At 34.8% G+C, this 72,089-nt stretch overlaps 2 protein-coding genes across 4 annotated transcripts; both read right to left on the bottom strand.

The window, feature by feature from the left end:
• Positions 1–18,633: 18,633 nt before the first annotated feature.
• On the bottom strand, positions 18,634–19,496 carry LOC108488902 (phylloplanin-like). Its single transcript, XM_017793177.2, has 2 exons — positions 19,252–19,496; positions 18,634–19,161 (listed from the first exon to the last, which is right to left on the bottom strand). The coding sequence occupies exons 1-2, from the start codon at positions 19,439–19,441 to the stop codon at positions 18,881–18,883; spliced, it is 471 nt and encodes a 156-aa protein (XP_017648666.1). The 5' UTR covers positions 19,442–19,496; the 3' UTR covers positions 18,634–18,880.
• A 22,689-nt stretch (positions 19,497–42,185) lies between these two features.
• LOC108489746 (endo-1,3;1,4-beta-D-glucanase-like) lies at positions 42,186–51,462 on the bottom strand. Of its 3 annotated transcripts, none has more exons than XM_017794472.2 (7): positions 51,147–51,453; positions 50,588–50,609; positions 49,490–49,616; positions 49,080–49,170; positions 48,821–48,910; positions 43,095–43,183; positions 42,186–42,595 (listed from the first exon to the last, which is right to left on the bottom strand). In XM_017794472.2, the coding sequence occupies exons 1-7, from the start codon at positions 51,292–51,294 to the stop codon at positions 42,455–42,457; spliced, it is 708 nt and encodes a 235-aa protein (XP_017649961.1). In that variant the 5' UTR covers positions 51,295–51,453; the 3' UTR covers positions 42,186–42,454. The 3 variants fall into 3 exon arrangements, with proteins under 3 accessions (XP_017649961.1, XP_017649960.1, XP_017649962.1); XM_017794471.2 differs by having other exon boundaries at positions 43,086–43,183; positions 51,147–51,449; XM_017794473.2 differs by having other exon boundaries at positions 42,549–42,595; positions 43,023–43,183; positions 51,147–51,462.
• Between the last annotated feature and the right edge of the window lie 20,627 nt (positions 51,463–72,089).

Here is a 72,089-nt window from a genome sequence, read left to right as displayed (position 1 = left end):
ATGAACCACATCACTAGAAGGCATTAATACATATATATACATCACATAATTGCCAAAGTAAGCCAACTTACATGGCTAACACAAAACCAAACACTTATTATTTACAAGCCAACACAAATGGTCAAAATCATGCTACATATACCAAAATGACTCAAAGTCCCTATAAATGCCATATACATAAAATGCCAAAGTTCATAGGTACCGAGTGATAGTTGGATAGTGTGAAGTGATCTCCGACGAGCCCCGAATCTGAGCTAGCTTGATAACACTATAAAACACGGGAAAGATAAACAAGTAAGCTATAAAGCTTAGTAAGCTTGTATGACAAAAATTCGATATAATCATAAACACATAATTCAACAATTGATCATAAGTATAAGAATTCACATCAATTAACAAACCTCTGAATTACTCATTCACAAATATATACTTTTTTCACCATTTCTTTGATTCAAAGCTAATATGGTTTATGCACCTACCCGTACCATCTCGTACTAATCTCATACATATTCTCGTCTTTCATTTACCTGTTGAACTATTCGGAATAGAAGTTAGATACTCAAGGTTTTCACAGAATATACCTATACCATGGCCAATAGCTAAATCAAGGTAACTTATCTCCGAAGTACAGATATCATGGCTCGAAGCCAAATCAGCCGATATGCATGGCCCGAAGCCAAATTGGTATCTCTCATACCCAAAGTGCTATTATCATGGCTCGAAGCCAACTCATGTATTCCCTAATGACATGTCACTAGTATCCTAAACTATTCCTAAGGTTCAACTGGGATTTTGAATGCCGACTTACCATTGAGTCATTTTTGAACTTATCCAAAGTCTCGTATTCTCAATTCATACAATTTCAAAGTGTTTAAAATACATGCAAAATGAAATTTATCACATACGAACTTACCTTGAATGTGGAAACAACAAAATAAGTCGTTTAGTCAATAACTTTAGTTTTTCCTCGATCTAGATCCGAATTCTGCTTTCCTTGATCTAAATATATTCAAAATTAACTTATTTAATCATCTATTTATTCAATTCAATCCAAAACACACATTTAAGCACATTTACACATTTTCCCCTAATGTTTCAAAATTTTTACAATTTAGTTCGTATTTCATAAAAACACAAATTAACATAATTTAATCACAACCCATGCTAGCCGAACCCTAGCAGCCCATATTTTCTATTTATTTCATATTTTAACCACAAAGTTTCAACATTTCTAAATTTAATCCCTATTTTGTATTTTTACTCAAAATCACTTTACCAAAATTGCATAACTATCTTCAAATATTCACAATTCACCATAAATCATCAAAGAACACATAAATTCATCAATGACATCATTCAAAATCTTTAACAGTTTTGCAAAATAATCCTTGGGCTAGCTAGTACTAGTTGCAACAATCACAAAAACATAGAAATCATTAAAAATCGAGGAAAAACCCTTACCCATTTAACTATGCAATTATTGAAACCCTAGCAAGCTCTCATAAACACATTTTTCTTCCATTTTCAATGGAGAAAGGAATTAAAAAATGTTGACTTATTTTGATTTTGTTTAATATAACATTATTTCATAAATTACTAAATTAACCTTAGTTTAAAACATCAAACTTCACTTAATAAATGTCCATAATTGTCCACCCACCATTATAAAGGTCTAATTACAACATAAGGACGTTCACATTTAATATTCATATTCATTTAGTGCATTTAACAAATAGAATTCAACTTTTACACTTTACGTTATTTAGCCCTTGTTATTGAATTAAGCATTCAAATGATAAAATTAATTCATGAAACTTTCACACATACATGCTATCATGCTATAAATAATTAATATAATATAAAATAAATATTTTGATTTTAGATTTGTGTTCTTGAAACCATTGTTCCGATTTGACTAAAACTGGGTTGTTACAACTCTCCCCCCTTAGGGATTTTCGTCCCCGAAAATCTTACCATTAAATAGGTTAGGCTACTGCTTTCTCATAGCTTCCTCGGGCTCTCACGTGGCTTCTTTGACACCATGTCGTTGCCACAAAACCTTCACCAAAGCTATTCGTTTATTTCTCAGCTCTTGAATCTCTCGAGCCAAAATTATGATCGGTTCTTCGTTGTATATCATATCGGGTTAAATTTCAATCTCTGACGAAGAAATCACATGAGATGGGTCAGATCTATATCAGCGCAACATCGATACATGAAATACATTATGGATTTTCTCTAACTCAATCGGTAATGCTAACCTATATGCCGCTGGCCCTATTCATTCTATAATCTTCTAAGGTCCGATGAAACGCGGGCTCAATTTGCCTTTGCAACCAAAATGAAGTATTTTCTTCCACAAAGATACTTTCAGAAACACTTTGTCACCAAATTGAAATTCGATGTATTTTTGTTTCAAATTCGCATATGGTTTCTGACGATCTGAAGCTACTTTCAAACAGTCGCGAATTACTTTCACTTTCTTTTTGATTTATCTAACGAAATCAACCCCGTAAATCTATTTCTCACTAAGTTCAGTCCAATACAATGGAGTTCGACATTTGCGACTATACAGAGCTTTATACGGCGCCAACTTTATGCTCGATTGAAAAATGTTATTATATGCAAATTCAACCAGCGACAAATATTTCTCCCAATTGCCTTCAAATTCTAAAACACAACATCAGAGCATATCTTCGAGAACTTGAATTACTCACTCAGACTGTTCATCAGTTTGTGGATGAAAAGTTGTACTAGAATTCAACTTTGTACCCAAAACTTCTTGCAATTTCTTCCAAAATCGCGATGTAAACCTCGAATCTCTATCCGAAATAATCAAAACTCGTACCCTATACAATCTAACAATCTCAGCAATGTACAAATCAGCTAGTCGTTCAAGTGAATAGTCAGTACGTACAGAAATGAAATGTGTATATTTTGTCAGTTGATCAATGACAACCCAAATTGCATCTTTCTTCTTCGGAGACAAGGGTAATCCCTATACGAAATCTATAGTCACTCTATCCCATTTTCACCCCGGTATCATCACAGGCTGAAGTAAACCCGAAGGCACTTAATGCTAGGCTTTCACTTGCTGACAAATCAAACACTTCAATACAAACTCAGAAATGTTTCGTTTCATACCCGACCACCAATAAGACTTCTTCAAATCATTGTACCATTTGGTACTCCCCGGGTGAACAGATAAACTACTACTATGTGCTTCATGCAAAATTTTCTAAATTAACTCTAGATTTTTCAGTACGCAAATTTGATCTCGAAACATCAAACAATCATCAGATCCGATTTGGTATTCTGAATCACTATTCGACTCGCATTGCACTCTTTTAGCTTCTAACTCAGTATCACACTTTTGAGCTTCACATATTTTTTGAAGAAACATTGGTTTAGTTTTTAACTCAGCTAAAATTGAACCATCATCAGATAACGTCAACTGCGTATTCATTGCTCTCAAAGCAAACAACAATTTTCTACTCAAAGTGTCTACGACTACATTCGCTTTCCCCAGATGATAATCGATTACTAACTCATAGTCTTTAAGTAGCTCGAGCCATCTTCATTGTCGTAAATTTAAATCTTTCTGAGTCATTAAGTACTTCAAGCTCTTATGATCAGTAAAGATGTGGTATTTTTCAACGTACAAATGATGTCGCCAAATTTTTAATACGAAAACAATAGCAACCAATTCTAAATCGTTCGTCGGATAGTTCTTTTCATGCCGCTTCAATTGTCTAAAAGCATAAGCTATCACTTTTCCTTCTTGCATCAACACGCAACCCAAACCGTTCAATGACGTGTCGCTGAAAATCACAAATTCTTTACAGGACCCAGGTTGAACCAACATTGGTGCCTCGGTTAATAATGCTTTCAATATATCGAAACTTTGTTGACATTTCTCGGACCATTCAAACTTCACATCTTTCTATAGCAGTCTGGTCATCGGTGTAGCAATCATCGAGAACCCTTTTACAAAGCATCGATAGTAACTAGCTAATCCCAAAAAGCTTTTGACCTCGGATACATTTCTAGGTGGTTTCTAGTAAACAACTGCAGAAATTTTGCTTAGATCAAATCAAATGCCACCCGCTGAGACAATATGTCCCAAAAATCCAACTTTCCGGAGCCAAAAATCACATTTACTTATTTCTCAAGGATTGCAACACAATTCTCAATTGCTCGGCATGCTCAGACTCATCTCGAGATTAGATTAGAATGTCGTCAATGAACACAACAACAAATCTGTCTAAATACGGTCTAAAGATCTGATTCATCAAATCCATAAAAATAGCAGGAGCATTAGTTAGTCCAAAAGGCATAACAAGGAATTCATAATGTCCATACCTTGTTCTAAATGCAGTTTTCAGCACATATGAGTCTTTAACTCTCAATTGATAATAGCCCAATCTAAAATCAATCTTCGAAAATACTGTTGCACATTTCAACTAATCAAACAAATCGTCTATTCTAGGCAACGGATATTTGTTCTTTATCGTAACCTTGTTAAGATGACGATAGTCAATACACATTCTTATTGACCCGTCTTTCTTCTTAACAAACAACATTGGCGTACCCTAGGGAGAAAAACTCGATCGTGCAAAACCTCTATCTATTAACTCTTGCAACTGAGCTTTCAACTCTTTCAACTCTGTCAGAGCCATTCTGTAAAGAGCTATAGATATCGGTGAAGTTTTCGGTACTAACTCAATAGCAAACTCAACCTCTCTGACTGGTGGAAACCCAGACAATTCTTCTGGAAATACATCCGGATATTCACAAACTACAAGCACTAATTCAATCTTCATTTCAGATACTTTGGTATCTAAAACATATGCTAGGTGCACGTCACAACCTTTTCTCACATATATCTAAGCCGACATCGATGAAATCATTATAGGCAATACACCCGACTCATCAGATTCAATTCGAAGAATTTCATTATTCTGACATTTCAATTCTATAATCTTTTGTCTACAGTTCACAACGGCATTATTCAGAGTCAACCAATCCATTCCCAGAATCACATTGAACTCATCAAAAGGTAAAAACATCAAGTCAGCCGGAAAACAGTAACCTCGAGTCATTAAAGGGCAGTTCTTGTATACTTTGTCAACTAGAACATACTTGTCAAAGGGGTTCGATACTTTAATTAAAAATTATGTAGACTCAACAGGTAATTTCTTACTAAACACTAAATTCTCACAAACATACGAATGTGTCGATCCAGGATCAATTAAAACAATCACATTAGTGTCATAAAGAGAAAATGTACCGGTAATAACATCAGGAGATGATGCCTCTTTACGAGCGCGAATAGTGTAAGCTTTAGCAGGTGCTCTGGCCTCGGATCTCACAACTGAATCCCTAGTCACACCTCTGCCACTAGAAATATTCCCCGTATTTCACGGTGGTCTCCCTCTCGTAGTCGTATTGCTCGATCTTTCATTTTGAAATTTATCTTTCTCAGATAACTCTAGGCAATCTCGAATAAAGTGATCTGCTGATCCACATTTGAAACAAGCTTTACTACTCTTATTCCAGCAGTCTCCAAAATGTTTCCTCCCACACTTTTGGCACTCAGGCTTGTTATTTCTCACACTGTCAACACTCGAGACAGAAGTTGTTTGAGCTTCAGGATTCACATATTGATTTCTACGATCTTTATTCTGGTATCTCACTGATGCATTCGATCAACTAAATGAATCTTAGGATTTCTTTGATGAAGAATGATTTGGTTTATTCATTGGTGTTTTCCTCGAATCTCTAGCTTCTGAATCAGCTTTCCTCTTTTTCAGCTAAATTCTTTGGCTTTGCAATCCCGACCAACTAACACAACAAATTCTTTCAAATCTAAAATCCTGACCAGAAGTTTAATATATTCATTCAACCCATCAACAAACAGCTTGCACATAATCTCTTCGGTAGAAACATACTCCCTAGCATATTTACTCAACTGCACAAATTCTCTCTCGTACTCGATTTCAGTCATACGACCTTATTTCAATTCTAAAAACTCTTTGTGTTTTTTATACAGAAACTGTTAACTTATGTATTTTCAAAACTCGGTCTGAAAGAACTCCCAGGTGACCTTTTTCTCAGTACCACTGATACTAATGTGTTCCACCACTGGTATGCGGTGTCCCTCAGAAGTGATATAGCACATTTTAAACACTCAGCCGGTGTGCAAGAGAGCTCATCAAACACTCGAATCATATTTTCAAGTCAAAACTTAGCTCTCTCAGGATCATCATCAACATTAACTCTGAACTCTTCAGGCCTATGTTTACGGAACTTATCAACTTGAGGCTTATTTAATCTTAAAAGCTCGACTCCTTAAGGAGCTACGGGAATCAGTTGGGGATTAGGAGGGGTGGAGTTTATTGAGCAGCCGGGTTCGTTCGGATATATTGTGTGAACCACTCGTTCATCATTTGGAAAAAGGCTTCTCTAGCCTCTCCTCCTTGGCTACCCGATACAGGTCTAGAACTGAAAGGCGCTGCCCCTTGAGTGAGAGCTGACGCATTACTTCTAATCTCATCATCTATAGCTCGATTGGGATCCATATACTATATGACAACACATTTTAAAATGTCAGGAATCATCACACTATCACAGTTTATATATGGCATGTATAGTTAGACTCTCGCTCACGCTACGTTAGTCCTAGAATTGACTAAATCGTAGCTCTAATACCAAAAAACATAACACCTCTTGTAACACCCCTTATCCGTATCTGATGCCGGGACAGGGTACGAGGCATTACCGGACTTGAACAGAACTAAATATACAAAATCAGGCCATAAAATTTTGCCCATTCTAAAACAGATCAAATAAAGTCAGTTTGTCGATATTATGGGCTTACGAAGCCCAAAAAATACATTACTAGTGGGCCAAGACTAAACCGAGAACTTACGGAAGTTCTAAGAAAATTTCTAGGTTTAAGCCTCACACGTCCATCTGGAGGCATTGCACATGCCCGTGTAGAATTATTGGATTTATTTTCCAATTCAAACCTACAGGGGTTTTCACACGACTGAGCACACGCCCGTGTCCTTGGCCCGTGTTCCTCATACGGCCTGAGACATGACCATGTGGTAGCCTGTGTGATTTTAGCGAGCATTCTGTTTATGACGTCATCATAGAAATTTGAGGCACACACCTAAGCACACGCTAGTGGCTAGTGGCCGTGTTCTCCACACGGTTGAGACACACAGCCATGTCTCTGCCTGTGTGTTTACTACCATGCATGTTAACCTAAAATTCAAGGTGAAGGGGACACACAGCCGAACGACATGCCCATGGGGCTGACCGTGTCTCACACACGGCCTAGACACATGCCCGTGTGTCTATCCGTATGGACCATTTGGAGGCTACTCTCCAAGCCATTGGTCACCCTTAAACAATTAGACGCTTCCATATGTTCAATGGCATATCCCATGATATATTTGGACACTTAAACATGCAACATTATAGCATCATTATGACCCCTTTTCATACTAGTCCCTTAGTATTCACACAACCTTATCTTTTAGTCATTCCACACCAGTTTCATGGTTTACCATATTCCTTATTATCAATCCATTATGAGTGCTAAATCATACAACCACATACTAGCAAATAAATAGTCATCCATCAAACCAACACATACACATCTTAGTATGCATGTAAAGATAAACTTAGGGATACATTTCAATCATTAATATGGACCAAATCACATGGCTACATACAAAATAATCAATGCCCAAATGAGCCATTACACTTGGCTACTTCAACATGACACATATACACAAAATAGACATGTTTCTTATACATGCCATGACCAAAATAATTAAACCCTTTTTATACCCAAAATCCTTGAAGATAGTGTGATCCGAGCTCCGACGTCTTCCGATCCTTTGAGCTAGCTTGACGTATATAAAGAAAAGGGAAAGAGAGGAGGGTAAGCTATAAAGCTTAGTAAGTACACATACAAATAATCTACATTTTGCAACTATTGATAATCTAAGCATAATTACTTATCCATTATGATACTTTTCATCATGTCATATGTATACTTACCTTCCATATTCATATGCACATGCTAATCCAAATACTTATCTTTCATAATATCATCATATACTAAGTCCTCATAGGGTTTTAGTACATACCTATGCCATCTTGCACACATATGGCTTACTTAAATTTAGTTTCAGAATTCATATTACGTTACTCGTTGAACACCTGGATATGATTCAGACACACGGAAGAAATGTACAGAAGTGCCTAAACGTAACCTTGGCTACCTGACAGAAAGTGCACCGAAGTGCCTCATACCACAGAATCACATGCCACTCTCAATGAGGCTACTCAAAGAGCTAAGAGAGTATCCGAACACAACTCAGGATACCCAACACCCAGACCCTAGCATGTATCACATATTAAATGAGCTCATAACACACATGACTATCCTAGTGACATGTCACTCGTATCCTCAACTATTCCTAAGGTTCGAACGGGATTTTGGACTTCCAAACCTTTACCGAACGTACTCGCATAGTAGGTTTCATTCACATGGCCAACGTCTCATATTCATATAGCATAACAACATTTTTATCATTATGGCAAAACTTCAAAACATGTTATTTTATCAAAATAGTCAAATAAGCATATTTAGCATGCAAATATCAATAAAATATTTAATAGCAACAATTAATGTATTTATTTGCATATGTACTTACCTCGGTATAAAATATTAGAAATCGAGCCTAAACCTCATAAACCTTATTCTTTCCCCGATTAAGGCCCGTATCTCGATTCTCTTGATCTATAATACCAAATTTAGCTCGTTGAATACATATATTACTCAAAACGATCCTAAATTCATATTTGGGTAAAATTACTACTTTACCCTTATACTTTCATATATTTGCAATTTAGTCCCTAGGCTCGGATAATACAATGTATGGGATTTTTTAGTTACCCAAGCCTAGCTGAACATTTTTGATGTTCATAACAGCCCACAATTTCCTTCCTTTCACATTTTTCTACCCTTTTCTACGACTTTTACAAAATAGTCCTTAAAGCCCTTTTCATGAAAATTTACTTAGTAAAAGTTGTTTACCATCCTTTAAACTCTCATATCCTTCTATAAATCATCAAAACATAAGCTTCTCATGCATGGGTAAATTTCTAAACATGAACCCTAGAATGAAATATGGGTAGAAATAGAAAGAGCAAGTTACCGGGATTTCAAAAATACGAATAACATTAAAAATGGGGCTTGGGAGCACTTACTATAGAGCTTGGAAAGCTTGAAAACCCTATCTATGGAGAACCATAAAATTTTGGTAGCAACATGGAGAGAATGAGCTGATTTTTGACTTATTTTCCCTTTTTATTTCATTAATATACCAAATGACCGAAATGCCCCTAATGCATTTCCTTCAATTTTTTCCATACAAGCCCATTTTTGTCCAAAAACGTAGAAATTAGGCAAATTACTCTTTAAGACCTCCTAATTAATAATCCAAAGCAATTTCATACAAATTGCTTCTAAAACACAAATTTTGTAACTTATTCAATTTGGTCCCTAATTTCCAATTGGACACCTTATACTTAAAGTTTCTTCATGAAACTTTAACAAATGCATATATTCATATTCTAAACCTCATAAAAATCATAAAAACAATATTTTAACTTTGAATTTGTTGTCCTGAAACCATTATTTCGACTAAGCTCTATTTGGGGATGTTACACCTCTCACCCATATTCAACGTCGGAATAGGGTTATGGAGCATTACCAGATATACAACACATTTAAACATTCAATTACATATAATTTCACATTTTATGCAAACATTAATCAAATTCAAGCATAATGTCCCTATAATGAGCCTACAAGGTCCTAAACATACTTTGGGAGTGGTTCGGGACTAAAATGATAGCTCGAGAAATTTTTACGAAACTTAGAAAATTTTCCTCAAAATAGGGGACACACGCCCCTATGGCTCAGCCGTGGTCTCACACAGCCACCAGACACGCCCATGTCACAAGCCGTGTGGGCATTCGAAATGGAAGCACATGGCAGTGTCCTAGCCCGTGTAACTCTTTGACTTGGGCCACACAGCCTCATACACGGGCATGTGACTAGTCCGTGTGCCCTAAAAATGGTCATACATGCTCGTGTGCTAGGTCATGCCAAACCTGTAGGGTATACTGACTTATGTCACACGCCTGCATGTGAGGCCTTGTGGAGCATACTGACTTGATTTCAAATTCAACACCAGGGGACAAACGGCCGTGTAACATGACCATGTGTCACACATAGCTGAGACACACGCCTGTCTCTCTGCCCGTGTGGACAAAAATAGGCTATTTACCAAGCCGTTTTGCCACCCCAAACTTGCATTTACCTACACAACCCAAATGGTACAATTTCATAGCATATATAGGCATCCAAAACAACCACAACCAAGACTAAAATGTTCCATTTCAATATCAACAACTAACATACTTAATATACCATAATTTTTCTACTCAAATCATGCTAATTCATATTTCCAAAGCATTAATATGTACCACTTCAACTAAGTATTTCTTAGTCTAAAACCACAAGCACAACCAAGCACAATCGTTCTCAATTCATCAACCATTAGCTACTTTAAATGTTGCATTCAACAAGCCATTCTCAAGCAAACATGAACCACATCACTAGAAAGTATTAATACATATATATACATCACATAATTGCCAAAGTAAGCCAACTTACATGGCTAACACAAAACCAAACACTTATTATTTACAAGCCAACACAAATGGTCAAAATCATGCTACATATACCAAAATAACTCAAAGTCCCTATACATGTCATATACTTAAAACACCAAAGTTCATAGGTATCGAGTGATAGGTTGATAGTGTGAAGCGATCTCCGACGATCCCTGAATTCGAGCTAGCTTGATAACACTATAAAACACTAGAAAGATAAACAAAGTAAGGTATAAAGCTTATTAAGCTCATATGACAAAAATTCGATATAATCATAAACACATAATTCAACAATTAATCATAAGTATAAGAATTCACATCAACTAACAAACCTCTAAATTACTCATTCACAAATCTATATACTTTTTTCACCATTTCTTCGATTCAAAGCTAATATGGTTTATGGACATACCTATACCATCTCATACTAATCTCATACACATTCTCGTCTTTTATTTTCCCATTGAACCATTCGGAATAGAAGTCGGATACTCAAGGTTTTCACACGATAAGTACCTATACCATGGCTCGAAGCCAAATCAAGGTAACTTATCTTCGAAGTACTAATATCATAGCCCAAAGCCAAATCAGCCGATATACATGGCCCGAAGCCAAATCGATATCTCTCACACTCGAAGTGCTATTATCATAGCCCGAAGCCAACACTTGTATCCCCTAATGACATGTCACTAGTATCCTAAACTATTCCTAAGGTTCAACCGGGATTTTGAATGCCGAATTACCATTGAATCATTTTCGAACTCATTCGAAGTCTCGTATTCTCAATTCATACAATTTCAAAGTGTTTAAAATACATGTAAAATGAAATTTATCACATACGAACTTGCCTCGAATGTGGAAACAACGAAATAAATCGTTTAGTCGATAACTTTAATTTTTCCCCGATCTAGATCCGAATTCCACTTTTCTTGATCTAAATATGTTCAAAATTAACTTATTTATTCATCTATTTATTCAATTCAATCCAAAACACACATTTAAGCACATTTACACATTTGCCCCTAATGTTTCACCACTTTTAGTCCTTATTTCATAAAAACACAAATTAACACAATTTAATCAAAACCCATGCTAGCCGAATTACTATTATGCCCCTAGCAGCCCATATTTTTTATTTATTTCACATTTTAACCACAAAGTTTTAACATTTCTAAATTTAATCTCTATTTTGCTTTTTTACTCAAAATCACTTTACCAAAATTGCATAACTATCATCAAATATTCACAATTCACCATAAACCATCAAAGAAAACATATATTCATTAATGACATCATTCAAAATCTTTAACAGTTTTGCAAAATAATCCCTGGGCTAGCTAGTACTAGTTGCAACGATCACAAAAACGTAGAAATCATTAAAAACTGAGTAAAAAAACTCTTACCAATTTAACTATGCAATTGTTGAAACCCTAGCAAGCTCTCATGAACACATTTTTCTTCTATTTTTAGTGGGTATGACTTATTTTGATTTTGTTTAATATAACATTATTTCATAAATTACAAAATTAACCTTAGCTTAAAACATCAAAATTCACTTAATAAATGCCCATAATTGTCCACCCACCATTATAAAGGTCTAATTAAAACATAAGCACCTTCACATTTAATATTCATAGTCATTTAGTGCATTTAACAAATAGAATTCAACTTTTACGCTTTACGGGATTTAGTCCTTGTTATTGAATTAAGCATTCAAATGATAAAATTAATTCACAAAACTTTCACACGTACATGCTATCATGCTGTAAATACTTAAAATAATATAAAATAAATATTTTGACTTCAAATTTGTGGTCTCAAAACCTCTGTTCCAATTTGACTAAAAACGAGCTGTTACAATGGGGCATTGCCCGCATGGTCTTACACATATTGATTCGCGTACAAGGTCAGGTCGTGATCTATCAGTCTGATTTGCAATAAAACTGCCCTGTCAGAGGTGTCACAAATAAAGGTTCTTTCTATCTTTTCATATGACGCAGATTTGTCAGTACTAGAATCGTATAATAGAAAGGTATTAGACAATGACCATTCTCGTGCCTACAGTACAACTTATCACACCTACCCAAATTTTATGAGCCAACTCATCACGGTAGAGACACTTATGTATGTCTCATTCATCACAATATTAGCCCTCTTATTAAAGGTGTAACACCTCGTCCCCTTAATTAAAACTTGATGCAAACATACGAGAGGAGAACAGATGAAAGGGGAGTAATTGTACTATCATCTTCGCTTTATTTTTAAAGATTTCTACTTATACATTGGTTGATTTATGGTTGACTTAAATTATCCTTGATTTATGACATCAAGGCTATATTTTTGGAAGGATAAATCTTTGATAAAAAGAGATATTTATTATTTTGAATAGAGTAACATTATTTAATTAGATCACTATCATTTATTTAGCTGGATTTATTTTAAGACAACGATGAGACTAATGAAAAAGTTGAATGTTCGAAGGACCAAACTGAAGCAAATAGGGATGTTCGAAACCTTGTTATAATAGACACTGGAACAAAATAAAAGTGACAAAGAGAGAAGATGGTAGCAACAAATGTTTATGCTAAATTGGTTGTTTGTTTCTACTTTTTATTAGAAAAAATCTGGTTTGAAAATGATTTTCTTGCACAACATAAAATAAAAATTTTGAAAATCGACCAATTTTTTTATATTTATAGTAATAAAAACTAAACCGAAATCGTACCTGTGTTTTTGAATAGACGGATTATTGTCATTCTCGAATTTCAACCAAAAAATCTTCTCGACTATTCTCATACCACAAACTACTTCAAGTGTGGGCTCGAACCAGTTGAATCAAAACACATAACTAGAAATTCTTTTCTTTTATGTGGAAAGAAAATCTCTTCTCTAATAAAAACTGATAAAATTGTTATTTCAAAAAAATATATTTAATATTTGAGAGTAAAAGTCTCTATTTTTGGCAGAGTAGCAATATCTTCAAGTTGTGTAAATAGCTCTATCGGTGTCATCTAGTTATAGGGAGAAAATGTAAAACCTTTGTTGAATTGTAGAGATTTATTTCAACTAGAAAAACCAACTTCCTACTTAGAGTGGGAGTAGGGTGGATGACGTCCCTTAGTATTCCTATTAGGGTTGCTGTCTACTTCATATTCCATGACGAGTTTTTGGGCCTCTCTCACATCAGGTCCAATTATCAGTACTTCCTGAACCTTTTGACCTAAGACTTTGTAATCTGATCCTACCTGATTCTGTTTTTATATTTCTCAAAATAATTTTTAATATATTTATGTTAAATAATGTTCTCATCTCAATTTTACAACCAGTAAAATTATGACAATTTTGCCTTAGTAAAATTTCTAAAAAATTATATTTAATACTTCACAATTCAACTTGTTCACTATGATTGGATGGTTTATTTTTATTTTCATTCTTTAAAATAACTCAAAAACATAAACTCATTCTCACGATCATTTGTAAGTAATCCATCTACATTTGCAAATCAATCATTGCATTTCTCATTTTTCATTTCCATTTTCATTTCCATTCCCATTTCCATTTTGAGAAAATCATATTCATTTCCAAATGATTTTGTTTCTCCATTTCGGAGAAAACCATAATCATTTCTGAATATTTTTCATTTCTCTATTTCTATTCATTTTGTTCATTTTGATTCAAACACTCAATTCATTTCTGATTTCAACAAGTTAACGGAGGGACCAATTAGACATATGCAATTGAGGCTCAAATGATTTATAATTAAGTTTCAACTTTTCGCCTATTAATTATAAACTCATTTAGTCATAAAGTCGTTCCACTATAGTATCGTGACTGAACTCTCCCCAACAACGTACCATTACGAAAGCAACTACTCAGTGCTCTTCCAATGACCTTGTCATAAGTGTGTTACCCTCATAGGATATCCTTAATCTCTTTGGGATAATATTCGTTCTCCCAATTTGATTCTATTTTATCTCATGGTAACCATTACATCTTCTCTCATGAAAAATCAGTTACTATCAAATAGTAATCAAGTCATTCATCACAAAGATGAATGACTCGTGGCCATGTTTACTTTTCATCAACCATGAAATGCCAATGCGAGGATATAATTTTTCCCATGTCTCGGTTATGAATTCCATTGTTGTGAATGACTTTATATACTATAGAAATCATACACCAAATGCACTAGCTTTCGATTTATTTTCTATTCAAACTTAAGCTTTTACTTACATCAAAATGTATGAGTCATGCATACATAGTCCGTCATCCACTCAGGATTTAGCGATGTCACACTATGAACGTCACAAGTGAATAAATCCATAAACGATTTCAGGATCTATTCATCTTGGGTCCTGTCCAATTTACTGTCAGTCCAGTTAGTCACATCTATGTCTTTATCTTTTAAGAATCAGCTGCTCAGATGCCCGAGATAAAGCTTCTCTCCAATTGGACTTGATAGACGACATATTAGTTTTTCAATCGATTTGCTCAGTTTCAATTAAATTAAGAACATGTTTAGGTTCGTCTACTAATACAAGTTTTCTTTCTATATTAGGATCCGACCACATAATATCTCTTAGTATCGGTTTAAACATTAGACAACCATGAGTAATATTTTTTTCCATTTTTCTTTTCGTGCAAAAACCATATGTTGAAAATTATATAAAGTATATTAATGTAATAAATGAATTTGTTTTATTAACCAATCTGTTCGAAAAAGTACAAGTTTACAAACAAATATACTACACCTAGAACACCAAATCCAACACGTTTGCTGGTTGACTATTTTGGTGCATTTAATTTGCTTATAGTTTAATTTTTAAACTTGAAGTTGGTTATGGTTATGCTTGATTTTATTCTTAAACCTTGTTACTTTATTGGATATTTATGCACTTTGATGAGATAATCTAGAGAAGACCATATGGTAAGGAAAAGTCTATTTGGCATTTTTTCCAAAAAGAGGGAGATCAAGATTGATAGCAAATATACTTTGTTCCAGTTGTTTTACGTTGTTGCTTACTAGATTTATGCATGATGATGATTTGATGATTCAAGGTGAAAAGGGGAGTTTTAAAGCATGAAAATTGATGAAGAACTTTCTTAAGGAGAGTTATAATCTAGTTCTCTTGTTTATGTGTGTTAATCATTTGTTGCATGGTTTTGTAGCAATGCTAAAAGGGGAGATTGTTAGAAACTTTGATTTCCTATTTCTATTGTTCCATGTCTTGTTCAAACAAAAGTAGAACAACATGTTTAAGGTAATCAAAGTATCTCTTGTATTGTTGGCAATTTTGACTCTTATACAAGTAATATTGGTTATTTATATTAAGCAGCAAGCGTAGGATTGGCTAGAAATGTTTTTATGAACAAGGAAACTAGATTTAAAAGAGTTAAAAGAAATTTTATACAACGACATAACTAAAGGAATTAAAAGAGTTAGACTTTGAATATGATTCTATCTTGCTTTCTTAAGGGATAAGGAGCTAATCAGATTGGGATTGACTTTAAATAGGAGACTATTTTGCTAAAGGGCTGATCAGATTTCCTTCAAGTAGGATTGATTTGTTGAAGACTACTGAGTTGAATAGAATTATACAAAAACCTATTTATAGGATGTTATATCGCATAGTGGTGTGCTTTTTGTAGGTGTTTTTTTAAAGAAATTTTAAAGCTGATTATCATGCGTTCAAACACCTTTTTGCTCACGCAATTATTGGATACTTATTCTTGATTGTATTATGAGATTTTGAAGAGAGTGATTGTGACAACTTGGATTCAACTTTGAGGCTGTAATTATTCTTCATTATAGGGCTAGATTAGGCTTAAGCAAGGGTGTAGCAAGGGGGCTGGTAGGCCCCCTTGAAATCTATAATTTTCCATTTAGGCCCTTTAAATTTTTTGAAATTTTAAATTAATAAAAGTAAAATTGCACTTTGCCCTCCCTAAAAATGATAAAAATTTAATCATTTAAAAAAATATAAAGATATAAGCTATTAAAATGGTGAATTTACAATTTTACTATCGTAAAAATTATAATTTAATTTTGGTCCCCCCAAAAATATCTGACTTCGCCCCTGGGCATAAGGCAATAATTCTACTAGATAAATTGTTGAACAAAATCGTTCTCTGAGTGAGACTTCGTGTATGTAGGATTGGTAAATTCGAATTACCTTAACTAAGATCACTAGCATGTTTTTTATTTATTTTAGTTTTCGCTTTCTCATAAGATTTTTATCCTATTCTCTATTTCAATAGAAGATAGAACAAAATTATTTTGAACTATTGCAAATCAAAGTATTTTCACCCTATTGATTTTTGATACTATCTAAAATACTCCTATTAACTCCTAAAGTTAAATACAAATAATTAAAGGTAAAAGTCAAAATAAAATTAAATTATCGAGTATTTAATAAAATATTTTCTTAAATTAAATTTTTACCAAAATATCTAATCATACGTGGAATATTCAATACGTAGAATATTTACTTACCATAAAAAAAGTAATAGTGTATAACTTTATTTTTAAAAACAGCGGTAAATGTATTGGCGGCGAATGCAATCAAATGAGATTTACCCCTTATAAAACCGACAATAGTATTAGCTTTTTTTCTTTTGTATTTTTATAACTCAAACTAAATGTGAGAAGTAGAAGTGGTACAGCAAAATTTAATTTTGTTATTTGAATAAAAACTTTGCTTTAGTATATATAGAATGTTTCCACATTTATGAAAAGTTGCAATTACTAACATTACAAATTATGGAACGTGGATTTGAGAGTTTAGAAATGATGAATCTCAAGTGGCAAGAGTCGTCAAAAATGCTATCTTGTCGATGGAACCATAATCACCCCCTCCCTTTGGAAGTGATAGATCAGCAGAAGAACCATCGGATAGGAAAAGCCCAACCAAAAAAGGGCAGATGGTTGCTAGAGCAAGCCCATCGAGAGAAGATAAAGGTCAAATCAAGGCCACAAATTATTATTCCAAATCAAACCTCTTCATGTTGAAAAAACTATCGATGATCGTCAAAGGAGGTGGAAGTAAGGACGATGAGAACCACAGGGGTGGCATTTGCTCGCCATACTGCCAACCAACCGACTGCCTTGGACGAATGGAGGTTGCTAAAAACGGAAGCCAATTTGAAGGTGGGTTGGGGAGATTGGGCTTAACAAGTTAATCGGTGATAAATTGAATTAAATGTTTCAAAATTAAATACAAAATTTTATAACCATTATAATTTATTTGGTATATTAATATAAATTAAATATAGAATATAATTATATTGTTTGTAATTATAAATATATATTGATTTCGTAAATTATTTTTATTTTTATAATAATAAAATATTTTATTTTAATTTTATTAAGGTTATATTTGATAAACTAAAATTAAGTATTGAAAAAATAAGTATAAAAATTGAAGTGTTGAATTTAAGTTATAAAATTTATTTGGTATATTATTTAAAATTAAATATTGAGTATAATTATATTATTTTATAAAGGATAATATAATCTTAAATAAAAATCATTGAATTTATTCTAGTAGGTTATAAGTAATAAGTTGGTTTTACCTTTTTTTTGCAAAAAAAAAAATTCTTTAGTAATTTTCATTCCCTTTAAAAATTAATTTTCAATTGATTGAATATTTTCAATATTTTATCAAACATTGCCTAATATAATATTTTATATTATTTATGATAATTGTTGATAAAAATAAAAATATAATAACTTTTTATTTATTTAAAAATAAAGAGATAATTTATATTAAAATTTAAAATAAAATCAATTTAACATTTTAATATTAAATGTTAATTTTTTAAAAAAGTATATTTAATTATCTTGAAAGTTGTCGTTTTCAATATAATAAGTATTATCAAACACAACTTTATTTATTTCTCGAAACATAGCAAGATTACATTGGGACTTTACTTACATGACAAAATGTAAGTTTTATTAAGAATTACAGACATTGTTATAACCCCACATTTGTATCTATTATAAGCCAACAATAATTATACAACAAAGAGCGACGCTATAGCCACATTCGACATTCAAAACGACCACCATATTTATCACTAGTTCAATGGATGTTCTTGTTCTAGTTTTCGAGTTTCATCATGCTCGTAAAAACCCGAACCCGGTAGGGATGATGTTAGTGATGTTCAAGAGTCCAGCAACGGTGCTTCCCATGACTTGTAAGGTTGAAGACAATCCCCCGATGGATGCAAGGGAGGTGTTGCAATTGGAGAGCGGAGTTTTTACGGCTAAGTTGCAGTTGTTGATCAATGAAGGGACAAGGAATTGCAATGGATCTAATAATATGGAGAACATGCCAGATCCATTAGTGGTTGAACTCGAAACCACGTTTCCACCACACTGAAGTTGCACCAATGCATCTAAAACACATTTATACCAAATACATATATAACTCAGCATTTGTGATCATTTTTTCGGGAAAATATGATGATAGAAAAGTAGAAGCTTACTAGGGAAAGCTGGGGTTGCAGTGCCGTTTACACCTATGTTGCCATCGACAGTACAAAATACAGTCCCTTGGATCCTAATCAAGCCAAGGAGGCCGCTAATGAGTCCACCTAGTTGAGCTTCAGCAATTAGAGGTATCAATGCCATTGCAGCAAGCAAGAGACAAACCAACATAAGTGTTTTCAAGGCCATGAAGTTTTTGGTTAATTAACCGAGTTAATATCAATGAAAATGATCCACTCTTGCAGCTGTGATGTTCGACAACCCTAGTTATTTATAGGCAACTTAGAGGGCAAGTTGGTGCTAAAATCTTCCACACAAGTTGGGGACCTTCACCATCAGCACCATGCACGCCACCATTGTAGGCTTCACCTACGTGGGGGCTAAACCTTGCCCCCTAGACTTTGGCATAGCTTAACATTGTTGTTGGAAAAAAAAAAAAAACTCACTTAGAAAAGAAAAAGCAATTGAGAAGTGATTTGAGATTTTCTAATATTTGGCATTACTATGAAAAAAATACGGTGAGAAGATAAAATGGTAATAAAGTACATCATTTTTAAAAATATATTGTTAGATTATAAATAATCTAAATGTACTATTTTTAATTTTAAATGAGTTGAATTCACGAATCAATCCAACATTAATTTAATTAGGAAAAATTTTATAGTATATCTTAAAAAAATGAATATTATTATAAGAAATTTTTTTCTAATTCTAATCCTATATGGAATTTATAAAATATAATTTAAAAACAGAATAAATTTAAAAAAAACTATATATATATTAAGATTTAAACATAGTGTAGCAGCCAATTTTGACTCAGACCAGCAAACCAAAAATAAAACCTAAAATATAATAAATAAAATAAAAGTCCAATAGTCCATTTACAATGTTAAACAGCCTAAACCCAATAAGCCCAACAAGCCCAAAAGTCTAAAAACCCTAACTCAACTACCCAAAACATCTCAGCAACCCTAGCCCCCATCTTTTCAGCCGCCGCTCCTCATCAATGGCCACCACGCACACCACCACCGGTACACGCCTCCTCACACGCGTCTGGTCGCCCACTTCACCTACAAAACGAGACTAGCACGCAAACAAAAAGAAACAACAAACAAGAGGACAAAAATGATAGCAAACAAAAGAAACAACGAAGAAACAAACAAAATAGAAATAAGAACAAGCATGTATTCGGCTATAAAAGCCATTTTCATTCCCTTTGTTTTTTTTACGCATATTAAGCAATCAAACAAAAAACGAACACTAGCAATCAAAGCAAAAAACATACAAAAAGGTTGATCTCTGATTTTATTTTCTTTATTTTCACTTCATTTTATTTCTTTAATATTTCTTTTCAATTTTAATACAAATCTGTTAAACAAAGTGGGCATAAAATGAATAAAGGGAAAGAGGAGAAGGGTGACTTACTGGATCCACCTCGTGGCCGCATCGTCGGAGCTCTCCTCTTCGTTCGGCGTGGTCGAGTTCAAAAAAGGGGGTTGAGCCCTTGTCTTTCGTTTTTTTGGAGCAAATCTCCAATGCGTATAAAAAAGGAGGGCTAAAAGAGCCCATTTTGGTGTATCACCGGCCACCAAATGCGGTGGTGGCGCGGTGGACAGTCGACGGCACAAAGAGGGGGTTTAAAAACCTAACAGAAAAAAAGAAAAGTTTTTTAAAATTTTCTTCAAAAATGGGCTGCAAATGAATTTAAAAAAATTTTGGGCCTTAAATATGTTGCATGAAACGACACCGTTTCATTTCCTTCCCCATACGCCAAAACGGCGTCGTTTTGGGGAAGGGGCAGGTCGACCCGACCCGCATAGGCCAGGACCGCGTGTTTTGTATCCTTGGGGCTATTTACGCGGTGAGTCCTTCCACATTTTCGTGGTGTTCAATCCAATCTCATTCCTTTTTAAAATTTTGCCCGCATAATTTCTCTGTTGCTACACTTAAATCCTACATTGAAACGCTGCGCATAGGGGATTAGGGTAATTGCCCAGTTGACCCCTGTTCTTTCGCGCGTATTTCAATCAAGTCCCTGGCAGTTTTCTATTTTATGATTTATACCTTTTTTATTTTGATTTTAATTTAGCCCTCACCCTTTTTTTATTTCAAATTGTTTTATCATGTTATATTATATGTTTTATTTATTGCCCATTCGGATGTTATATTTTATTTAGTTTAAAACTTCATATGTTACTTATAAGATTTGTCATATTGTTCATTTATTTATTTATCTCAAATTTATTTTATTTGTTTGTTTATTCCAAGTGTTATATGTCAATAATGTTAAATATATATATGTTATTTATTTTATGTTCTCTTTTGTAAACTGTTAGCTTGTTTATATTTCTTTAATTTGCATGTTTATTTTAAGTCTTTCACATGATGTGTTAAATTGTGTTTTGTTTTATATATATTTTATATTATTTTATCTTATGTTGAAAATATTATTCATAGCAAATTATAAACCATCATATTTATACTTTAAGAGTACCATTTGCTTTTTTAAAAAAAATCGTCTTTTGCATTATTTATTTGAAATAAAATTTCATTAGTTTAAATTGTTTTCATATACCTTTCAAAATTCCATTTTTTTAAAAAAATATTTTATTTATTATTCATTATAGGATTTTTATGTTACTCATGCTATGCTTTTATGTACACGTATGTATATTATATGTTCTAAAAGTTATATATTATCTTTTCTTAAATTGCTTCATACATTATAGATTTTAAAAAAATTCATTTTTACTTTATTTATTTTAAACTTGTCTATTAGCTTTTAAATAATTTTTACATTTTATTCAATTTCACTTGCTTTGTACTATTTATTTTTAGATTGTTATATATGTTTTTGTTCCTTAATTGTTAATGTTAGCATGTGAATAATGTATGTGAGCCATTATCATCATTGTATGTACCATAAATTGTTCATTTGTATTGTCACATTATCGTCGTATGTTTGCATGATGTTATTCATGTATTAAAGCCCACCCTCATTATTATATTGTATTTATGTCATTGCTTCATGAATTAAACCCCAATACGTTTATCCAATAAATCGCTTTATTTTAACCTAAACAAATACACGTCGTTCAAATATCGTATTCGTTACTATCCAAAAATGAAATTTTCCAAATAAGGCAATGTTTTGCATTTTGGAACATCGAGGAATTGTGCCCTAACTTATGGGGTTTTGATTTTTCTTGTTGTTTCTAAAATAGCAAATATCCTTTTCGAGTTTTAAAACGCACGAATTTCCAATTAAAATTAAAGACAAACTTGTGCTCGAGAGTTCATGGTATTGTGTCTTAACTTACGGGATGTGATACTCCGATATCTCGAGACAAGGAAATCTTTAATAATCATTTTGAGCTAATTCAAGAATTTTAAAATCGATGCTAATAAAAAGGATCGTATTTCAAACTTATTCCCGATTTTCAATTTTCGACATTAAAGACACTAACTAATCAATTTGGTACCAATTTTGGGCGTAGCGAGGGTGCTAATCCTTCCTCGCACGTAACCGACTCCCGAACCTGTTCTCTCAAGTTTTGTAAACCATAAACATCGTTTTAATAAACTAAAACGTTTTATTAAAGCAAAGGTGATCCGATTACACCTAATAAAGATCGCTGGCGACTCCCGTTTTAATTTCCACTTTCAAACAAAGTCGATTCCTGTTTTCAAAAAAAAAAAATGGTTTCGACAGCTTGGCGACTCCACTGGGGAATTCGAGAGTCAAGCCTTAAATTGATTAATTTTTTTCTTTTGTCGAAAATTGAAAATCGGTTTTAAATTTACTGCATTGCATGTTATCTGTTATTTTCGTGGTTTTCTTCATAATATGCTTACTTCAAGCGGTTTAATTTTTTAATGTATCTTTGCATATCACATCGCATTATTGGTCAATTTTACCCTCTTAAGTGGAAGTGAGAAACTACTCCTTCGTGAGGTCTTCACCTCCGTATAGGATAGTGGATCGCTTCCGGGATACATCCGTACCTGCGCCTTCGTGAGATTTTCATCTCCGTATAGCCGTAGGGGAATGTATTCCCCTGAATTAAACTCGATCCGTATGAGCCTATAATGGGTGAGGATTGAGGAATCTGCTGGTTCAGGTACCTTTACTTTAGAACCAAACTACATGTAATGAGCCCTAAGAGCCTACCTTAGGTAGAACTACACCAAACCCTAGTAGTTACCCGATTAGGTACTTAATTATTCTCTGTTTACTTTGAGTTCTATTCTTTGTTTTAATACTGACTTGTTGTGTTTTAATGTTATTGCATGGCATCTCATCATCAAAGGGTGTTGATTCACGTTCCGTTACTAGATAGGAAAGTTTAGCATGGAAAAAAGATTTCTTGATAGAGTGGAGGATAATGCGACCGTCTGAATGTGGTCCTAGAGAACGCAACAAGAGAAAAGAGATAGTTTGACCGAGGGATATGAATCAGAGTTGTGGGATTTCACTCGTATTAGTGTGACTCAGAACGACCTGGAAGAATTAAGGGATATATGGAATAGTTGGAATGGCGAGGTCAAGCAACTTTTTTACTATAACTACGGCGACCTACCCTATCTGCTCGATGTAAAGGTGGACAAATGTCTGTTTCGAGCCCTTGCGCAATTTTAGAACCCCGCTTACAGTTGCTTCACCTTCGGAGGAGTCGATTTAGTACCTACTGTGAAGGAATACATGGCGTTACTTAATTGCTCAAAGATTCAGGCCGACAGGGCTTATTCAAGACCTGTTAACGTCCCTCCCTTTTTAAAGAAATTGATGAATATCACGGGGATGAGCGAGCAATGGGTTGCAGCACGCATCAAGCAGAAAGGGAATAGTAAGTGTATTCCTTGGAGGAATTTGAGGGACTTGATCCTTGCACACCTAGATTCGAAGAAAAGGGTTGACGTTTTTGCCTTAAGCCTCTACAGTTTGATCATCTTTCCTAAGGCACTCAGACATATAGATGAAGCCGTCTCAGATTTATTCAATCTAATTGATAAAGGTACCACACCCGTCCCGGTAATCCTAGCAGAAACTTTTAGATCCTTGAATGCATGTCAGAGAGCGAGCGAGGGAAGATTTATTGGTAGTGCACAGCTTCTTTTAGCTTAGTTCTATAGCCATTTTTTAAAGGTGGAGAAGGTCTCCTATCAGGTTTTCTCTAAGGATTATTCCCCATTAAAAGAATTGTGGCTACATCGAGGTGAGACGACATCTCAGAAGAGAAATGGATAACTATTCTCTAGAATTTGCAAGCCGAATATGTTGAATGGAGGGCTCCGTGGTTGATCCCCGACGAGATCTTATATTGGTGCGGTGATTTTGACTGGGTCCCTCTAGCTAGAATATGAGGAGCCGTTGGATATGCTCCATTACTCGTGTTAAGGAAATATCGATCAAGGCAGTTTATACCGGCGACACAAGGGTTGGCACAATGCGAGTTCTCCTATAAAGACAACAATTATAAGAGAAGGGTTCGTGAGATATCGGATGCTTGGAACCAAACTCGAAGAATGAAAGGATTCACCACAGGCCCGATGATGACCCCCGAGTATGAATGGTGGTGGGGTAGGAGAGTCAACGACAACATCCCTAGGCCAAATCAAGGGAACACTCAACCGATAGAGGCGCATTTACGGGTCATCCCATCCGAGTTAGAGATCATTAAACAAGACTTTAAGAAAAAGAACTCGGAGTTGGGGAAGAAGATAGAGCAATTAGAGGAAGCGAAGATGAAGTTGGGCTTAGACGTCGATATCCACAAGCTAGGGGCCGAGAAATTGAGGAAGGGAAAGAATAAGGCCGAGGAAGATTTGGATAATCTGAAAATCGATTACAAGAAGCTGCGTTTGTCGATAAGAACTGTCGGTTTAGATAAAACGTCAGAGCAATGGCGTCAAGAGATTAAAGAGGAAAAGACTAGAGCCGACCATTGCGAGAAAAGGTTTCAAGATGCCCGAGTACGAGAGGACACTCTGAAAAAGAGTTTGTTAGAAAGCCAAAACGAAAAGGAGAAGCTACGAGCTCGGGTGGCTGAATTAGAAAGATCACTACATCAACATCGTAGCCGTAATTCGGTAATTGAGCTGAAGGCTAGTCTGAGCAGGATCGAAGAGTTGAAAGGGAAAGTAGAGGAACTCGAGACTGCGCTACGAGATAGCAAAATTCGAGTACAACTTCTTGAGGCAAACAACGATCATTGCAGGGAACAGCTTCACCGCTCTCAAGACCAGATTAGAGATCGAGACTATGTCATGGGTGAAGCTGTGGCTCTAGTTCGAGAGGTAGCCGATCACTTGCAAACCTTGGCAGTTCAGGCTGATGTATTGAGCTTAAAATACGATTCAGAATCAGATCGAGGTCGAAACCTAGCTTGGCTTCTTAGGAAAGTTAAGGCTTTGGGTATTAGGGCAAAGTCGTATATGTAATCATCCGTTCTATGTAAAGAAATTTTTCTTCTAGTGAAGTTCTTCTAATGAAATTGAATTAGAATCAACGCATCTTTTTGCATTCATTCATTTGTATTACATTTCATCATATGCATTAAATTTCACGAAAGACCCTGATTAAACAAAATTATTTCAGTTAATCTGGAAACCAACAAGAATCAACCAACCGAACATAGCTACAATACCCGTCGTAAAACCAAAGCAATGAATCAGATATTAGAAAGGATAGAACAAATGCAAAGGGATATGCAAGAGCAACTGGCTAAAATACAACAAGATATGAAGGAAAAAATGGAAGAATCCCAAAATAATCTGATAAGCCAGTTGGCGCAGTTGCTGGCTAAAGAACGCGAAAAAGGAAAGAACACTATGGGGAACGATAATGAAGACCCTATCTATCCTCCAGGCTTTACTCCGATAAACACTCAACCATAACCGGAGGTGCACCCACGAACGGTACCTGTCACTATTAGGCCCCAGCAATACCAGGCCAATGCCTCGACACCAATATATATTCCTACAGGTTCGGGCTCTAATCCCAGGGATAATCCAGCTAATCCATTTGTTCTGGACCTTGATGACGTGGCAGAAATGGAGAAAAGAAAAGTAGACCTGGCACAACAACTCGATGATCAGTGTAAATGGCTTGAAGAAAAGTTCAAAGCAATGGAGACTGTCGATTACCGTAGCGGGATCAATGCTAAGAACTTAAGCTTGGTCCCAGATCTGGTGCTCCCACCAAAATTTAAAACCCCAGAGTTTGAAAAGTATAATGGGACGAGCTGCCCTGAAGCTCATATTACGATGTTCTATCGAAGGATGACAGGGTATGTCAACAATGATCAGCTATTGATCCACTGTTTCCAAGATAGTCTGATCAGATCTGCGGCCAAGTGGTATAACCAGCTTAGCCGTGCCCAAATTGGTTCATGGAAGGACTTGGCTCAAGCTTTCATGAGACAATACGGTCATGAGACAGATATAGCACCCGACAGGATTACGTTACAAAACATGGAGAAGAATCCAAGTGAGAGCTTCAGGCAGTATGCCCAACGATGGAGGGAAATAGCGATGCAAGTCCAACCACCCCTCTTAGAGAAGGAAACTGTAATATCCTGATTTTGGGCCTAGTCGGAATAGTGGTTTCGTGACCACAAAATCCGAGATAGAAATAATTATTTTATGATTATTTTAAGGTCTATGATATGATTGCATAATTGTGTGAAAATTTCGTGAAGAAATTTTATGCATAAAGTGCCTAATTTGAAATTTGGGACTAAATTGAATAAATTGCAAAACTTGTGTTCTAGAAATATTTTGCATAAAATCGAATTAGATTATTAATTAGAGGTCCTTAAAGAGTAATTTTACCAATTTCTAAGTCTATGGACAAAAATTGGACATGGATGGAATTTTGGAAAGTTTAGTAGTAAGGGCATTTTGGTCATTTAGGGTAAAATGAATTAAAATACAAAATTAAAAGCCAATTTTGCTCATCTTCAACCCCATGGCCGAATATAGCAAGGAGAAACCATGGATAGGGTTTTCAAGCTTCCAAGCTCGATTGTAAGTCCGTTCTAGCCTCGTTTTAATGATTTTTATGTTTTTGGAATCCGTTAGCTCGATTTAGCTTATGCTAGCAATAATTTAACCTAGGGTTTATATTTGGAAAAATACCCATAGGTGAAATTTGTGTATTTTGGTGTTTTATGATATAATATGAAGTTTTAAATTATGTTAGACAACTTGTGCTACTCGGTTTTAAGTGAAAACGAGCAAAAGGGCTTAATCGGTAAAAATACCTTATAGTCATAAGTACATGTTAGAGTGAGAATTTGATGTTGCCATAGAAGGGAAAAATGATCAGCATGTCATAAAACATAAGAAAATAGGCTGAATTTTAATTTACGAGCTTTGGGGAAAAAGTGTAAATATGCAAAAGTTTAGGGGCAAAATTGTAATTTTTCCAAAATATGATTTTGGGTCAATTTGAATAATGTGAGCCCTAATTAGACTATATTTTAAATGATAGAGCAAGGAAAACTGAAATTCGGGCTAAAATGGGGAAAATACCAAGTTGTGGACGAAATGGTAAAAATAGCCATTTTCGCATACGAGGTAAGTTCATATGTAAATGTTGGTAACATAGTTATTATTTTAAATGTTTTAATGTTTTTTAAATGATATGATAATTATTATGAAATATTATACTTGTGATAATTGTTTTATAATATGTAATTATGTGAATTACTTGATGAGTATGAACTATCACCGAAGTATCGATTTCGATATTCCGTGGAAGACGGCAAAGATGTGAGATCGAGGAAAAAAGCCCGTTTGAACCTTAGGAATAGATTAGGATACAAGTGACATGTCACTAGGATGGTTGAGCATCCGAACTCGTTGAGTTGAGTCCGAGTTCACTTATGGATGCGAATGTCGAACTCGTTGAGTTGAGTCCGAGTTCGAGAGATGTAACTAGGCATCCGAGCTCGTTGAGTTGAGTCCGAGTTCACTTATGGATGCGAACGCCCGAGCTCGTTGAGTTGAGTCCGAGTTCACTTATGGGCGGGTTACATGGTAGCTTGGCTACATATGTGGCACTTATGTGCAAACTTTCCATGTTTCCGAATTATATCCCGATGTGTTCAACGGGTAAAGTTCTACTCAAATGGAGGAATACTCAAGATGAAAGGGACGTATTGGTAAGTGTTGTGAAATGGATACTTTGAACAGGTATGTACTTAACCCTCGGGTTGAAAACTCGATATAACAACAATATGGTATGATGATAAATGAAAAGGTGATATGAATGTCTTGGTGATGATTATGCAAATGATGTTTTATGTTTGCTTATATGGTTATGTTACTTGCTATTTGCATGTGAGCTTACTAAGCATTTATGCTTACTCCCTCCTTTTCATTCCTTGTAGTGTTGACAAGCCAGCTCGGAAATCGGAAGCGGTCGGAGGCACGCCACACTATCCGTATACCATCTTGGCATAATGGCTTGTATATTTTGAGTATGGCATGTATAGCATTATAATCATTTTGTATATATGGTCTTATGATATGGTTATTGAGTGGTATGGAAATAGAAATGCTTGGTAATGATTAGCCATTGGAATGGCTAATCATGATCATATTTGGTATTATGTATGTCAAATTGCTAGCTAATCCATGGAAACCATGAAATAGGTAAAATTTACCATAAAATAGATTCAGACAACAGCAGTGACGTGAGTTTGAAAAATCACTAAAAATAGTAGAAATGGAATTAAATAATGAATAAGTTATGGAATCGAAGCTTGATGAGTCTATTTTCATATGGAATAAGCGAAACAGGTATATGAGCTATATTTTATGAGATGTTTAAATTTTTGTGAAACAGGGCCAGAGCGATTTCTGGATCCCCTGTTCTGAATTTGGAAATTCACTATAAATTTTACAAAGATAATTAGAAGTCATGCTTTATATGTACAGATTCCTTATTGAGTCTAGTTTTATTAGAGACAAACGGCATAGTCATTGAAGCTCTGTACAGGGAGATATCTGATTCGTAATACACAGAGGTCAGAGTAGTTGAACCCTGAAACAGGGGAAAATTTAACTAATAAACTGTACTAATTGGCCCAACCAAAAATTCTAGAAAAAAATTAGTAGATATATATATGAGTCTCGTTTCAGGAAAAATTTACGGAATTGGATTTCGAGTTTTGTAACTCGAGATATGATTTTTAAAGCGACTATGATGCAGTTAGCCAGCTTGTCTGGAAATTTTAAAATGAATTGTATGAGCTGTTTAATTAATGAATTAAGTCCGTTAACACCTCGTGTTCGACTCTGGCAACGGTATCGGGTATGGGGTGTTACAGAAACGACCATGCTTTTTATCAATACCCTGAAGGCCCCATTCATTAACCACATGTTGGGAAGCGCTACTAAGAGCTTCTCGGACATAGTGATGTCTAAGGAGATGATAGAAAACGCGATAAAATGTGGGAAAATTGAAGCGGGAGAGAGTGCTAAGAGATCAGCTCCAAAAAGGAAAGAAAATGAGGTGAACAATGCGAGCATATACAATAAGGGTTATTCCAAGCCAGTCATAGTAAGCCAGCCGAGGGCAGTGACTACTAGCCATCAGGGCTCCGCAAGACAAGATTCCAACCCAAGACCTAACACGGAAAGAGTCCAATTCACGCCAATTCCAATGACGTATAGGGAGCTTTACCAGAATCTGTTCGATGTGCATGTGGTGTCTCCATTTTACCTAAAACCCATGCAACCTCCATTCCCTAAGTGGTATGACGCAAACGCTCAATGCGAATACCATGCAGGAATCTTGGGGTACACAATTGAGAACTGCACGGCCTTCAAGAAATTAGTCGAAAGGTTCATAAAGATGGGCATTGTGAAGTTCGATAATCCCACAGGACCTAATGTGGCAGGAGATCCGTTACCCAGTCATTCAGACAAAGGGGTAAACGCGATAGTTGAAAATGGAGGGAGGAGAACCAAGATGGATGTATCGGAGGTAAAGACTCCGTTGAGATGGGTTTGAAAGAAAATGGTGGAAAAAGGTTTACTTATACAAGATTTAGGGGAGAAGCCCGAAGGAGCAAAGTACTACTGTGAATTCCACGACAAGGAAGGGCATGAGATCCAAAAGTGTAATGAATTCAGGGCTCTGGTACAGAGATTGATAGAAAATAAAAAGATTGAATTCTTTGAGTATACTAAGGGCCCGAAGGGAGAAGATGTGTGCATGTCGGAGCAAGGGCCAACTAACAAAGTCCATGGGGTTAGTCACCCAGTGGTAATCATATCACGACCAATAATCAGTGAAGTAGGAGTATCGACTGCGTCAAAGGTTATAATCCAAAAGCCCGTTGCTTTCCCTTATAAAGATAGCAAGAGTGTGCCTTAGAACTATGACTGTAACGTGACAATCCTGGGGAGAGAGAACCCGATTGGCACTTCGGAGAAAGATCAAGATGAAGGTTTCTATACACGAAGTGGAAGGCGTTATACCCCGAATACAAAAGCAGAATCAGTTAAAGGAAAATCCGTGGTTGTTGAACAAAGAAAGGAAAAGACGATCAGACCTGAATCACCTGTCAATGAGCCTGTAACGGAAAAAGAGGCTAAGGAATTCTTAAAATTCCTGAAGCACAGCGAGTATAGCGTTGTGGAGCAATTGCACAAACAGCCAGCTCGGATATCGGTACTAGCCTTGCTCTTGAGCTTAGAGACTCATCGCAGTGCGTTGATGAAAGTTTTAAATGAAACATATGTTGCGGAAGATATCTCTGTCAACAAACTCGATCGTCTGGTCAATAACATCAGTGTGGATAATTTTATTTTCTTTAATGATGATGAAATACCACCGGGAGGCATGGGATCTACAAAGGTCCTGCACATCACCACTCGCTACAAGGGATACACGTTACCGGGAGTACTAATTGATAATAGATCAGCGTTGAATGTCCTGCCCTTGTCCATGCTAAATAGGTTGCTAGTGGATAGCTCCCACATGAAGACATGCCAAAACGTCATGGGAGCATTCGACGGATTCGACGGTACTGAAAGAAAAGTGATGGGAAGAATCGAGATACCTCTCTTGATTGGCCCAAATACATACGAGGTGGACTTTTTGGTAATGGACATCAAGCCATCATACAATTGCCTGTTGAGGAGGCCGTGGATCCACTCAGGGGAAGCAGTGCCGTCGTCATTACATCAAAAATTGAAGTTGGTGACTAAGGGTAGATTGGTAACAATAAACATGGAAGAAGACATCATTGCATCTGTTACCAGTGACGCACCGTACATAGGCGTGGACGATGAGGCGATAGAATGTTCCTTTCAATCGCTAGAATTCATCAATACTACATTCATTGTCGAAGGGAACAAGAACCCAATGCCCAAAATATCCAAAACTACGAGGATGGGCCTACGATTGACGGTCAGCAAAGGAGCCCTACCAAGAAGAGGACTTGGAAAGTGCCTCCAAGGAAGGAGCGAGGTACCAATGCTAAGGGCAAAATGAGACCGCTTTGGCTTAGGATTTAAACCAAACGCGAAGCAAAAAAAGAAAAAGCCGGAGAAAAAGTAAGAAAGAAGAAGAGCACATCTGCGCGGTGAGGAGGTCAAGTGGGAACCAATGACCTTTCCTAACTTATCCAAAACATTTGTGTCAGGAGGAACTATTTACCCCGAACAGAAGATGACAAGAAATAAAATGGTTGAAGAAATGTTGGGAAGTGGGAGCATTAACATCATATCTGAAGAAAAAGCCGAAGAAGGGAATTTATCTAGAATTCGCCCTTATATCCCTGGAAGTGTTTTGAACAATTGGACCGCGGAGGAGATCCCTGTAACTTTTAGAATTAACTCAGAGTAATGTTCAAAACAAGCTTATTACTCTAAGCCTAGGGGCAATAAGAATCCTTTTATGAAATAGGCATATGTCCAAATATCGTTATTTCAATAAAAAAAATACATTTTTGCGTATCATCTTGAGCAAATATTCTTTTATTCTTTCCACTTCATTCATAATCATACCACACAAATCAAATATTCTTAGATTCTTCTGTTCTTTGGATTTCTTTCTTCATCCATAACAAGTCTCCAAATATCAATGATATGAGCAACGTTGCCACTGACTCAGAGACTCCTTTCGAGCAAGATTTGTGTATGGAAGACACTGAGGATTTTGAAGATGACCGAAATTGTAACTATCTCCTGATTTTTTAAGGATGGTAGAATAAGAAGAGAAACAAATCCTACCTCACAAAGAGTCAGTGGAAGTTGTTAGCTTAGGAGAAGGAAAAGAAGTGAAGATTGGGGCTAATAGCACTGTAAAAACAAAGCGAGACCTCATCGAGTTACTCCCAGAATTCAAGGATGTCTTCGCATGGTCATATCAAGACATGCCCAGTTTGAACATTGACATCGTTATTCATCGACTCTCCATAAAAGAAGAATGCAGGCCAGTTCAACAAAAACTCTAGAGGATGAGACCTGATGTTTTGTTGAAGATAAAGGAAGAGGTCAAGAAGCAATTCGACGCCGGTTTCTTACAAGTGGTCAAGTACTCAGAATGGGTAGCCAACATAGTCCTAATTTCTAAGAAAGATGGGAAGGTACGAATGTGAATAGACTATCGAGATTTGAACAAAGCCAGCCCAAAAGACAACTTCCCGTTACCTCACATTGATACCTTAGTGGATAACACGGCAGGTTACTCACTTTTTTCCTTTATAGACGGCTTCTCAGGGTACAACCAGATAAAGATGCATCCTGAAGACATGGAAAAGACGACATTTGTAACCATATGGGGGACGTTTTGTTATAAGGTGATGCCATTAGGACTGAAAAATGTAAGAGCAATATATCAAAGAGCCATGGTAACTTTGTTCCATGACATGATGCACAAGGAGATCGAAGTTTACGTCGACGATATGATTGCAAAATCCAAAATAGAGAAGGAGCATGTGCAAGTCCTAAGAAAACTATTCTTGAGGTTAAGGAAGTTCCAACTAAAGCTCAATCTTGCAAAATGTACCTTCGGGGCCAGGTCAAGAAAGTTGTTGGGATTCGTAGTCAGCGAAAAGGGGATTGAGATTGACCCAGTTAAAGTCAAGGCCATACAAGAATTACCACCGCCACGTACTCAAAAAAAAGTTCGAGGTTTCCTAGGAATACTGAATTACATTGCTCGGTTCATTTCACAATTGACAGAAAAATGCGACCCCATATTCCGTCCCCTTAAGAAACACAATCCAGGTGTATGGGATGAGGACTGTCAGAAAACTTTTGATAAGGTCAAGCATTATCTGTCCAATGCCCCAGTACTGGTGCCACCTTGCCCGGATAAACCACTGGTATTGTACTTGGCAGTGTTTGAAAATTCCATGGGATGCCTGCTAGGCCAACATGACGAGTCAGGAAGAAAAGAAAAAGCGATATACTATCTCAGCAAGAAATTCACTGAATGTGAGATAAGATATTTGTCGATCAAGAAGTAGTGTTGTGCTTTGATTTGGACAACCCGAAGACTGAGACAATACATGTTGTACCACAAAACTTGGCTCATCTCAAAACTAAACCCTTTAAAGTACATGATGGAGTCAAATGCTTTGAACGGAAGAATGGCTCGTTGGCAAATTTTACTTTCTGAATTCGACATAGTCTACGTAAACCAAAAGGCTATAAAAGGGAGTGCAATAGTAGATTTTATAGCCAATAGAGCTCTAGAAGATTATGAGCCGTTGAGCTTTGACTTACCAAATTAGGATCTAATGTACATTGTAACCATGGAAGAAGACTATCAAGAAGGCCACACTTGGAAGTTGAATTTTAACGGAGCTTCCAATACTATGGGGAATGGAATCGGGGCAGTTTTGGTATCCCCAAACGAAGATCATTATCCTTTCACCAGTAAATTGGATTTTGATTGCACAAACAATATGGCCGAATACGAAGCATGTATCATGGGAATTCGTGCAGCCATAGAACGCAAGATCAAAGTGCTAGAGGTATATGGGGATTTTGCACTAGTGATCTATTAGCTTAAAGCTGAATGGGAGATAAGAGACCCTAAGTTGATCAATTACCGAAGGCTGGTTCTTGAGTTAATTGAGAAGTTTGATGATATCACTTTCTGCTACATCCCACGAGATGAAAACCAGATGGCTGATACCTTGGCAACCTTAGCTTCTATGATCAAAGTAAACAAGCAAGAAGATATGAAGCCTATCCAAATGAGTATTTATGAGGCTCCAACCCATTGCTGCAACATTAAAGAAGAAGAAGAGAAAGATGATCATCCTTGGTATCAGGATAGATTGCGATATGTGAGGAATCAAGAATACCCAGACTAAGCGACTGAGAATGATAAGAGGACATTAAGAAGGCTGGCCAGTGACTATGTCTTGGATGGAGAAATCCTGTATAAAAGAAGGAAGGATCAGGTACTCTTAAGATGTGTAGACGCCATCGAGGCTAAGCAAATCTTAGAAGAGGTTTAAGAGGGTGTCTGCGGGACGCACGCTAATGGTTTCACAATGGCCAGACAGATCATGAGATTCGGATATTATTGGTCCACTATGGAAGGAGATTGCATCAATTATACCAAGAAGTGCCATAAATGCCAAATTTATGGAGATAAAATTCATGTACCTCCTTCACCTCTTCATTTTATGGGGCATAGATGTCATTGGGCCAATCTCACTGAAGTCATATAATGGATATCGATTCATCTTTGTCGTCATAGATTATTTCACCAAATGGGTAGAGGCAACCTCTTACGCTAACGTCACAAAGTCAGCAGTCAGTAAGTTCTTAAAGAAAGAAATCATATGTCGATATGGGATGCCTGAGAGGATCATATCAGACAATGCACTGAACTTGAACAACAGTACAATAGCAAGGGTCTGTAGCCAATTCAGGATCAAACACCACAATTCGTCACCATATCGCCCAAAGATGAATGGTGCGGTGGAAGCAACCAACAAGAACATCAAGAAAATCATAGGAAAAATGACTGAGACTTATAAAGATTGGCATGAGAAATTACCATTTGCCCTTTATGCCTACCGGACGTCAGTCAAAACCTCTACCGGGGCAACGCCTTTTTCTTTAGTTTATGGAATGGAGGCGGTTCTGCCTATTGAGGTTGAGATTTCGTCTCTACGCATGCTGTCAGAACGAAAGTTAGATGAAACAGAATGGATCCAGTCTCGATACGACCAGTTGAACTTAATTGAAGAAAAGAGACTAAAGGCTATCTGTCATGGTCAAATGTATCAAAAGAGAATGATGTGGGCTTATAATAAGAAGGTTCGCCCTAGAGAATTCCATGAAGGAGACCTTGTTTTAAAAAAGATCCATCCCATACAAAAGGACTTTAGAGGAAAATAGATGCCTAATTGGGAGAGACCTTATGTGGTAATTAAGGCTTTCTCTAGAGGAGCTCTGATTTTAACCGAGATAGATGGTAAAAGCCTGCTTAATCTCGTGAATTCAGATTCGATTAAGAGATACTTCACCTGAAAAAAAACGGAGAGGTCAAGGCAAAAACCCGTAAAAGGGCACTTTGAGACCAAAGGGGTTTTGAATTGAAAATCCAGGAATGGGCAATTCAAATCGAAGTGGGGCATCTAGTAGTATTGTCTTCTTTGAATTAAAAAGAATGAAGGATGCTACATTTTGAGGCATTAACAAGGTACTCTTGGTCTTCCAAACACATATCAAGCTCAAAGGGTCCTTGAGAGGATTTGTGCAACGAAGCTCATGCTGCGATATCTGGAGCACCTATTCTTTTCTCATTCATTTTGTATTTTTTGGTAGAATGTGCTATATTGATTAATTCGTTAGTTCTCATTTTGTATCTTAGCAACTTTTCTATCTTGATTACCCTATTCATTTTGAGCTTTGCTCTCAAAAAAATTTCATCTTGTCTATTGTGATAATCTTTTTTGAGCGTCTTTCATTGAAATGATGATTAATGGACTAATAATATTCAAAAAGAGTTCTGCATATTACTCTGAATTGCTTCTAAACGATACAAGGACCTGAAACGGGACTAATTAGTTTGAGTTACCCAAATTCAAGGGTTGGAAACATTGGGGAAAGAATAGCCCAAATTATGATTATTTCTTTGGGTTTTCTACCTAAGGTACCAGCTAAAGAAAAGGACAGAGTACTACGTCATTGATGAATGACGAGTAATATCAAATTAAGCATTAAAAAAATGACATTTTTCATTCATGTAAACATCATTTGTACACATCTAGCTAGGAGCATTCGATTCATTTTGATCATGACATCCTAATCATTTGGCATAAATAGGCCCATGAAATAGATTCAATAGGTCACGTTCTCCAAAGAATGGTGCAATGGACCAAAGAAATCAAAATCCTGTGCCCCTGAGGATGCAGTGGGACAGATTGAAATCACCATGGTGAATCTTGTCTCCCTGAAGTTGCAGTAGATCAAATTGAAGTCACAAATCTTATCTCCTTGAAGTTACAGAGGAGTATATTGAAGTTACAGATCTCATCTCCCTAAAGTGGCAGCGGAATAGATCGAAGAATAGCAAACCTTATCTCCCTGAGGTTGCAGTGGAGCAGGTTAAAAATACAAGTCTTATTTCCCTGAAGTTGCAGTGGAATAGATTGAAGATAGCAAATCTTATCTCTCTGAAGTTGCAGTAAAGCAGATTAAGGCTATAAGTCATATACTTCTGAAGTTGCAGTGGGTCGGATCAAATTTACCATGGCAAATCTTATCTCTCTGAAGTTGTAGTAGAGCAAATTAAAGCCATTAACATTATCTCCCTGAAGATGCAGTGGAGTACTTTGAAATTACCAAGTCTTATCTCCTTGAAGTTGCAGTGGAATAGACTAAAAATAGTAAACTTATCTCTCTAAAGTTGCAGTAGAACAGATTAAGGCTATAAATCCTATACCTCTGAAGTTGCAGTAGGTCAAATCAAGTTACCATGACGAATCTTATCTCTCTGAAATTGCAGTGGAGCAGATTGAAGTCACAAACCTTATCCCCCTGAAGATGCAGTGGGATAGAACGAAGCTATTAGAAGAAAAGAAGCGCCAAGAAGCCAAGATTCAGTGAGACTAGGCAAAATTGGCTCCTTTAAGGTTTTTGCTCCATTCTCGTTACACGACAATGAGCAAAGAGGGGCAGCTGTAGCAGCCAATTTTGGCCCAGACCAGCAAACCAAAAATAAAACCCAAAATACAATAAATAAAATAAAAGTCCAATAGTCTATTTACAATGTTAAACAGCCCAAACCCAACAAGCCCAACAAGCCCAAAAGTCTAGAAACCCTAACCCAACTACCCAAAACATCTCAGCAATCCTCACCAATGGCCACCACGCACACCACCACCAGTACACACCCCCTCGCACGCGTCTGGTCACCCACTTCACCTAAAAACGAGACTAGCACGCAAATAAAAAGAAACAACAAACAAGAGGACAAAAATGACAGCAAACAAAAGAAACAACGAAGAAATAGACAAAATAGAAATAAGAACAAGCATGTATTTGGCTATAAAAGCCATTTTCGTTCCCTTTGTTTTTTTTTTTTTACGCATATTAAGCAATCAAAAAAATAACGAACACTAGCAATCAAAGCAAAAAAACACAAAAAGGTTGATCTCCGATTTTATTTTCTTTATTTTCACTTCGTTTTATTTCTTTAATATTTCTTTTCAATTTTAATACAAATCTATTAAACAAAGTGGGCATAAAACGAATAAAGGGAAAGAGGAGAAGGGTGACTTACCGAATCCACCCCGTGGCCGCGTCGTTGGAGCTCTCCTCTCCATTCGGCGTGGTCGAGTTCAAAAGGGGGGTTGAGCCCTTGTCTTTCGTTTTTTGGAGCAAATCTCCAATGCGTATAAAAAAGAAGGGCTAAAAGAGCTCATTTTAGTGTATCACCGGCCACCAAATGCGGTGGTGGCGCGGTGGTCAGTCGACGGCACAAAGAGGGGGTTTAAAACCCTAACAGAAAAAAAAAGTTTTTTTAAATTTTCTTCAAAAATGGGCTGCAAATGAATTTAAAAAAAATTTGGGGCTTAAATATGTTGCATGAAACGGCACCGTTTCATTTCCTTCCCCATACGCCAAAACGGTGTCATTTTGGGGAAGGGGTGGGTGGACCCGACCCGCATAGGCCAGAATCCGCATGTTTTGTAGCCTTGGGGCTATTTACGCGGTGAGTCCTTCCATATTTTCGTGGTGTTCAATCCAATCCCATTCCTTTTTAAAATTTTGCCCGCATAATTTCTCTGTTGCTACACTTAAATCCTACATTGAAACGTTGCGCATAGGGGGTCAGGGCAATTGCCCAGTTGACCCCTGTTCTTTCGGGCGTATTTCAATCCAGTCCCTGACAGTTTTCTATTTTATGATTTATAACTTTTTTTTATTTTGATTTTAATTTAGCCCTCACCCTTTTTTTATTTCAAATTGTTTTATCATGTTATATTATATGTTTTATTTATTGCCCATTCAGATGTTATATTTTATGTAGTTTAAAACTTCATGTGTTACTTATAAGATTTGTCATATTTTTCATTTATTTATTTATCTTAAATTTATTTTATTTGTTTGTTTATTCCAAGTGTTATATGTCAATAATGTTAAATATATATATATGTTATTTATTTTATGTTCTCTTTTGAAAATTGTTCGCTTGTTTATATTTCTTTAATTTGCATGTTTATTTTAAGTCTTTCACATGATGTGTTAAATTGTGTTTTGTTTTATATATATTTTATATTATTTTTATCTTATGTTGAAAACATTATTCATAGAAAATTATAAACCATCATATTGATACTTTAAGAGTACCATTTGCTTTTTTTTTTAAATCGTCTTTTGCATTATTTATTTAAAATTTATTTCATTAGTTTAAATTGTTTTCATATACCTTTCAAAATTCCATTTTTTTTAAAAAATATTTTATTTATTATTCATTATAGGATTTTTATGTTACTCATGCTATGCTTTTATGTACACGTATGTATATTATATGTTCTAAAAGTTATATATTATCTTTTCTTAAATTGCTTCATACATTATCGATTTAAAAAAAATTCATTTTTACTTTATTTATTTTAAACTTGTTTATTAACTTTTAAATAGTTTTTATATTTTTTCAATTTGACTTACTTTGTACTATTTATTTTTAGATTGTTATATATGTTTTGTTCCTTAATTGTTAATGTTAGCATATGAATAATGTATGTGAGCCATTATCATCATTGTATGTACCATAAATTATTCATTTGTATTGTCACATTATCGTCGTATGTTCGTATGATGTTATTCATGTATTAACGCCCACCCTCATTATTATATTGTATTTATGTCATTGCTTCATGAATTAAACCCCAATACGTTTATCCAATAAATCGTTTTATTTTAACCTAAACATATACCCGTCGTTCAAATATCGTATTCGTTACTATCCAAAAATGAAATGTTCCAAATAAGGCAATGTTTTGCATTTTGGAACATCGAGGAATTGTGCCCTAACTTACGAGGTTTCGATTTTTCTTGTTGTTTCTAAAACAGTAAATATCCTTTTCGAGTTTTAAAACACACGGATTTCCAATTAAAATTAAAGAAAAACTTGTGCTCGAGAGTTCATGGTATTGTGTCCTAACTTACTGGATGTGATACTCCGATATCTCGAGACAAGGAAATCTTTAATAATCATTTTGAGCTAATTCAAGAATTTTAAAATTGATGCTAATAAAAAGGATCGTATTTCAAACTCATTCCCGATTTTCAATTTTCGACATTAAAGACACTAACTAATCAATTTGGTACCAATTTTGGGCGTAGCGAGAGTGCTAATCCTTCCTCGCACGTAACCGACTCCCGAACCTGTTCTCTTGAGTTTTGTAGACCATAAACATCGTTTTAATAAACTAAAACATGTGATTAAAGCAAAGGTAATCCGATCACACCTAATAAAGATCGGTGGCGACTCCCGTTTTAATTTTCACTTTCAAACAAAGTCGATTCCTGTTTTTAAAAAAAAAGGTTTCGACACATAGGACAATAAATTTTCTAGATCTTCAATTTTATTATCTCAATCAAAGCCTAAGTAATATTTTATACAACATTTTGTAAATATATTTTTCTACTAATATCATGGGTGCGCTATAATTTAACAGTTAATGAAAGTAATAAAAATATGTATGAAAATTAATTTTGAAGAAATATAAAATTGTTTTAAAATTCTTTAGAGAAAAGAATAAAATTACTTCATCTAATAATGTTATTATTTTAATAATTCTACAAATGTTTTAAAATTTAATTATTTAATGATATGGATTATCATCAAATATCAATGGAAAGTAAAAATTCTACAAGTAGGGTTAGAATGATAATAAGTGTCCCATTTTCTTTTCATAATAATAAATTTAATTCTTAATGTTCACTTTTTCATTTTAGCACTGGTTCTATTTTGATTGCCTTCAACCTTCAAATTTTAGTCAAATTATTATTTTTTGCAGAGAAAATTTGACTAAGATTGTGGAATTTTAATGATATTGGTGCGGTAGCTCGCATGACATCCATGTGTACTATACATAAAATGTTTGAAAATTAAAAAATTTCATAAAAATTACAAATTTTCAGTATCACTATTGTTAAAATTTTAACAATCAAATCAATTTTTAATTTAAAAATAACAATTTAAATAAATTTTGAAGGTTGAAAACTAAATTAGCTTAAAAGAAAAGAATTAAGGTTAAAGTGAAAGATAGAAATTAAATTTATTATTATACATTTATTCTTTAAATTTTAAAATATATCCTATAACGTACTTGTCATGATTTTAATAATGTTTGTAAAATTTTAGTTTACATAAAATATTATATCAAATAATTTTCATTAATAGTATTGTTTTTACAAAAAAATAATTACCCTTAATGATAGAACTATTGGAAAGTAAAATTTTCACAAACGGAATTAAAATGGTGATAAATTTATTATTCAAGAGACAATGGCGATATCTGAAACAAGGTTTCAGCTCATTTTTTTTGGTTGGGTTGCTTTTATTTAGCATTGAACATTTTCATTTCCTAGTGTACTTTACAGCTTTCCTTTATTGTTTGGAAACTGTGTTTTTTTTTAATAATAATAAAATCCAGTTGTCCCATCCAAAAAAAATATATCCGAGGCATTTGTCATGTTAGTTATGAAAATTTTAACTTCAACAGATGGAACATAAATCCAAAATTGTTTCTACCCTAACAAAATTACATCTTTAATAGCTTTTTTATTTAAATATATTTTTTAATTTTTATGTTTATTCTATAGTTTTTGTTCAGAATTTGTTGTTGTCTATTCTAACAATGTTTGAACTTGCATTTTCCTAAAATTGTAATACATATTACCATTCTACTTAATACTTATTGGTTATTTAAACCCATAATTTAAGAAAACTTAAAAGAGAAAAAAAAAGCTTTGTTTAACTATATGTATAATATATATATAAATCAACATAATAAACACACCATTCCTTGGCTTATGAGGACTCTCTATTCTATATGTAGTGAAGTTGCAGAAGCTAAGATAAGTTTGGCCTTTGTATCCTGATTGATTGAAAAAGTTTATAGATTGGTCCATGTGTAGCTATCATTTTTTCCTTTGAAATCTCTAGTTTTCCTTGTGGGTTAGGGCAGAATATTGAGATGGCGACAAGCATCGAATAAGTTGCTTAATTTGGCAATAATCTTAGTTTCAACCATTAGACTAAAGGGAAGCTAGCCAAGTGGTCCATTACAGAACCCCCCACTTGTGTTCCACTGCTTTGAAATGCAGATTCATGAAATATCATGGCCGCTAATGACACAAAATCCTATTGATTCTCCATATTTGATCAAGAGATAAGGAATCAACGGTGGGCAGAGTGGCTCAAATATAACCAATAGGATAGAACTCTGAATTTATGATTAGCCCTTTAGTACAAGATAAACAGAAATTCAATTATACTGAACCACATAAACAGGAATTCCAATGCATTGGCCAAATGGTACAACATGGACACCACATCTGTTCAAGCTTTTCTAAATTCTACCGCAACTAAGGCACAATGCATTGAAATTTACCCTTATTCTATAGAAACAAGACCATATTGTAAACAGAATTCTAGATAATACGCATTAACACCATCATCATCGGATAAGTTTCTCACTTAACGTACTTTGCAAACCACTCCAACATATCTTGATGAGCTTCATGAGCGCATGACACAGCTGTTGTATCATTGACATCGTATCTGACCGTCCATCCATGGGCACATTTAGGAAATATCTTCACAAAGCTATCAACCTGCAAGAGAAAGATATTGTTTTGTAACAAAGATAAAAGAGTGCATGTTCCATACAGAACATTATTTAACATTAAGGGAACTCTGGTGAAGAGTATATGTAGCCAGACACAGGGTCACTTGCACCTCTTGGGTTGAAGGTAAAGAGGGAACCCAGAAAAAGCCATACTCAAAAGACCGAGTAATTGGCATAGTATTTTGACTAGTTGATAAGCGTGACTATTTGGCGTGCAAGGCAATAAGAGAAAAGGCACATGCGACTCTAATATGGTATTTAAGTCACAAACAAGTACAAAAGATGAGAAATGTGGGACTTATAACACCTCATCTCAATAGGAACCTAGCAAAATAAGCATAGGACAGGCTACTGAATGGAGCAAACAAGAAACATAACGTTGATATAAAGTTAAAGAAAATGCAACTTTTTACCAGTCTTAGGCTCATTCAATAAAGATAACAGACAGTATGACACCAGGCATTGGGCCTTCGTACCTCACTCACTTTTAATATCTCATCAAACTGTTTTACAAGTTCTGGGGGAGACAAATTGTCAATCTCAGCTCCCAATATCGCGATGGGCACCTTCACACCTGCAAGAATTTACACATAATAAAATATTACTAAGATAGACTTGCCCCTACCATAGCCACCACACAAAAGCCTGATAATGGGTGAAAATACTCTCTTAAGGAATCAACTAATAACTGCAACCAAACCCAAAACTTCAATTTTTGCATATCATAGACATAGTTTCATGATATAGTTAATGTGGAAAAACACTAAAGTAATCACCATACATGGCCGTGAGTTTCTCTTCTCAAGACAGTTGCATAATTTTGCTAATTGTCTTAGGACACCTAATATTCTGATAGTGAATTGATGGATAGTCATAAATTCACATTATAGAAAATAATTAAAAGTTTGAGAGGAAGTTTTTAATTCACAAATTAATACTGACTAAAAGTCATTTCACAACTCACTTCATCTTGAGAATAGAAGTTTTTTTCACCTTTGTGAATTAGAATTAAATCACCTTCTAAGGCAATGATCTAATCACTCTCAATGAACTAAGATCACTGCCACATAACATCATTCAATTTTTCTCAAGTTTGGTGATTTAATTACAATTTATAGATCACCATGGTTTTACAGGTGCACCCTTTACCAAACACCACCTTATACTAAAAGAACACTCTTTTTTTACTAAAATTGTACAAACCCTTTCCTTTAAACTAGAATGACTCCTAATGCAAAAGCCTAAGCAGAACATTGTAGGAATTATAGAAATATATGAACTGTTGTCATCCCTTCAGTTAAGGGATTCTGTAAATATTCTTTTTATTACAATCCATTATTTTAAGGGGTCATATATCCAAATATTAGTATCTTTCCTTTCCTAAATTAGAGACATAGTTTGTATATATAAAAGATGTAATATGTTCTATTGATAAAAGAAGAAAAGATGGAGAATTACTCTGATTTCTACATGGTATCAGATTAGGTTACGGTTTCTTTCCAACCTAGACCATGTCCGACACTTCTTCTACATCTCCTTCTCCTACTCCGGAGATTACTTCAAATCCAGAAAATTTTTCTGGTTCTGATGCTCAATCGATTAAATGCAGTCGACTATCACCGCCATTGATTGAATGGCAACAATTTTCTTGAATGGCCCCAATCGGTTAAGATTTTTCTCTTGGGTAGAAAAGATTGGGCTATGTTCTTGTGAAATCAAGAAGCTCGCCGTGGTCGACCTTGGTTTTGCTAAGTGGATGCGTGACAATGGTTAGGTTATGACTTGGCCCCTTGATTCCATAACCCTGAGTATAAGCAGAAACTTTCTTCTTTACACCACAGCCGCTGAAATTTGGAGTGCAGTCCGCGAAACCTACTCTAGCACTGATAACATTGCCAAATTGTATCATATTGAAGATCAAGCAGCCACCCTTAAGCAGGGAACCATGCCCGTCACTCTCTACTACAATACCCTTACCACTCTTTGGCAGCAATTAGATTTGTATACACAGCATGATTAGGCAGATCCAAGAGATGCTGCCCTTTATCAGCAAATTGTCACTTAGCGAAGGCTTTTTCAATTTCTCCAAGGCTTAAACAAGGACTTAGACGAGGTTCGCGACAGGGTCCTGGCTATTTCTCCTCTTCCCTCTCTTCAAGAGGCTTTCTCTATGGTCAAGAAGGAAGAAAGCCGAAGGTGTGTGATGCTGCCTGATGAACCATATTCCACTCCTGAAGGATCTGTCTTACCGACCCATCAATCATCTCCCTCTTCCAAACAGGGGAGACCTTGGTGTGATCATTGCAAAAAGCCTGGCCACTCTAAGGAGAAGTGTTGGAAGCTTCATGGTAAGCCTCAGGACTAGAAGTCTAAGAACTCTTGAGATCATAAATCTAGCCTTGTCGCCGCCACATCTGTCACTAGCTTCATAAAAGAACAGATTGTTGAACTTCAAAAACTGTTTGGAAAGTTTCAAGGGTCTTGTAAGGGTAATCTGGTCATGAAAGAACCAGAAGGTAACCCTTCTTCTACAGCATTTTTCTCCTCCCAGTTCACTCCTAATTGGATCCTCGATTCTGGTGCTATAGATTATATAACTGGTAACAACGCCTTGTTTCGCAATTTTTTCCAAACCTTTGGTGAAGCTGTCAAAACGGCTGATGGTTCCTTGTGCAAAATAGAAGGACATGGCACTGTTGTTCTCAATGAACAGATTGCACTTAAAAATGTTCTCTTTGTACCAAATCTGGCTTGCAATCTCATTTTTGTTAGTAAACTTTCCATAGACTTGCATTGCTCGGCAATTTTTAATGATCTTGATTGTACTTTGCAGGCACTGAACTCGAAGAAGATGATTGGTAAGGCCAGCTTGCAAAATGGCCTCTATATCCTCCCTTCCTCTCCTAAAACCGAGATCTCCAAATCTTTCACCGCTTTTAAAAAAGTTGATACTGTTATGTTATGGCATTTTCATTTAGGCCATCCTAGTTTCCAATACCTTGCAAAATTGTTTCTTACTCTATTCATTAATAAAAGGCCAAATTCTTTTTCTTGCACAGTTTGTTCTCTTGCCAAACATACTAAATCATCTTATTTTCCTTCAACATACAAGCCTTCTCACCCTTTTGCTTTGATCCATGGTGATATTTGGGGTCCTTCTCGGGTGAAGAATGCTGATAATTGTAAGCGGTTTATCACTTTCATTGATTATCACAGTAGGACAACTTGGACTTATTTGCTGAAAGATAAATTTGAAACTGCTGGTGTTTTTGCGCAATTTTATAACATGGTTCTCACTAAATTTGGGTCTAAAATCTAGCTCTTTAAATATGATAATGGCATTGAGTGATTTTTTCAGGGAAAAGGGCATAGTTCAGCTTAGTTCTTGTGTTGGAACCCCACAGCAAAATGGCATTGCTGAAAGAAAAAATAGGCACCTTCTTGAAGCTACTCGTTCTCTTCTGTTTACCACTAATGTTCCCAAATATTTGTGGGGGGAAGCCTTATTAACTGTCACATATTTAATCAACCGAATGCCTGGTAAGGTTTTAAAATTTCAAACATCTCAATCTATATTTTTGCAGCACTTTCCCAATTTTAAGCCTATCTCCTCCATCCTGCCACTTAAAATCTTTGGCTGCACTGTTTTTATCCAAAATATTCTCCTAATAAGTCCAAGTTAGATCCTAAGTCTTTAAAATGTGTACTAGTTGGATATTCTTCACATAAGAAGGGTTATAAATGCTATCATCCTCCTTCTAAACAATTTTTTACCACTATGGATATAACATTTTATGAGTAGGATCTCTATTTCACTCCAGCTGAAATTCAGGGGGAAACATAGAGTGATTTTCAGTCACATCAGGTATCTCTTCCTAATCTTCAACCTTTATAATTGCCACCATTTTCGCCTTTACTTGCAGATTTGTCACCTGTGACTACTCCCGTTGATTCTCCTGTAATACCTATCACTAATTCAACCACACCTACTTTAAATACCTTTCCTGAAAATACACCTACTCCCATTGAAAGTCTTCCAAAAACAACACCACCCAAATAGCTTCGTGTCTACACAAGAAAAAGAAAATATATCCCTGAAACTGTTTTGCACTTTGATTCTTGCCGAGAATTGGATTTAGGTCCAGCTACCGAAATGGAAGAAGAAATCAGTAAGTCCACTACTCTAGATGACTCCCCTATTGCTATTAGAAAAGGGGTTAGACAATGCACCAAGCATCCTATTGAAAAATTTTGCTGGTTATAATTCATTGATGCCTTCTTTTCAAGCATTTACAGCAACCTTGGATAAAGAACAGGTTCCCATAAGCATAGCTAATGCTCTAAAGGATCCAAAATGGAGAAGGACTGTTGAAGAGGAAATTTGTGCACTAGAGAAAAATGCTACTTGGACCGTTACAGACCTTCCTCAAGGAAAAATGGTTGCCGGCTGTAAATGGATCTTTCTTGTAAAGTATAACTCCAATGGCAGTATCTAACGATACAAAACTAGACTAGTGGCCAAGGGCTTTACGCAAACATATGGGATAGATTTCACAGAAACTTTTGCACCTGTGGCAAAGCTTAACACTGTTCGAGTACTCCTAAGTTTGGCTGTAAATTGCGATTGACAATTACACCAACTTGATGTAAAAAACGCATTTCTTAATGGCAAGCTAGAGGAAGAAGTCCATATGAAATTGCTACCTGGCTTAAAGTCTGTTGAAGGTAGCAACAAGGTTTGCAAGCTCAACAAGTCTCTATAAGGGTTAAAACAATCACTCAGAGCTTGGTCCGAGAGGTTCACTAAAGTCATTCTTAAAAACAGCTACAAGCAGTCTCTTGCCAATCATACTCTTTTCATCAAGGTAACTTCTACAAATAAGAAAGCTATCCTAATTGTGTACGTGGATGACATAATTCTTACTGGAGATGATGAGGAAGAGATTAGCAATTTGAAGAAGTTATTAAACAGGGAATTCGAAACCAAGGATTTGGGAAAGCTAAGGTATTTCCTAGGAATGGAGATAGCAAGATCAAAAGAAGGACTTGTGATCAACCAAAGAAACTGGTTTTCTTGGTTGTAAGCCAACTGATACACCAATGGACGCAAACTTGAGATTCAACAAAAAAGATGTGACCTTAGTAGATAGAGAGAAATTTCAAAGATTAGTTGAGAAACTAATTTACTTATCCTTAACGAGGCCAGATATAGCCTTTCCCGTAAATGTGATAAGTCAACACATGACTAATCCTCTTGAAGAGCATATGGCGTGACAAATAGAATTCTCAAGTACTTGAAGAAAACTCCGGACACGGCTTAATGTTTAAGAAGACACAAGATGTAATCATAAGATTTTTACAGACTCTAGTTGGGCCGAGATCTCACCGAAAGAAGATCCACTAGTGGCTACTGCACTTTTGTTTGGGGTAACCTTACAACTTGGAGAAGTAAAAAACAATCTGTCGTTTCAAGAAGTAGTGCTGAAGCTGAATTTAGAGCACTAGCTTTGGGAATATGCAAAGGAATTTGGCTACTTAAATTACTAAAAGAACTTGGCACTAATCAAGAGGATTACTTTGAAGTTTTGTGTGATAATCAATCTGCCATTCAGATTGCCAAGAACCCAGTTCAACATGACCGAACAAAGCATGTTGAGATTGATAGGCATTTTATTGCTGACCAAGTCAACAAAAAGATAGCCATCCTTTCATACATTCCTTCAGAAGGGCAGATTGCAGACATTCTTACTAAGGCTTTGCCAAAGCCTGTTTTCAATAAATTCGTATTATACAATGTATATGCTCCAGCTTGAGGGGGATTGTAGGAATTATAGAAATATATGAACTGTTGTCATCCCTTCAGTTAAGGGATTCTGTAAATATTCTCTTTATTACAATCCCTTATTTTAAGGGATTCTATCTCCTAATATTAGTATCTTTCCTAACTTAGAGTTTCCTAAATTAGAGACATAGTTTGTATATATAAAAGATGTAATATGTTCTATTGATAAAAGAAGAAAAGATAGAGAATTACTCTAATTTCTACAAACATTCACAGAGAATTCAACCAGAAGTTCTGCCCCATAGCTTAGGGGACATCACCTTAAAGTCATTAAGCCCAAATCAATTTCTAATGAAAGGAACACATAATAACTAAAATATTCAAAAGAAAAAAAAATTAAAACAAAACAAAACAAAACTAGAATCTTACTCTTGATATCGTCCACAGTCACAAATGAAGGATGCAACATCACAGCTGCTAGGATAAGGGCAACCTTTGCCAGTTCAACCACAACTTTAGCTGAGGTAATCAAAAGATATAGTTTTAGTCATCTAGTAATAAAGTGATTTCGCAGAATTAAATGAAAAGATACTATTATTGAAGTCATAAGTGCAGAACATGCATGTATACACATAGTAAATATCTGCTACGAAACCACTTTAAGTACAGTGCATAAATTAACACTCACCACCCCAACAGAACCCAGCAGCTCCAATTGATGAAACCCCTTTACTTTTCAAAGCATCAATTATGAGCGTTGCATCCTCAAAACCTTTATCCTAAACAAGCAATTAAAATGCATAAGGGCATAAAACTTCGAAAGTGATGCACATCAAGCATTAGATGCTTTTCAAGGTAAAATAGATATAGCCAAAAGGAAAAGTTACTGTAATAGTGAACGAAAGCGGAATGAACTGAAGAAATTCATAATCAAACCTACATCTAGTTATATAAGGGACTAAAGCCAATCTAGAAAATTAGAGAGTCCATAATACAATACAACTGGAATAAAAAAGGGAAAAAACAAAGATTGGAGAACATGTCTTTTATTATAAAAATTGATAACCAATTTCAATTATTTGTCAAAAGGCCACTAACCGGTCCATGATCCTTTATCCAAGCAGGTAAAGGTCTATCAGGTTTATCACGGACCAAGGGTTCTCCATAAAAGAAGTCAGGAGCCACCACATAGAACCCAGCAGCTGCAACCTTGTCTGCGAGCTTTCTATAGAATCAAAAGCAACTTAAATTATGTCCCAGAAGCTGGTACAGTTCAACTCAATATGCTACATAGAAAAAACTACGTAATTAAATTAAATTAAATTGGTTCACACAACCACCCTATGACAGACTAACCATTACATCACAATCTCAAACAAATAATTCAACCGTGTCAAAAATTAGTTATAGGGATGCCAAATCTTAACTTGCTAAGCTGTAATTTTCAAAATGTTACAATCACAGGTTACCCCGTGTTTTAAGCCAAGAATAACTATTATTTAATAGGAGAAAACACCTTGGTACAAAAATCCATAAAGCTATTGAATAAAATGAAGCAAGATAAGTCATCTACTATAATTTTCCTTAGTATGTTACAATCATAGGTTATTAATCAAATTCTTAGGTGGTAATTTCATGGTGTGTCATGCTGACTATTGACCTTGGAAGCATATATATAAGAAGCTTTTCATGAGGCTAGTAACTGGGGTACATGTTTTGGATATGGGTGAGGACACTTTTTGATGGTAGTAACCTACCTGCTGAATTACCATTTATTTATGAACGGTTCCTTGATTAGCTTGGTGGAGAATTTCTTTTGCTATACAGACTTTCCAGATTGACAACCTGCTGGCTTTATACTAGACTTGGCGGGGCAAAGGAAATTTGATTTGGGGTGTTTTAGTTAAGTTTAAGACAAGTTCCACTTTAGTTGTTTTCTATATTAGTGTTGTGTTTTAGTGGTTCGTTCTTTTTGCTCTTTGCTTATGCTAGCACTGTGACTAGCTTTGAACTTTTGTATTCCTTCTGAAATCTTAATAAACATCTTTTAACATCTCAATATTTATATGCATGTGCGAGAATCGAAAAATAACATCTTAAAGAGTAAAAACTCGACTTCCTAGTACTCATAGAAGAGATAATGAAGGCAAAACATCGGCAAAAAAGAAGCAGTTTCACTAGCAGAATTAGGCTTACCTCAAGTTTGGAGCCTCATATCCTGCAAAGCCATGAAAAAGAACAGTGATATTAACAGATGATCAAGACGATGGTAATCATTATCATGATACTGATGACAACAATATCTATACTTAATGGAACAGTGATAAGCAATTGCAAAACAATGCTCAATGAAAGTAAATGGTTAGTAATCCAAAATTATATTACAGATATAATACGATTATATCATAAACAATACAAAACCCAGAGATAATATGTTGAAAAACATCCATAATCAGTACAAAATTATATTAACCCCCAGCATCCTACTGAACTAGTTTCAGAGCCAATATTAGCTTAAATCGATAGTCAAATACAAAACCCATATATAATATATTGAAAAACAGACTGCAAAGTGAAAACGAATCCAAAAAATAAAAGAAAAAAAAAAGGAACCTTGAAGTTGCTGGATTCCTAAACAGACAAGTTGCTCACAAATTTCACACAAAACCCAAATCGAAAATGAGGGAAAACTCACATTAAAGACCGAAGCAGAAAGATAAAGGAAAGAAAAAATGAAGAGGCTATGCATAAGTACCGTAAACATCAGAGACAAGAAGAATAGTAAGGTTGGATTGAATAGAGCCAGAAACATAAGTGTTGAAGCCAGCAATTTTCTCAACATGACCAGCTCCACTTGCAGAGTCCAATGTTGGCGGGTTCGAACAGCACTGAGGACCTGACATTGTCTTTCCTCTCTTTTTTTTTTTCTAACCAAAAAACACTCTCTCTCGCTTTGTTTGAACAAATAGTGCTTCTACTGTATAAAAACAAACACCAACAGTGAAGTTGGAAGAAGAAGACGGGATTTTCGAGAGGAATAATAAAAAGGCTTTATTTAAATAGAAATAGGTTATGTGTCACATTCCATGTCATTTTTGGATAAACTAACATAAAATTTATAATTTAAGACTGATAGAAAACTTTTAAGAATCAATAATTTAAGGATTAATTTATGGGACAAAGAAATATTTAGTATTTAAATTTCATAAAAAAATTTATTTTGGTACTGAATTTTTATCAATATTAAAATTAAAATTAAAATTTGACAATTTTCTTCAATTTAATCTTTAAATTTGATTTCTATTAAGTTGTGATTATGTAAAACTATAATTGTGCCACATCATTATTTGATTTTTTAAAATTACAATTTCTTTATAAAATTTTAATCTTTTCATATTTTTTGGTTTATGTTATAGCGATTTATCATCATATCTTAATACAATCCAATTTCAAGGATTGAATTGAAAAAATTATCAAGTTTCAAGATTAATATGAACCTAACAAGTTCAAGGATTGAATTAGAGGAAATTATCAACTTCAAAGACTAAATATTGCTTTATCACTTATTTTATTAGGTTAAAATATGCAATAAGTCCCTATACTATTCACAAATTTAAAATTTGGTATTTGTACTTTTATTTTCAGTCTCTTTATTTTTCAAATTTCAAATAAAAGTTCAATTGTTGCCTTTTTTTGTTAAATTTATTGATATGACATTTTGAAATAAAATAATGATTCACTTGGTAGACATATAACTAAAAATTGATATTGTAATAAACCTGAATTTGACATAATAATTTTAACAATGTCAATAATTAAACATAAATTTTGTAATATAAAAATAAAAGACTAAATTATGAAAGTTAGATATATTTATGGCACATTTTAACCTATTTATTAATAAAGCCTAATAAAAAATGTGGCATTGCTAATGTGGGGGACAACTAAAGCCTGGGGTGGGTAGAAATGATTGTCAGTCGAAGATAATAATTTGTCATATTCTAATGGGTAATTTACTAAAAAAGCCCTTTTATATCATTATTTACCGAAATAGTCTGACTTTTTGATTATTTACCGGAAAGGGCCATTTTCCCTGAAAGTGTGTCCACGTCAGCGCGAAGTCAGGGGACGTGTCAGCAAAACGCTCCCCTAGGGAAGCGTTTTTCCCCCTTTTTTAAGGTTAGGGTTTTTGATTAGTTTAGGGTTAGGGTTTAATGGTTTAGGGTCTTTAGGGTTTAAGGTTTGAGTGTTTTTTATGGGAAAATTAATTAAATTAAAATTAAGGGTTAATTAATTAAATTAACTATGAAATTAAAAAAAATCAATTAAATTAGGGTTTAGGGTTTTTAGGGTTTATTAATTAAATTAACTATTAATTACGGAAAAAAGCTTCCACGTGGACGCTCTTTTGCTACAGTACTATCTGAAAAATAATTTTGAGAAGATGTTTCTGAATGAATAGTGTCAAAAATGCTTTAACAAGGATGCACTGTCAGCAAAATTATGGAAAAAAGCTGCCACGTGGATGCTCTTTTGCTACAGTAGTATCTGAAAAAATGATTTTGAGAAGATGTTTCTGAACAAATAGTGTCAAAAATGCTTCAAGAAGGATGCACTGTCAGCAAAATTACGGAAAAAAGCTCTTACGTGGATGCTCTTTTGCTACAGTGGTATCTGAAAAAATAAATTTGAGAAGATGTTTCTGAACAAATAGTGTCAAAAACACTTCAAGAAGGATACACTGTCAGCAAAATTACGGAAAAAAGCTCTTACGTAGACGCTCTTTTGCTACAGTAGTATCTGAAAAAGCCTTAGACTATAAATGAGACAAATTTCATTCTCAGGTTGCATAAGTTACAACAAGAGAAATTGAGGCTAAAGTAAAATAGAAACTGAAGATGAGTGAACATATTAGTGTTGTTATTTACTATGATGGCGAGGTCCGTGACACCGAAAACGGTGTTGTTTTTTTATCGGAGAACGTAGCGCGACTGGTTTTTAACCAGAACATAGATTTGACAGAACTTGGTAAAAGAATTAGGCGTAAAATCTTCGGAACAACGCCGATGAAAGTTTTGTCTATTAAGTATCAATTTTGTACTTCGGTTGATCCCGTGAGATATGACTCATTCGACATCGAAGGTCCTTGTAGCTTGGAGGCAATGGTGCAGACTCATCTTACTAGTGGATCACTCTATCTTAAGTTATATGTACAATTTTCATTGCCAACTGATGCATTTGTGACTTCAACATCTAATGTTGTTTGAGAGTAATACACGACCCCTGCCCGAAACTCCTTTAGTGGGTGGCAAAACACTAAAGCGTCCGTGTCTGGTAGCAGTATAGAATATACAACCCCTGCACGACACTCCGTTGGTGGATGGGACATGCACCTCGGTGGGTCGATGTTTGATACTGGAAATACATATTGGGGAATGGCATCAACTTCTAATAGTTGGCAATCCATATCAGATTGGGGACGTTATGAAACATTTAGAAGAAGGGATGATGTACTCCTTACGACATCAACCGGAGAGGGTACCTCGTTCATTGCAGATGATGGTGGGTCGGATGATGAGTCCGATGTAGATCCACCTCGAGAGCACGGCCCAGATGGTGTAGAAGTTGGATTATTTTCAAAACTGAAGCCTATTCCAACCATACCTGAAGATTTTGAAGGGGGTTTAGATGAAGAATAAGAAGATCCGCGATTCAGGGCGTACTTCCTTTCAGCCCACATGCATAATGTCGATCTATCTCAAGATGATGCGTTGGAGTTTCCAGATCTACACACAAAAGGTGTAACCGTACAAGTTCGTCATTAAATTCGAGTGAAATGGAAGTTGGTAGGGAGTTCTCTAATAAGAATAGGTTTCTTGGTGCATTGAAACAACATAGCATCATGAACGAGGGTATCTACATCGTGGTTAAATCCAAATATGATAAGTTTAAGGCCAAGTGTGCAGTACAAGACGGTACATGTTCATGGAAAATCATGGCCTCATTGAGGAAAAGGACAGGCTTGTGGAAGATAAAAAAGTACAAAGGTCCACATACATATGTTGGCGGTAAAGTATCACTAGGTGTTTAGGGTTTTTGAATAATACTGTTATTATACAATGTTGCATTATTTAACATACTTCGTTGATAGGTGTTTCACAAGATCATCCCAAGATGGATTCAGATATGTTAGCTAGCTTAATAATACCAACGGTGAAGGCGGATCTGAAGACTTCAGTGCCAGTCTTAATTGCCAATATTCGTAGCCAATTGAAGTACACGCCCTCTTACCGCAAGGTTTGGATAGCTAAGCAGAAGGCGTTGGAAAAGATGCATGATAGGTGGGACGCTTCATATAATGAAGTGTGGCTATGGTGTCAGGTGCTGGACAGATATGTCCCAGGTTGCATAACAGACCTTGAAACGACACGTGCGTACTACAATGACCGATTGCTCCGTGGATGCCAAGTGTTCAAGCATCTGCTCTGGAGCTTTAAGTAATATCGGGGCGCATTTATATACTGTAAGCCATTGGTACAAATTGACAGTACCTTTATGTATGCACTGCAGCAAAATTGACTTTTAGCGGCATTTTTTAAGCCTTTAGCGGCGCTTTTAAGCGCCTCTAAAACTATTTGTGGCATTTTTACAAGAGCCGCAAAAAATGCAGCTATAGATAACGTTGCTAAAGTTTGCGGCGCTTATTTAAAAAAAAATACCGCTAAAGAGCATGACCTTTAGCGGTGCTTTTGCCACAAACGCCGCTAAAGAGCATGACCTTTAGCGACGCTTCTCCCACAAACACCCTAAAGAACATGACCTTTAGCGGCACTTCTCTCACAGACGCTGCTAAAGAACATGGCCTTTAGTGGCGCTTTCTCCACAACGCCGCTAAAAGTTGTTCTTTAGTGGCACTTTTCCCAAAAACGCCACTAAAGGTCATGAAATTTTAAAAAAATATATTATAATATATTATAAAGGTAATGAAAAATATAAAAAATTAAAATTAATTATCAAAATATTGAGAAGAAGAATAATATCCATGATTAAATATATATCCCATCAAACAAAAAATTGATCAATAACAATCAAACAAATACCGCACTTATCATAGTACACCAAAAATCTAACAAAATACAAATAGAATAAAATAATGATAGAATGCACACTTTAAGATCAACAGTTAGCTCAAACAAGTCGTCACTATGCATGAATTCAACTAATCTTAGACCATCATCCAACAAAAACTCAAACCTGCAACAATGGTGTTTGAGATGAACCGGACTCTAGCCTCCAAGGTGGAGCAAAAGTTGTGGGGGCTTGGCAGTTGAGTGGATGTACTAGCAACAGACAAATTTTCTACTCCAGGGGCACCACTAACTTCCGTTTGATTGTAATAATCAACCCATTGCTTGTAATGCTGCTGATAATGCAAATAATTTGCACCTGCATTGCCAGCGGCATAAGTCCCACTTGAATCTTGAGTATAGTTTGAACACTGCTATGTAGTATAATTTGCATAATTGCTCCCATTCTATGTGGTAGTCTAATGAATGTAACTACTGCTTGGGTAACCTCCAGCTGTCTGATAATCACCAGGATTATAGTAAGTGCTTGAATAACTTGTAGGCCCAGCATAAGGCAGCAAATGAATGACATACCAATTCTGAGAAAAAAGAAACAAAAGTTAATGAATGACATATAAAGGCAAGAACCAACCAAAACAACAAAATCAGATTCCAGTTATTATGAAAGTAGATAACTTATCTAAGATAAAGTTCTTCTAAATTCAGAACCCTAAGTCAGATTAATAATAAAATATGCAATTAACAAGTCAACATTAACGCCACATATAACATCAAATTGCACAGCTTAATATACTCAATACATTAGCATAAATAACATCACATTGAACAATGAATTTAACACATTCGAATAGATCAATTTTAAGCTCACTAACGGTTAATTTAGCATGTGAACAACATATAAATGTTTTGCATTTACAGCATAGTTTAATCAACTTCAAGCAGCAAATTAAATGTTGCAAATTTCCAGCATTCAAAATCATATATGGAAAACATTAATATGACATTTTCGAGCACCTTAAAGACACATTTGGAAAATTTGAAGAACCATTTGAACAACCACATTCGAACATCTTAAAGACAACTAAATTTTGTCTTGTTTTGGACAACCTTACAAGTCAGCAAGGCATGTATTAAACCACGCCTAACATGTTTATTTCATCATGCTTTGAACAACAATAAACAACCATTAGGCATTATATTAAATCAACTCTTTAACACATTCGAACAACTTAAAATACATCATTCGAATATCATAAATCACAACTTTCAGACGCCATAAATTGCAACATTTAACACCTAAATTTTCAGCTTACTAACATCATAAATTCGTATCCATTTAGACATCATTAGTTAACATTTAACAATTCGTATCATTTGAATTGATTCTTATGCCAAAGGTGAGTGGATTAGTAGAATATTTGGTGTCTATATACCCTTTAAAATTCTGCTTCATGCCATCAAGCTGCTGCTTCTTCATTTCCTTAACCATTCCAACCTCTGCTCCTTACTTATCACTATGTTAATTTTCAGCGTGTTTCATAACATAGACTCGTATAAACATTTACATGTGATTTTATCTTTTTTTAATTCATTAAATATACTTTTACAATTTCAAAAAAAATTCCACTAATATTAATTTAATTTATACTAAATGTTTTTATTTTGAAAGAAATAATTAAAAATAAAAATAATGTTTTAAAAGTAATGAAAATAAGAAAAGATGAAAAATAGTCAATAGTGAAATACTAAATGATTAGATAAAATAAATAAAGCATAAAATTAATTTATAAAATTAAAATAATTGAATAGTTTGCCAATTGCAGCAAGATTTATCAAATAAAAAGGCATTCATGTTATACTTTAAATTTTATGTTTTGCTATTAAAAAACAAAAGCTCAGCTCAAGCCCATTTTTCAAGAATGTAACCAGACAGAATTTAGAGAAGAGGATATCAAATATGTGATAAAATCAAATGCATGGTCATACATTTCAACAGAAGGATATCATTTTAAATGATTCTGTATATTACTATTGGACCATCAATGATTAAAGGTAACAAATTTATGACCTTGCTAAACGTGTTAACTGAGCCTCATGAAGAATAGCATCCCCAATAATAAAAGAACCAACTAAAAGAACATACAGCTTTTTGTTGAATCAATACTGTAAAATCTATAAGGTAACTTTGTACTTGATAATGTGAAGAGAGAAAAAAAAGAGTTTGACCTGCGTACCTTGTTATCTTTTGCACCATGTGAACTGCTATTAATTTTTGGCCTGAAAGCATTTAACATTGTTATAAAAATTAACACAATTGCACTCATCACAATACATGCCAGATGCAAAGCATTCATAGTACTTGACCAAGGCATTGCAATATTAACTTCCTATATCTTATATCATCAGTCATGTTGACTACATTTCAAACACAAAAAATGGTTCAATCCAAAGTATGCACCTGTAAGCCAAAATCAGGCCAGTAAGAAAATCACTTATACGACCCTCAAAGCCACATATGTCAAAGCACATTAACTGCTCTCTTTGAGTTATGATATGGAAAGATAAATTTTTAATAATGCCACCATAAAGCAAGAATCAGAATTTGTTTCAACAAAAGAGAAATAAAACATTGTTGCTAATAACCGGATAGAACAAAAAAACAGAACAACATAACTGCACAGGCTCAGGAGCAAGAGGGAATTAAAGGAACTAACCTCCATATCTAAGAATATCATTTTGCTAAAAAGAATCTCAATTGTCTGCAATAAATGCATCACCAAATACATATATATGAGAAAATGAAAATAATATTCCATAGTTAACTCATATCAAGAAAAACTAGAGGTTTCACAATAAAATGAAATGCTTCAGTTATTTATTAGAACTGTTCTCATTTTTAAGCTCAAACTTATACATTTATGCAATTATATAATTAAAACAGCAATATTATATAAAAATAATAATATAATATTTAATAAATATTCATAAAAATGAATAAAATATGTAATTACATTTTAAATTAAATAAAATAAGCCGACACTTGGAAGCCTTGAGAACATAGAGATATAAATATAAATCTCAAGGATTTCAAACCTCAAAAACAGACTCTAATTGCTTCCTTGGAGTTCTTTTAACAGTTTCACCTTGTGACACCCCTAATGTGACCCTAGTCGGAGAGTGGTTTCGGGACCATAAAACCGAGTCACAAGAATAATTAGGTGTTATATTCATGCTTATTGTATGTGGAATTTGTATCGTAAATATTTTGTGCCTTGATTTTATTAATTAGGTGCTAATTCATAAGAAAGGACCCATGTGTTAGGACTTGAAAATGTGATAGGTGAATTTTAAGTGGCCAAATAATGCATGAAGTAAAGACATGAGGGATTTGCATGTCAATTTAGCCAACTATAGGAAGTGGCCGCCATGGTAATGAAGATGGGCAAAAGAAAACATGTCTTGAACATGTTTTGCTAATGGTGGATGTTAGAAATAATAAAATAAAGAGCATGGGCAAAGGGAACATGTTTCAAACATGTCTAGTTAATGGATCATGTTAGAAAGAATAAAGAAATGGAGAAAAAGGGAAATGATGAACAAAAAAAAAGAGTGTGGATGCCCCCTTGTTGCCGTGAGTTGAGGAAAAGAAAGGAGAAAAAAAATTTTGTTGTTCATCCTTTCTCATTTTGTTACAATTGCCATGGCTTGAGAAGAAGAAAAAAAAGTGTTCATGTTTTCTTTCTTTTGCTATAGCCAAACAAAGGGTGAAAAGAAGGAGATTTACTCAAGTCAATTCGACAAGTACCTTTGGCTACTAGGAGGTAAGCTTTGAGTTTGTTGATTTGGTTTTGTAATATGCTAAGTTGAATGGTGGATGCACTCTTGGTAAGGTCAAGGAAGTTGAGATTTCTTGTGTGTGTCTAGGCAAAATGCCGAATGATTTAGTGTTGGAGATAGGAGCTTACTTAGAATGATAAATTCTTCTCCTATGATTATTTTTCTTGCATGTTAAATGGCTCCTACTTAGCCATGCAAAATTTGTAATTTGTATGGATGATTGGAGCATTCGGCTAGGTATAAAGGAAGGGATTTTGGTTGTTTCATCTAAGTATGGATGATGAATGTGCTATGGAAAGAAATCGGTCTTCCTATGAATATGATTCGTGAATGTTTATATTAGTAAAATAATTTATGTTCAAACACTTGAGGATTCGGCATTGTCCATGACTATTGTGTTTAGGAGGTGATTTTGATTATTTCGAATATTGGAAAGTAAGAATAGGTGTGATCGGTCATGGGAATTTGAGATGTTGTACATTAGAATTGAAAATTCTTGAGACTAGGTTACCTTAATAGTGATAATACATTCGGCCTTGATGCATAAATTGAATGTTGGCTAAGGTTTTGATATTTTGAACAATGATAGTTGTGAATGGAGTGAAAACCATTAAATTATACACATAAGTATCCAGCAAGAAATTTAACTACTAAATGTATTTATACTAGGAGATCAAGACATCAAAAGGGGAGAATCAAACAAAGGCAAAGCAAAGATAATCGAGTAGTCGATTGGAAATCGTTTCATCCAATATAAGGTAAGTCATTAAGCATATATTTGGTATTGTTTTAAATGATCATAATATCTATGCAATTGTGTTTAATGAGATGATATGTAAATGAAAATGTATGTGTATGGAATGATGACATTGTTGAATGTAAAAGAAATAGTGAAATGTGTAGAAAGTTTGCTTTCGGCACTAAGTGTCTGGAACAATACGTGTGTACGGTGACGAGATTGGCACTAAGTGTGCATGCTGGAAATATATGGCACTAAGTGTGCATGCTGGAAATATATGGCACTAAGTGTGCATGCTGGAAATATCTGACCTTGGGTGTGCGAGCTCGAAGGGTATGGCACTATGTGTGGGGCTTAAATCACATGGCACTAAGTGTGCGAAATCAAGTATTAAGCACGTGTGTGCGTACTCTATATATATATCTCCGATCGAACAATTATATGGAGGGTGTGTCTTCATCGAGTGGAGTATGGACAGCGGAAAGAGTAAGTACCTTGAGTTCGTGGCTAATAGATACTATGTTCATGCTCGGGGTTGAGTCGGTAAGTTTTAAATCTATGTGATGATTTCAATTGCATGATTGTTGCGGAAATGAAATGATGAATGGAAATTGCTTCAAATATCCTATTGAATAGTATATGAAATGTAAATGTATGACTTGGTATGACATTGATCCGAAGGTCTAAGGAACTATGGTAGTTCGGTATGGCTGGAGCAATGGGCCTTGTTTCATTATTTCATTTTATGATAATTTTAGTAACGGATGGTTGTGAAATGCTTATGACTTCTTGAGTTATAAACTCACTCGGTGTTTTCTTGTCACCCATTTTAGGTCTCTTAGACTCGTATTGTTTGCGTGCTCGGAACCGTCGTTGAAGTCATCACACCGGCTGGAAATCTTTTGGTATTGTCTTCGTAGTTGAACTAGGAGAACATTTGGCATGTATAGGCTATTTTGTCTTGTTGAATTTCGGGTTGTAAACTTTAAGCCATGCGAAAATGGCCTATGTGGTCGGTTGAGTGTGAATCTAAAACCTATAGGCACGAGCCTTAGAAACCTTAATTTTGATAAGGTGGCCATAGTTTGTATTATGTATGATGAAATAGTTGGCCATGGAAGAATTATGAAATAGTCATTGTTTGCTTTAGTAACAGATGCTGCCAGCAGCAGTGAGGTGAGATGGAAAAATCACTAAAAATAGTAAAAGTAGAATTAAATAGTGAATAAATTATGAAATTGAACCATGATGAATCTATTTTCATATGGACGAAACGAAACGACCATATGAGCTGTATTTTAAGGGATAATCAGGTTTTCGCGAAACAGGGCCAGAACGGTTTCTGGAGCCCCTGCTCCGAATTTGAAAATTTACTATAAATTAACCAGAGATAATTAGAAGTCATGCTCTATATGTACAGATTCCCTTGTGAGTCTAGTTTCTCTAGAAACAAACTGCATAAGTGTTGGAGCCCTGTACAGGAAGATATCCAAGTCGTAGTGCACAAAGGTCAGTGTAGTCGAACCCTGAAACAGGGGAGACTTTAACTAATAAACTGTACTAATTGGCTTGACCAAAAATTCTAGAAAAAAATGTATAGATGGAATTATGAGTCTAGTTTCAGGGAAAATTTACGAAACTGATTTTCGAGTTCTAGAACTCGAGATATGATTTTTAAGAGGACAGTGACGCAGTTAGCTAGCCTGCCTGGAACAGAAATTAAATATTTCCAAGAGAGAAATAAGGGAAGTAAGCCCGGTAACACCACGTGGTCAAATCCGGTGACGGTCATGGGTTTGAGGTGTTACACACCTTGTTGTTTTGCTCCATGTGTCCGCATGACATATGATGGTAAAAACAAATAAGCACCTTGGTCATACCTGCCAATATTCATCTAAATGATCAATATTCATTGCATTAGCAAAAACTAAAAATAGGAGTAAACTCAAGAACATGGTAGAGTACTATTTATCATCTGCTTTGCACCTGAAACAGTCTAAAATTTAGCTAATTCGAGTAAAGCCCCTCCCTATTTAGTTAAATTCTGCAACCATTTTTAACTGATAATAGGAACCACCGCATGATTTCTTTTAAAAAAACTCAAACCAAAGAAGAAAATAAGAATAAAAGAATTAAAACCTTATTGCTATTAAAATCGATTAACAGAAGAAAGTAACTGCAAGCAAAGAAACGAATTATAAAAAAATTGAAAGGAAAAGAAATAAAAAAGGAACCTCAGCATCAAGAGGGTCCTAAGCGTAGTTGACTTCAGAGGTTTTACGAGTGTGTTCCACGACTAAAAGGCGATCGAATTCGGCTTGAGAAAACTCCATTTCCGTGATTGTTTTCTTCTGTTAGTTTAGAAAGTGAGGGAAGAGTGTAGCCGCTAGGGTTTTTTCTTTTTCTATTGGAGAAGTGAAATAGAGAAGGTAACATAAACTCCATTGCTTCTTTGATCATTGCTTCTACTAATTTCAGGTGAAATTTTAGGATTTCTTTGGGGAGGGGGTGGGAACCAATTTTCTGAAAAAGAAAGAAGGGAAAAAAGAAGAGATTTCATGTCGAATTTTGGGAATTCGAGGGGAAGGGGGAACTGATTTTAGGAAAAAGTCTTAAGGCATTTTAGGGTAAAAAACGCTGTCATTTGTTATAATATTTTTTTGCGAAAAACGCCGCTATTGCTTACCTTTTGCGGCGTTTTAAAAAAAACGCGGCAAAAAGTCATTTTCCTTTTCACAAAATAGCGCCGTTTTGCTCCGCTAAAAATCCTTATTTTGTTTTAATATATATAAACTTTATCATTATCTCTTACTTAATTTAAACTATATTGATAATTTTAATATATTAAAATAAATATTATCTTCTTTACAATTATATAAGAAATTAATTAATATATAAATTAAAAAAATCAGTCATATACCCAAAAAACTTTAAAATATTTTAATTAATAGTATTTTTTTTTTCATTTTTGACATGTATGTTCTATGTTTTTACTTTCAAAATTTTTCTCAGTAAAATCCAAATGTTGCTTCAATTTTCTAACAATAAACCCTTAACCTTAAACCCCAAACCATAAACCTACACCTTAAACCCTAAATATATATATTACAAGGGATAAAAGTAATTAAAAAAGAACCTTATTGCTTACCTAAACCCTAAAATAATTTGATTTTTTGTTATTTTATCAAAAACACTAACCCTTAAACCTTAATAGCCAACCCCTACAACCATGAACAATACTACGACCCTAACTATAAAACAAAAAACCACAAACTCTAAACCATAAACCTTAAATTAAAAACTCTAAACCTAAAATAATAAACATTATACCATAAACCCTAAACCCTTAAACCATGGATATTAAACCTTAAATCTTAAATCATAAACTTTAAACCCCAAAATAATAAATATTATATCATAACCCCTATCCCTTAAACTCTAAACCATAAAACATAAAACATAAACCATAAACCCTTAACCCCAACCCTTAAACCATAATTAAATATTTAATTATATGTATACACCTAAATTTTGATAGAGATACATATCGAAATTATATATGAATTTCGGTTTAATGTGTAATTATAGATGTGAAATTCTAATTGTGGTTTAAATGTATAGTTGAAACTTTAATTTTGATTTAATCATACACATTTTAAAAATAAATACATCAATATATTTTTATATTGAATAAATATAAATATTTATGTATGCAATATATAAATATAAAATGATGTTATATCAATAATTGTGTTGTTCATAATTTATGCTTTTGGGATTTAACCCATTGCACACTAAACCATTGTTCATGTATGCTTTTGGGATTTAACCCATTTTGATGTATATTTTTTTAAAATAATAATTTATTATTTATCTTATTTAGATTTATATTATAAAAAATCCAAGATACACAAGTAGTTCACCATATTCACCCCTAAACCCTAAACTCTAAACCCTAAATACTAAACACTAAACCATAAGTCATAAACTAAATTAATTTTTTACAGCATTTTTCAAAAAGCGCCCCTAATGCTCGATCTATAGCGGCGTTTTTCAGAAAGTGCCGCTAATGCTTGATCTATAGCGCGTTTTTCAAAAAGGACCACTAATGCCACTAAAGGTCACATAAAACGACGGCGTTGTGCTTAATTTTTTTGCGGCGTTTTTTAGAAAGCGCCGCTAATAGTCAACCTATAGCGGCGTTTGAAAAAACGCCGCTGATGCTCGATCTATAGTGGCGTTTTTCAAAAAGCGCCGCTAATGCCACTAAAGCTCACACTAGCGTTGTGCTTAATTTTTTACTGTGTTTTTTAGAAAGCGCCGCTAATGCTCGATCTATAGCGGTGTTTTTTGCTAATGCTCAATCTATAGTGGCGTTTTTGGTCCTAGCGCCGCTAAAAACGCCGTTAAAAACCTATTTTGCTGTAGTGATGGTAGATATACCCATCGGCTATTGTTAGATGTGGCACAGGATGGCAGTGGGAGAATCATTCCAATTGCATTTGCAATAACACCGGGGGAGTCAGCTGATGACTGGGATTTCTTTCTTTCTAGGTTAAGGAGGCATGTTTGCCCCCAACCTGATATATGCGTTATATCGGATCGGGGTACTGGAATACTAGCCGCAATTGAGCGACAAGGAAGCCAGTGGCATCGCACACACCATCAGTATTACTTAAGGCACGTTGCGTCCAACTACTATGGGCAATATCGATCTACAACTAAACGACAACAAGTGACCAACATGGGTATTTAATCTCTATTAATATAATTTCGTTTGTAATATTCAATTTATTCTGAATGGAAGAGTGGTATGTAATTTTCGTTATCAACTTATATTGGCATGAGATGTTAGCGGTTTTACGTTCAGTTAACTAAGAAGGCGCAGACTACCTTTGTAACATACCTTTCAAACAGTAGACATAAGCATACGATGACGACCTACAATATGGTCATATGACCTCAAACCTGGCTGAATGCATAAATTCTGTTCTAAACGGAACGCGTCATTTGCCAATAACAGCTGTTGTGCGAGAGACATATTTTCATTTAGCGGCACTATTTCCAAAGTGAGCAGCGAGTTATAAAGGCCAAATGTAGGGAGACCATGTATGGTGCGCAGAGGTATTGTGAGAGATTAACAAGGCGAAGGCACGAGCCAACACCATGCACATAGTGTGTCACGATCGCGACAACCTATGATTTCGTGTGACGGAGTTTGACAGACTGAACCAAGGTATTATTGGCGGGCAATATCATGTACACTTGAGAAATAGGACATGCGACTGTGGGTTGTTTGATATCCATGCGCTCATATAATTGTAGCTTGTTAGAATCTCCGTCTGGATCCCATGACATATGTTGACCAATTGTACAAAATAGAATACATGTACAACGTGTGGAGACACGTATTCCCACCGATCCTAGATGTACGTAAGTGGCCTTCTGTATCGCTTGCTCCGTTTAAGCTGTTACCGGATAGAGAATTGCATCGCAAATCAAAGGGTTGACCTTACTCAACTAGAATACGTAACAATATGGATATCCGAGAAACAACGAACCAGTAGAGGTTGTGCGGATGGTGTAGGAACCTAGGCCATATAACTCGATCATGTCCAAATCAGAATAGCTAATAGTTGTTGTAATAAAATTATGTTGCATTATTTATATTTTATTAAAATATAAAAATATTAAAAATATGCCAAATTCAAAATAACATTTATTTTAATAAAATTATTGGCTAATTCAAAATAACGTTTGTTGTATTAAAATTAAAAAAAGTAAAGTACAATTAAAATATTAAAAACAACTTTTATTTTATTAATTAAAACTATATAAAAATAAATATAAAAATAATAAAAATATTGGCTAATTTAAAAGAACATTTATTTTAATAAAATTAAAAAAAGTAAAGTACAATTAAAATATTAAAACAACTTTTATTTTATTAATTAAAACTATATAAAATAATAAAAATATTGTCTAATTTAAAAGAACATTTATTTTAATAAAATTTAAAAAAGTAAAGTACAGTTAAAATATTAAAAACAACTTTATTTTATTATATGAAACTATATAAAAAAGTTTCTACAAATATATTAAAAATCAATGTTGGTGCGGTTGAAATCAATGCCACATGGGGGTCGCCGATTGATTCTGCTGTCGGATTCCTCCTTGGTTTAGCTTCCGGCGAGGGTTGTGGTTGCTTCGGTGGGGATTGTGGTTCCTCCGACAGAGGATCTGGTTGTAGGTGTTGGGAGGATGACCCACCTTGATAGAATAATGAATGCGGAGGTGTTTGCATCACCCATAGTAGAGGTGTTTGAATCCCATAAGGCGATGGGGAATGGTAAAAAGAAGAGCTCCCCGACAGCGCCTCGTGCGATCCCTCATGCGACGGTGGCCTATTGATCGGCGGTTGACTCAGAGGAATTGGGAACAGAGAGGAACCGGGCCATGCATTCCAACCTGCCATAGGACTAGGAAAAGGAAACATAAAAGGGTTAGGATACATATAAGGGCTAGGATACGCACCTGGCATAATCTGAAACGGTTGTGATATAGGTGTCGTCGGTTGAAGTATTCGGCCAAGTGGTTGTGTGGGCACTGTTGATGGGCCCGATGGTTGTGTGGGCGCTGCTGGTGGGCCTTCATCGTCATCTATTCTTTTTGGATTTAAAGGGTCCCGTCATTCTCTTTACACACGAATTTGTCGTCGTCTCTCTTCTTTCGACAGTAAATATGGCTTGCCATGAATCCTAAACCATGACATGTATTCCGGCACGCATACTAACTTAGGAACGATGATCTATTCCCGAGTAGGTATATAGTCATACCGATTTTCCTACATTTCGATATATTCTAACTAGTGTCTCAGCCAATCCGTATTCAATAGCCGTAAGTCGAATTTGTACTCATCATCGAGCACTTCAAGTTTTACGAGAATCAGATGTCGGAATCCAAATTGCCACAATAACTTATCTGACTGCTGCATCTCCACGATAGCATAGTTGACCAATGGGACCTTCACATGCCAAATGTTTGAATTTTGAAAAATTTCATCAGGAATTACTGCCTGAATTGTCGAATCCTCGTTTGGTGTCCATTGAAACTATATGAACATGATAAAAATATTAGTTATATAGGTAATACTAAATACTTAATACTTAATACTAAATACTAAATACGAAACGACTATTTTATTATGTATATATATTTTATTTAATACTTACTTGTGCTTCCGATCGTTGGTCTAATAGAAGCCGTATATCTTCAAGAGATGTAGGTATTCCAACATAACTCGCCGAATGATTCCACCTAATTAAATAATTTTTTAGCATACAATTATATTTTAAATCTACGTAATAATTATAAAATCTAATATAAAATTTACCTCGTTATTAGTGGGAATGTATATGGGTGGTTCACTCGAGGACATAAAAATGGAAAGCAAAATCATGCCCATGATTGCAGTAGTAATAGGCATCCTCTGATTTTGGCTTTATTCGGTCGCGTTGCCCTGCACATCTCTCGGTACAATGTTGCTAACACGACAGACCCCAACTTAATTCACCTGCTACTCTAAAATCAACGAGTTTCAGCAGCCATCTCAAATGTACGCGGTTTCGTGACAAGTCCGGCATCAAATAACCTCCAATCATCTCAAGAATGTATGCCCGAGCATATCGTATTCTTTTTAATTCAATCGACTCATTATCTAGCTCCAGAAATATGTCTCGTAACCAGCCCATCTCGATCCGACCTCCGTTAATATTGTTCGAAATAGCACTCAAAAGCTCGTAGTATACGCCCCCCAATCAGCAGATTGAGCGAACCCGGTGACTGCATACCCATCGACCGGCAATCCCAATTGCAATTGCACGTCTTCCAGAGTGATAGTACACTCTCCGCATGGAATATAGAAAGTGTGCATCTCGGGTCTCCACCTCTCTATTAATGCGCTGATTAGTTTCGGGTCCAACTTGCACCCTCGACCTATCGTGGCCACGTGCCAAAAACCCGTTTTCCACAGGTAATTCTCTATCAACGGCGATGGAGGACCAGACATATTATAGATATAGCATTGCAACACCGATCTATAGATTTATAAAAATTATAAAATAAATATTAATTAAAATTGCATAAATGAAAAAAATTAAATACTATTCAAAAATTAATTAAATTTATCATTTACCATTGTCATTTGATTGACGGAGATGTGTTTCGTATCGAGACGAATTAATTCTCCGGCCATTGCTAACACGATCAAATATTTTTGTAATTTAAAAAATAAAACTAATTCAAAAAAATTAAACAAAGCTTTTTTTGCAAAAATTAGAGAGAGCTTTGACAAAAATTGAGAGAAATTTGAGCGAATTTGGAGATAATTTAGAGAGAATTGTGAGAGGACTATTGTGTGAAAAATAAAATGGGGAAGGGGCCTTTTATAGTTTTTTTTTTTACCGTTGGAGTTCAAACGGTCATGTGACCGTTGGGGGCAAAACGCTCCCCCAAGGTAGCGTTTTGCTGACACATCCCCTGACTTCGCGCTGACGTGGACGCACTTTCGGAGAAAATGGCCCTTTCCGGTAAAAAATCAAAAAGTCGGGCTATTTCTATAAATAATGATATAAAAAGACTTTTTTTAGTAAATTGCCCTATTCTAATTCCAATTTTTAGAGTTGTTTAAAATAATATATCTCGCCGGATAATAATTTTGTCATTTTCTAATATCAAAACGTTTGTTTTATATTTCTTAAATTTTAACAAGTTATTAGAATTTTATCATTATAATTTAGTTTTTTTAATCATTGGCTTTTTGTAATTTTTTATTTTTATTTATTCTTTTCAGTTTTATAAAATTTCCTGTTATTTTTAATTTTACTAGATATTTTTATTGTATATTTTAAATTTTTAACTGTCTTACTTATAGATGATAGAATCATTTAAATTCCAATTTGATTTTTTTACCATATTCATCAAAATCCTGTTTCTAAGAATAATTAAACTTTCAGAGTTTCCAGCTAAAGTTTAAATTTCTTTTATCAAGGTTTTATGTTTTTTTAATTTCCCCTTAAAAATAGATAAATTTTGTTGTTAATTTTTAAAAGAGTTAAAATATTTTTTTAATAAAAATATTCAATAATATATTAAAATTTTAAACATAATAGCCCTCGTAGCAATCCAAATGTATATGATACCATTTTTTGAATTTTATAATTTCTTATTTTTAATTATTTATTAACGTGATATATTAAATAAATAATATTATGTCAATTAAAATAGACATAAATAGTTATACAAATTATCATGTCAACATAATAAAAATTAATATTTTAGTAAATATTTTGATTAAAAAATAATTCAACTTTTTAAACAGTAATGATCAATTAATTTTAACTTAAAATAATAAAAATTAAATTCATAAAATATATATACATTTAAAACTAATTCAAAATATTCAAATATTGAAAGAAATTAAAAAATTCAGAAATATTTTACTCCAAGATTCATCAAGATTGAGGAATATAACAGTGGACCCTTCATTATTTGATTGAAAGTAATTTACATCATCTCTGACATCACCCATATATTTTGTCCTTTAAAGAAAATATATTATTTTTTGTGGCAGAGGCATGCAGCCGGTTGATCTTTCTATGAATTAAAAATAAAAATACAATAAAATAAACTTTTATATCTCGCAGGCCTTACTTTTTTAATTAATTACGCTTTTAAGTTGATTTTAAATTAATAAGAGAAATAGGTGGATTTAAATGGAAAGTGCACATTTCAGCAACGATAAAAAAAAGTAACAACTTTTTTAACATTGTCACACCAATAGTAAAAAAATAAATAAATACTTTCAATGATTAATTTTTTACTCTATAAATACCCCCAAAATTTTATTTTTTTTCATTTACATCTATCTCTCAAGTCTCTCAAACTCTCCCAAGTCTCTCACCTATCTCATTTTAAAGTTTTTGATATTTTAATTTAATTTTTTTAATTATCTCGTTTTTATTCATTTAAATCGATTTCTTATGAATAATCGCCTCTCTAATTCGCTTCAACGACAAACATATTTCTATCACCCAATTAGCAATGATAAGCCTAAAATTTAAATATTATTAATTTCATTAGTGTTAAATTTATTTTTTTAATTTTAAATTATTTTTATTTTGTAAATAGGCTGATGCTCGTGTTTTGAAGGGCTTCATTCATAATATGGAAAAGCTTGCAATTCTTGAAATTCGTGGCCACTTGCAAGCGACTGGATTCTTACATGTGTATCGCATGTCTGGGGGCTGTAAACTCGATTTGGCACTAATTAGCACGTTAGTGAAAAGATAGAGGCCCGAAAGACACAATTTCCACCTTCCATGCAGCGAGTGTACAATCACACTCGAAGATGTATCACTATAAGACGTCAGTGGATGGGCCAATCATCACGGGATTAGTGATTGTACCAGGCAAAGTGGGCCTCTGCCAATCACTGTTGGGGAAAGTCTCGGACGAGTTCAAAGGTGGTCAGATATTGATGAACTAGTTGAAGGATAATTTCAATAAGTTCTTTGAAGATAGATATGAGTACACGTAATTTAATGCACATAAGGTGGTTATTATATCTAGTGGACTTTAATGAGTACGAGAAACTAAGTTGGGGATCTATCGTATTATCCACGTTATACCGAGAGATGTGTTGGGCCACGATACTGAGTGCGCATCGATTGGTGGTTATCTGCTCTTGCTGCAATCGTAGGCTTGGTGTCGACTACCTTTTCTACGTCCCAAAGTGACCGACTCATTTATGTTCTTTTTGTAACGAGGTAAACATCATTTATTAACAAATATGTAGTCTATACAGTAAGTTTTTTATTATATGTTTCGACTAACATATCACTTCATAGGTCGAATCATGGGCCGAGCTACATGGGACTGCCTGTGGAGTTAGAAGATATTAGGTTATTGTTAGATCAATTCTCAAAAGCCGAGGTTAGTTACACATTCTTTGGAACCTATATTAATTACGTAATATTTCGTAAAAAAATTCATACATAACAATATTTACAATTTTGCTTTTCAATTTGAATGGATGTTATACGCTGACACCAATGTAATATCTTGCATCCCACTAGAAGTGTTGAAAATTCAGTAGATGTGGGATGCCAAGGTGTCACTGGTAGTGTATGCAACACTGGAAATGCACAAATTGAACTACGTGCTGTGGCAGTTTAGGTGGAGGCAACGAATTTCGCCGCCACTACAAGGCCTGAAAAACCTACACAAGGTGAACATGTGGTCGGCTGATTAATGTCACAACAATAATGTGCAAGCGTACACTGTCGATGCAAGTATAGTAGACAGATATGAGTCTGTCAGATATCGATCCCACGAGGATGGTTGTCTTTTGTCTATCAATGTCAGTGCAATAAATGGATAAAAACAAGATAAATTGTGAGAGTAGTTGTCGAAGTAATAACTTGAAAACAATAAGATAGAAGATGATAATGATAAACTGGGATCCCCAACATGAATATTCAACAAAATGCTAAGTGCTCACAAGGTATAAAAAGTTAGGTGATTGTCAATGTAAGAAATTGCAATGAATATCATACCAAGCTTAACTTCTATATTTAATCAAAGACTTAACATGCACATTAGCTACACCTTCCAATGATGGCTATGGAACACTATTAAGAACAAGTAGATTAAATTCCTCTAATCATCAAGCAACTTCTGTTTTCATGCTTGTTAGCTTAAACTATTGCTGCACTTTCCAGTGTCAGTGATCGCAATAGCACTTCCGTGCTAAAAACATTCGAATCCAAAGATTAAATAGTAGAAGCAAGATTGAATAAAATAATATTTAACCCAGAAATCATCTGTACTTCTGTACTAACACGAAATAGGAAATAATCACCAGTATTTAGAAAAGAAAAATAAAAGAAACAAGTGGAGAATACTATTCATAGACAATTTGACTTGAATCTCTCAATTCCTTCTTGTGTTGCACTCAGGGCTCCTCGTCAGAAGC

The sequence above is a fragment of the Gossypium arboreum genome, chromosome 10 (genome assembly GCF_025698485.1).
Source record: "Gossypium arboreum isolate Shixiya-1 chromosome 10, ASM2569848v2, whole genome shotgun sequence".
Classification (NCBI taxonomy): Eukaryota; Viridiplantae; Streptophyta; class Magnoliopsida; order Malvales; family Malvaceae; genus Gossypium; species Gossypium arboreum.
The sequence above is the reverse complement of the archived record's forward strand: the minus strand, read 5'-3'. Positions and strand labels throughout refer to the sequence as shown.

What these genes read in the sequence shown, in the direction of transcription:
- LOC108488902 (XM_017793177.2), bottom strand. Translation starts at nt 19,441, where the DNA reads ATGGCCTTGAAAACACTTATGTTGGTTTGTCTCTTGCTTGCTGCAATG. An exon ending in TGCAACCCCAGCTTTCCCTA is followed by an intron (nt 19,162 to 19,251) that starts GTAAGCTTCTAC and finishes AATGTGTTTTAG; the next exon opens with ATGCATTGGTGCAACTTCAG.
- LOC108489746 (XM_017794471.2), bottom strand. Translation starts at nt 51,294, where the DNA reads ATGTCAGGTCCTCAGTGCTGTTCGAACCCGCCAACATTGGACTCTGCA. An exon ending in TCTTGTCTCTGATGTTTACG is followed by an intron (nt 50,610 to 51,146) that starts GTACTTATGCAT and finishes ATGGCTTTGCAG; the next exon opens with GATATGAGGCTCCAAACTTG. An exon ending in AGATATTAAAAGTGAGTGAG is followed by an intron (nt 42,596 to 43,085) that starts GTACGAAGGCCC and finishes TTTCTCTTGCAG; the next exon opens with GTTGATAGCTTTGTGAAGAT.